This window comes from Camponotus vicinus, unplaced genomic scaffold, assembly GCF_025532165.1.
Source record: "Camponotus vicinus isolate PSW18456_S1 unplaced genomic scaffold, iyCamVici1.0 SCAF_7, whole genome shotgun sequence".
In the NCBI taxonomy this organism is placed as follows: domain Eukaryota; kingdom Metazoa; phylum Arthropoda; class Insecta; order Hymenoptera; family Formicidae; genus Camponotus; species Camponotus vicinus.
Genome location: NW_028141979.1, coordinates 16705837 through 16766784, shown reverse-complemented (window position 1 = coordinate 16766784; position 60948 = coordinate 16705837). Strand labels below are relative to the sequence as shown.

Sequence of the window (60948 nt, the reverse complement as noted above, 5' to 3'; positions counted from 1 at the left end):
CCAGACAGCACAGTAACGTTTTAAAAACGTATTAAAAACATATATACTGGACGTTTCGGACGTATTTAAAACATCCAGATTAGATCGTTGAACGTTTTTAAGACATTTTAAAAATATCCAATGTTACTTTCTTGGACATTCAAAAAATGTCCATTTTAAGTACAAAATAGACCAAAATTGGACCTGTTTCGAACATTAAAAAAACTTTTAAAAATAGGTAGATATGTAGATAAAATATTATTCAATTTTAATGTAAATTAGAGTTAACTTGTTAGTAAAACTTGGACAGTATTCATATTTCAATCTTATATTGAAGAGTGTCTTAAAATCCCATTCAACCAATGAAATGGCCGCAGCATTATTTCATTAGTTGAATGAGATTTTATAAGACAATCTTAGAAATAAGATTGAACTATGAATACCGTCCAATGAGTTTTGTTAACAAGTTAATTCTAATTTGCATTAAAATTGAATAATATTTTATCTATATACCTACCTATTTTAAAAAATTCTTTTAATGTTTGAAAGTATTGACTACCGTCCATATTAATGTGTAAAATATTTTAATATCCTACTAAAAAATTAAGTTCCTAATATAGCTTTAACATCAAATTTTAACAAACAAAAAATTCAATATAGTAATTTTTATTATAACATATTACATATTTATTGTGATTATATATTCTTGTAATATTTTTTTTATTATATATTAATAAAACTGTTTTCGAACTTTATATTCTTTATAAAAAATATATATTATATACTCTTATTTATAAGAGTATATAATATATATTTTTTATAAAATATTTTTTATAATATATCTTTATTTATAAAAGAAATAATAAAATTTTTAAACGAAACAAAAATATTCTTTGAATAAAATAAAATAACATTTTAAACGAAATCTCTTTTAAAATTAATTATTTCTTATTTAATTATATCTTAATTTTCCCCTCTCAGCAGCTCTTCTCAACCATCCTTGGATACATTTTTCCGAATGTTTAGTTGTTTCGCAATATCTTCCTTTCGTTGATGCACCTATTTAAAATAATATCATTAAAATAGAATATTAAAATTATTTTATTTATGCAATTTAACAAAATAATAAGCAAAATAAATTATGCTATGTGTATGATTATATGTTTATTATTTTGAATTATTTGGGAATTGCTAATTTTTGTAAGAAAGTATTATCAAGAGACATAGTAGTGTCTTATACAGGTAGAATAGGATTGCGTTTCACGCATAATACGCGCCTTTATCTAATTAAATCTAACCTAATAGTATACTATTAGATGCTAGACTATACTATTAGTATACTATTAGATGTAGTATTATGTACTATTTAAATTATATGTGCATATGCATAAAATAGAATGCAGTGAATCAAACGCATGCAAATTTCTAATTTTTGTAAAAATATGAGATAAATTTTTTTACATATTTTAGCTTTTTTCAATAAATTCATTTTTAATGTTTATAATTACAAATTTCAATAATTTGGATTAAAATTTTTTTATTTGAATATTTGTGAAATAATAATTATTTTTTAGAATAATACTCACTTATTAAAACTTTACAAATATTGAGGTCACAGAATGCTTTTTTCTGTTTTCTCCCAAAAAAGCTGTATTTGTCTGCAAGTTTATTTGTCATTATCATTGAAAGTGCTCTTCGAATAAATTCATATCCATTCTTTCCTCCTAGATTTTGCAATTCATTTATCTAAAAAATAAATAAACGTTGCTTACAAACTAAATATAATTAAAAAATGAAAATAATATATTTTACATGTGAAATGTAATGTGATAAATACGATTTAATTTTTACACACATACTATTTAATATATGTATATATGTATGTGGATGTATCCATGTGTGTAAATATATGTATGTATATGTATAACGTAATTATTTTTAATTTAAATTAATTATGACATATTAATAAAATAAGTAAAAATAGTAATATTATAGACTTCAAAGTTTAATTACCGCATTAGTAATTTCATTTTCATTTTCCAGAATAAGTTCCACTGTCTGAAGTTCTTCTTCGGTTTGAAGGGGAAAATTTAAATCTTTATTATTAAATATTGAAATTATTTGTTCTTTTTCTTTGTTAGCATTTGTTTGCTGAGAGACATTTTTTAGGTTCAATTTAATATCTTTGACTTCAGATAATATATCAGTGACCACACTTCGTATTAAATAATTTTGGGCCACTAAATTTTTAACAGTCTTTTCTGAAAAAAATTATTTTAATTTATATTTAATTTTATTATTATATTGAAATTTATTGTCAATATGTATGTGTATATTGTGTGTAATGTTTATATCATATTACCATCAAGTTTCTTACTACTGCAACAACTGCATGTTGAATTGCATGAAGCACCTATAAAAAAATACATCACATAACAATTTCTCATAAATTTATTTTTAAATAAAAATGTTTAATTTTCTATTATTAGTTTGCCCGTTGACAATGTCTCTCAAAATTATTTTTATGAATATGTATAAGACTATAAAATGATGAAACTTATAAAATACACTTACTATATAAAATACACTTACTTTGTAGTGTTGTATCATAACTTGTCGAAGCAACATCTTTATCAAAAATTGAATTATCTGTAAAAAGAAGAATTTTAGAAATATAAAATATAATATATATGTCTGAGTAAAAATAAGTAATAATAATGGTAAATGATCCCGCGAGTGCTTCCTTTTTATAGTAATTTTTGAGGGCGTGTAAAATTTCGGGGCGGGAATACCTCAAGTTTTCTGACGTATTTGTTTGGGCCTATGTTCAAAAATGTTTATGACATTATTGACAAACGGTTTTGTTTATCGGCCGGCCTTTTTCATCGCAAGCCGGAAAATTGTTGTATCGCGAGAACGGTTCTGTTTGTCGGTCGGTCTTTTTGTCGCCGATTGGAAGAGTATTATATATATATATATATATATGTTTAATCTTGAAAGGAAGAAACGTGAAGCCGACAGGACGTAACAATATATATATATATATATATATATATATATATATATATATATATTTGAAATATAATATGCACAAATATTAATCAAAATATGTAATTAAATGTTATTAATATGTAACAACTTACTATTTTCTATATTATATGATGTAATCTTTTTGGGAGAATTATACTTTGATTTAAAATTTTCTGCTCCAATATTTTCCTTCTCCTGCTCCAATATTTTAGTTTTTCTTTTTAATTTTGGTGGTTGTGGTAATGAAAGGAAACTTTCTTCTGTTGATGAGGAGGAAGATAATATTTTTTGAATTCTTATTCTTTTAGAACTATCTTCTGCTTCACTAGTATTTATATCACTTGTAAACTCAGCGATACGCGCTTTCGAGCGTGCCTTAGAATAGTCATCTAAAAATATTGTAAAATTGAATCTTTTTATTTTATTGCATTTGCTTTATATGTAATCATATCAAAACTAGTAAATTGTTTTAAAAACTTAAATATTTATTTTAAAAAAGTAAAATAAAACTCAAAGAAACAGTAAACAGTAAAACTCAGTACATATATTACTTTAAATGTAAAAACTTACTGAAAGTAGAATTTCTAAAGTTCTTAATTTTATACTTAGGCCAGCATGTATTTAAAGGCTCGTGCTTTCGTATTGCACACATTAACTTTTCCCGCGAATATGTAGGCCAATAACAAAATTGTCCTTGTATCCATATTGAAGGTATTGCTTCCACAGTAGAGTCCTCTTCGAATTGCACTACGGTCCACGTTTGTTCGCACATCTTTCTTTTCAGTATATAAAATTCCTCTCCCTTTATATATTCCTTTCCCTTTACATATAAACCATAGACAACCCATATTAGAAATTTCCAGCAAGCGACACAAGTATCATTCTTTTTTCAAATCCAGTGACCAAGAAAGATAAAATAATTTAATAACAAAGAAAAAGGGATAGATTAAAAATAATCGTCATTGACTCTCTTTCTCTTTAATCAACATATTGTATACAATGCAGCGCATATTTATTTCAATTTCATAAAGAGCATACGACATTTGTTAATAGAAAATTATAAAATGAAATCAGAATAATCTTTACAACTATATATAAATTGAAAATATTTAGATTTAAAATTAAAAAACAGTTTTATGAAAAAAGAACAAAATTATTAAAAACACGAAACTATTCTTTTATAATTTTTAGAATTTTTTTTCTTAGAAAAATATGCATAATAGTAATTATTAGTATACTAATATTAACAATTAAATATTTGCATGTATTAATGGAAATACTACATGCTTTTCGTCCCAATTTAATATTACACATTTAAATGAAATATCTGCTACATCAAATATTTCGAGAGGACCAACATTGTCAACAGCAAAGATTCCGATCTCTTTTGATTCACAAGGACGCGTATAAAAATTTTCTACGACCAAAAACTTTCTACCAATAAACAAATTCATTATTGTAATAGACAATATTTTTAATTAAGATTATGTCTCCATTGATAAGAGTGCAACAATTATTAGGATGAGTTATACACAACATACAATCTTGTAAAATAATTCTTTTAAATTGTTTACAAATGTTCAAGTTGATAGTCGGACCATTAGAATGCTCTTTTTCATAAATAGGATATTTTTTACTTGTTATATTTACTATTTTAGCTGAATGTAAATTTTGTTCGCTTTTCCTTTTAATTATTTGAGCTAACGGTTTTTCACCTTTACGGATAGATTTTAAAATAGTTTGTAAGTAGTTTTCGAATGGAAAGGCACTAAAATTGTCTAACGGACCATGAATTTTAACATCTTCAGAAAGATGCAATAAATTATGAACATTATGAGATATATTTTCTGCACCGTATAAAATTTTAAATGTGTTTACAAAATACAAAAGAAGATTAGAAGCATAATTAATAAAATGTGAATATTTTGGACACGTTAATATAATTATTGCAACATGTAAACTAAGAAAATTTATATATCTATCATTGTTTAATATTTTTCTAAGAACAACAGGGCCAGTATAAAACAAAAATTGTCTGAATTCAGTAGCTTTCCATCTTTTTGCTTCGAGTAATGATCGAGGTTTACGATTAAATTCTATTGGTATATTTTTGGCTTGACTAATTAAATTAGAAGTTATATTTGCAATATTTTGATGTGATAATTTTGTAGACGGTTTTCCAAAACACCATAAATTTACTATTAGTTTTTTTACAACTCCAAGACAAATTAGGTGCATGTAATCTAAAGGAAAAGATTTAATCATATCAAGACCAGGAATCTGCTCTAATATGCTAGTGCCGTTGTGATGTTCTTCTTGGATTTTTGTTCTATAGCAAGTATCTGTTCTTAAATGTAAATTATTTGTATTGGAAAAGCAAACACGATTATTAATATAAACTCCTTTTTCATAACATTTAGTACATGAATAAAAACCCGTATGACCGATTGTGTAGGTAATATAATTTTTTGCTACTGCATCACATACAAAATGAGAAATTTTCACAGAATAATGTTTAGTATCGATAATCATGCCAGTATTAATAACATTTGATACATCTTTAACAAAATCATTTAAATAAGAATTAGCGTTTTTAGGTTTTTGATAACCATGATAAATACCAATCATTTCTACAGTACCATGATGTTTGACAAGCCGACATAAAATAGGATAAACTTGACTTCCAGAACTTTTTGCTAGCGGCAAACCATCTATATTAATTGCAAGTTCTATCATTCCGTTATTTTTAAAAAAGTCATTTGAAGAATATATAAGATTTTTTATACAATTTTCTACACCAAAATGATAATATTGACCAGGTTCAATAACTTTGCTCACAATTGTACGACAAGTTCCTAAAAGAGTTCGAGCATCAGTGGGTAATTTGGGAATATGAGATTTTAATAATTTTAATAAATCATTTAATGCTGTATGTGAAATATTATGCTGTAATGACCACTGTATAAGATGTAATTGTATGTCTTCTTCTAAATTATTGTTTTCTTCAGTAGTGTCATGAAACTTATTTATATCAAAGTTGACTAATTGTAAATCTGAAGAAAATGAAAGATTTTTATCTGATTCATAATTCAATAATAGATCTGATTCTAAAGTGCTATGTTCAAAAAGTTCTGGCTGTGAGCTATTTTCAGAGACATTTGTATTCAGTTCAAAACAGAATCTTTTTGTGACAATTTCAGAACGATTACTTGAAAAAGATTCTTCTTGGGAAGTCTTTCTCTTTGCTCTCATATAATGTTTCTTAATTTCTGACATTATTCTCACTAGACTTACACAATATACTTATCTTCAGTACAGATGAGTGATGAGTGATGAATATGAAATGATAGAATAGTAAAGATGACATAAAGCTAAAAAAAAATAAAATTTACATTAAACAATTTAAACTTATAATTTTAATTTTGTAACTTATATTATTCAAATAAAACTAGCAATTTATTAAGTTTTATTTAAAGTTTTATTTGAAATTTTATCTAGCAATAAAATGAGATACTTGTTTAGAATTACTTATTTATCTCTTTCAATAAAATGTTTATTCGATGTTTCTTTGTTTGTAAAAAAAAGAAACAATAAATTATTGCCACTTGACAATAGGCAAATAGTCAAATATATAAGCTTAAGATTAAAAAATCTTCTTAACAATATAGAAATTATTTTGATTTTAAAATAATAATGTGCCATAGCACGTATATAAAATTATATATATAATTTTATATTATATCATATGCATATAATGTGAAATATATTAGTGCAATATTTTATGTAAAACAAAATCTGTTCTTCATTATATACTTACAATGCTTATCAAGAAATGGGATTTTAACTTCTACGCAAAAGAAAATTGATTATGCTTTCATCAAAGTAATAAATTTTCTTTTGCATAGAAGTTGAAATTCTATTAGAATATTATATAATCACAGTTTTTGATTACATTGTAAACATATATATGTGAAGTAGTCCTGTTTTACATGATAAGTTGCAAACTTATATAAATCTACAATATAAATTTCACTTATAACGTAAGCTGCTTACTGCTACAAGCAAAACGATATTTATAATTGTAAGATTTACATATATTTGCAACTTTGTACATATATATAATATATATGTGCATAAAATAACACCTTTATATTATTTTAATAAAGTATATTATACATAAATTTTATTTTTATATCAGTATCACCACCGACGAGATATAATAGTATCTCGTCGGTGGTATCACAGATTTTCTAACCTTAAAAGTATTACTATTTTTATAGTTTAAAATATCGTCTCTTCTTCAAGCAATGTTATATACTTTTTTACAGTATGTTGTATCTAAAAATATTATAATTAATAATATGTATTAATATTATTTATTCCTTACCGTTAAAAACGAAAAATACCAGATAATAACTGTTGCAGACACAATGACACAGCACTCCAGCGTTTTAAGGGCGTGTTCCAAAATTCACTGCCAGCGCTGAAAATCTATAGTTCACGTTATGTATATTATATATTTTCAGCGCTGGCAGTGAATTTTGGAACATAACCTAAGTGGTAAAGCAGTGATGCCAACGCAGTATATACTTGTGTAGTACGCATTCACGCTTCTGTGCATATATACATATACGACAAAGCAGAATATGGCATCACTGGACTAAAATTTCTTCTCGCGCAGACGCTCCACATATTATAGCAGCTAGTGAAATCCAAAAATACTGTACAACGAATAAACTTGAAATTATAATTATTAAAATATTTTTAGTGTGAAAAATATTTTCAATGTTGTTATAATTTAATAAACAAAACAATATATTTTTTTTAGCAAATTTATTAAGAAAATTTGATCTGCTAGTAGATATTTTATCGTCTCAAAGATGTCTTAGGAATGTCTTCTGGACATTATTTGGATGTGCGTGCTGTCTGATTTTTTTTATCCATTATTTTTATCGATTTAGACTACACTCTGATTAGAGTATCTCTATTAAATATCAAAGAAAATTGATAAATGTTTCACACAAACAATCATAAATTTTTTGAACAAAAATTTTTGTATATATATAATACATTAAATGGACATTTTTAAAACGTGTAATTATAAATATATTTTGGATGTCTATTAATGTATGTTTTTAAAACGTTCATATTATATCCATGGATCTTTGGACTAAATAAAAACCAAAATTGGATGTCCATTGGATATTTGGTGCTGTCTGGGTAGTGATTAGATACATGTCAACCTCTCATTATGCTTAGATATGCAATGTCATATATTTGAATTGTTTCTTATGTTATAATTTGCTAATGTTTCTTATGTTATAATTTTATCCGAATTTGTTACTTCAAACATTCTTAATAGATTTCCTATTTGAAATTTCAAACCTTTTCATTAATGTTCATAGATAATCAAAGGGATTTTCTTTCATTTTATTAGTATATACAGTCCATTAGTTTTATTGTAGTTTAGTATCGGATTTGTGTTACCTCAAGAATATAGTATTTTAAACATTATATATTATATACATATACATATATTTGTTATATGTTAAAAATTAGTAAAAAGAAGCAAATCAAATTTATTTATTTATGTATTATGCAAGTATTTATAATTATTTATGAATTTATAAAATTTATTTATTTACTATAATTTATTTATTATAAAATAAGTATATTTTTATTTTTATACCTGCGTTATATATTGTTCCAATGATTTCGATTTTATCTCCTTTTTTTATATCCAAATCGAAATAATCTTCATGATTAAAATTTATAATATGTACTTCTAATTTGTCCCATCGGTTAAGGATCCATAACCAATTATTTTATTTAATTTATTATTAAATAGTTCACTAAAATTTGACTTAATGTATGCTTTCAATACTGCAAGAATAAATATATTTAAAAAATTAATATTATAAATATTATAAGTAAATTATATATATATATATATATATATATATATATACTATATATATATATGTATATACATTTATATTTTAAAAGTATTTACAACAATATATTTAAAAAACAAATTAAATATATTTACATAAATTTAGAATTATTATAACACGAATAAACATATACACACAGATTACATATGACATATATATATATATATATACATATATATATATAGAACATATATAATTAACAGATGGATAGACATAGAAGAATAAAAAGTGAAATATGAAAAGAGAAAGGAAATGCACGAGTATCCGTATCCTATATAAGCACACATTATTCCTAGAATATTGCATAAATATTACTGTTAATAATAGGTATGCAATATTCTAGAAATATTATGTCTTATAGAGTATATTTTATTATTCGCGTATTGGATTTCACAAAAGAAAACTGAAGAAAATGTTTTTATTTTGTTATGTCATTGTTCAATAATGCTAAATGCGAAAGATTAATCAATATATTGTTTTATATTTTTATAGACATTCCCAGACACAGATACACTCTCTCTCTCTCTCTCTCTCTCTCTCTCTCCCCATTATCTTTGATAATCTTTGTCTATACATTTGTTATATACATGTGTGTAATAAATAGATATGTAATCTGTGCGTGTTGTACATAATCATAATTATGACAAAAAAGTACTGACCTTGTAAAACATCTTCCTTTTGTAGAAAGTCGGCGAGCATACAAAGGTAAACGTTTAGCATGGTATTTCACTACCATTGTATAAAAATAAATATACACTAGAAACACTAAATATATATGTAACTTTCGTTACTTTCGGTTAAAAACATCACTCGTAACGATCGACTCTTTTCCCGCGCTGCCTTGTTCTTACGCGTACGGCGCGACAACGAGTACTATCCGCGCAGTAAATGTATTGCAGCATGATTCCGCGGTATATACTATAGAAAATACAAATTTTATATTTTTTACTTTTTCGAATTGAAAATAATTGCAATAGATTAATGAGATTTTTTCAATTAAAATGGCACCATACACGACATAAATCGGATCATTTTTAATTAAATATTTAATAAAAATTTAATCATGGATTTAATTAAAAATGATCCGATTTATGTCGTGTTTGATGTCATTTTAATCGCAAAAATCTCATCAATCCATTGCAATTATTTTCAAATCGAAAAAGTGCGAAATAAAAATTTTAATTTGTACGATATTTAAATCCACAATAGTTGTTATAGATAAGGAAAGGTCTCCGATTTTAAGCGAGAGCGAGAACGAGTAAGGAGCAAGCGAGATGACGAGTCATGAAAGAGTGCCGAAGTCCGGCTCGCCAGGCTCGCTTTTTCTTATCTTCATACGTATATGTGTCATCTTATTATGGAAAATAAAATTTTTATATTTTGCATTTTATCAATTTGAAAATAATTGCAATGGGTTGATGAGATTTTTGCGATTAAAATGACACCAAACACGACATAAATCGGATCATTTTTAATTAAATATTTAATTAAAATTTAATAATGGATTTGATTAAAAATGATCCGATTTATGTCGTGTTTGATGTCATTTTTATCGCAAAAATGTCATTAATTTATTGCAATTATTTTCAAATCGAAAAAATGCGAAATATAAAAATTTTATTTTCCATAATAAGATGACATGTATATATATGAAGATAAGAAAAAGCGAGCCTGGCGAGCCAGACTTCGGCACTCTTTCATGACTCGTCATCTCGCTTGCTCCTTACTCGTTCTCGCTCTCGCTTCAAATCGAAGACCTTTCCTTATCTATAACAACTGTTATGGATTTAAATGTCGTACAAATTAAAATTTTTATTTCGCACTTTTTCGATTTGAAAAAAATTGCAATAGATTGATGAGATTTTTGCGATTAAAATGACATCAAACACGACATAAATCGGATTACTTTTAATCAAATCCGTTATTAAATTTTAATTAAATATTTAATTAAACTAGAACAACACAGGCGCGCGCTACGCGCGCGCCATTTAGCTTTCTATCAATAATTTAAATAAATATATATGCATCAATACACAATATTAATATAATTAACTAATTTCTTAAATGTTATTTTGAAAGATACACACACATACACACAACATAAAGGCCATTCCACAATAGGTCCAATCAGCTGACAAGTTGCTTTGCTTTTGGTCAATCCGCAACTGTCAACTGACAGCCGGGGCACTTGCAACCTATTGTGGAATGACCCTAACAGTAATATACAACATATACATATATACGTATACAAAGAATAATTATAGTAACTTGTAATTATGTCAAATTTATTAGATTATTAAAATTCTACATTTAAATTAAATAAAATATATATTTAATATTATTTCAAATTAAACAATAAACAACAAATCTAATAACATTAATTAACTTTTTTTAATAATATGCAACAATAAACAATTTGATTAAAATAATAATAACTTCTGTCTTTTTTTGTTCATTTAAGTTCCATTATTACATATTTTTTTTATTCTGCAAACACAAAGATATATATTTTTTTTTATATTTAAAATATGTATTCCGTAAATATCTATTATATAATATTATATAATATATGTATTATATATAATATTTTTATTTTATTTAAATTTTTATTATAGTTGAATTATAAAATAGAAAACAAATATAAATTTTTATTTACTTGTGAAATTTTATTTATTGATTCATCTTCATTAATTTTTCTTTTTTTTGGAGTATGTACTCCTTTCAATAATTGTAGCATCGACATATGCCCATCAAGCTTACGTATATCTTTTATTGAATTGACTATTAAATATGGAGGTTCTATAATGAAGTAAAAAAATATATAAAATTATGAGTTTGTTTCCATTACATTACAAACATTTGTGTTAATATATATATATAAAGACTTATTTTATATTTATTAGTATATGTATACAATGCACGCACACACACGCACACGCACACACACACACACACACACACGCGCACGCACGCACGCACGCACGCACACGCGCACACGCGCACACGCTCACGCACGAACGCACCCACGCACGCACGCACGCACGCACGCACGCACGCACGCACGCACTCACGCATGCATGCACACGCACGTATATACACAGATGTTTATAATATTTGTACTTGTGCATGTATATTTAACTTTTCAATACTTATCGTAATAGTAACTATACATCTAACGTTGTTTAATTTTAACCATAGAACATAATTTTATACAGGGTGTCCTAGAATTCGTGAATACGGAATGCACAGAGTAATTGACCGTGCCAAAAGAAACAATATTTTCCTCTAACAAAATTGCGTCTGAGCATTATTTTCTAAATGAGAACAATTTAAAGGAAACGAATGAGCGCTCCAGATTATGCATGAATTAAAAAATAGTGTTCAGACGCAATTTTGTCAGAAGAAAAAGTTTTCTTTTAGCACGGAAAATCACGCTGTGCATTCTGTATCCGCGAATTCTGGGACACCCTTTATTAAAGCGATAATTAAACATTTATATGTACCTGCATTGTTCATTATTCCTATAACTTCAATTTTGTCTCCTTTCCGTATATCATTTTCAAAATAATTGTCATCTACAAAATTTATAATGTGAATCTCCAATTTTAATGTATCATCTGTGATTGATCCACAACCAATTTTTTTGTTTAATTTATTATTATAAACGCTACTAAAATTCGTTTTTATATATCCTTGTAATACTGCAAATTTATTATCATTTATTATATATATTATTATTTATTTATTATATTTAAAAATGTATAAATAAGATTATAATACTAAACATAAAATTTTTTAATAAAATTAAAAATATAAAAAATTAAAAATATAAGAAATATATAATATAGTATATAATATAAAATATAATATAGAAAAATATAAGAAAAATGCATAAAACTTACTAATGCGATTCGATGTAGTAAACACTTCGCTCAATTTTACTTCATCGGGTTTTGTATCTAAACATGATACAGATTCATATTTTCCCAAAGTGGAAACAACTGTACTGCTTTGAACTTGTAATTCAAAAGGTACACTACCGTTATTGTAATGTGAAAATTTTGGTGGTCTTGCTTGTAAACCATCTAAGTATATAATCTATCGACATACAATTTACAATTATTTTATTCCATACGCATTTATTAATTGCTGTAAACTACTTCGAAGTAATATATAGTAATAAAAATATTTCAGAATCAGTATTTATAATTGAATACATAATTATAATAGAATTAAAGATTTTTTTTAGTTTATTAAAAGAATAAACACATACATTATTACAACTATATATTACTATACTATATTATAATATAATCTCTTGTAAAAATAAAATCCACAGAGTTAGCTTGTCTATTGAAATAAGGAATAATGGAGGTAAATATATAAAAATAAATATTAAACATTATTTTTTAATTTTGTATTACGCGGTATAATATTACAATATTTTTATACTAAAAAATAAAAAAAAATGAAATAAAAAAGATTATAAAAATAAAAAAATAAATAAAAATAAAATAAATTTTGTACTAAAATAATCTATTCTGTATGAATTATAATATTATAATATAAATTAAAATAAAAACATAAATTAAAATATAAAATATAAAATTATAAAAGATATAAGCTAACTTACATAATTTGATTGTATGTACTTTTCCACAATATCTACATTTTCATTCCATGCTACTATTTGTATTCGTTTTCCATTACCATTGTTAAGATAAAATTTAAAAAAATTATACTGTTTATTATTTCCTATTAATCGTGGAGCTTCAATGCCATCCACGAAGCCAATAATTTCTCTATGTGAAGTATAACATGCTTATTAAAATATATTTAAAACATATCATATATTTGAAACAAATATTTTTTATAAAATAATTATAACTGTAATATTTTTATTTTATTTTTACTACTCACACTGTCGAATCATATAATCGAATTGCGTCAATTTCTTCATTTTTGGTAAACAATTCATTCGGATTTACATCTTTAATTTCGTGTATTTGTTCATCGGTAAACATTTTTATTTAATTTTTTCAAAATTTCTCTTCTTACAAAAATAAATTTCTTTTCAATACAAAGTTATTTTCTTTTAACAATGATTTTTATAAATATTAATTATAATAATATCATTATTACTATTTATTCCTATTTTTAATATTTATTATCTATAAGTATTTACTATAAAAATCATATTTAATAAGATTAGGAAAATTAAAATTATTTTCGGAAATAGTGTTATATTAAATAATAAATATATACTTACATAAAAGATATTTACTTAACTTTTTAATACATGTTTTAAATACAAGAAGAAATTTTTTATGTTTGCAGAATAAAAAACATTTAAACAAATAGAAAATAAAATAAGAGGAATTTAAATAAAAAAAGTATTATGGGAGTAGAAAATATAGAATAGAATTATATTATCAAATAAATTATTCAATTGTTTAAAAATTTTGTGTTCAAATTTAGATAATGACAACGATAAAATTTAATAATATAATAAAATATCAAATATTAATAGTGCTTTAATTAATTAATTAAATTAATTTTCTTTAAACGTGTTAATTTTAATTATATCAAAACAAATATTATTACATGAAATCGGGTTTCAAATTAATATTCTTTTAAAATATATACATGGTTTGTCACAAAAGTAATGAGACTAAATATGTAGCGCATAATGTAGCAATATTGAAACATTTTAATTACGCGGAATGTATATATAAAATTAATGACATAAATATATCACAAAGGAACATAGTAATTATTATTTTAATTAAGTCAACTAATAATTTAATAAAATTAAACTTTATAAAATTTGATCTTGGAAAGAAGATAAGAATATCGGATATATTTTGGACTTTTGTTGTTAACATACTTTTTCTAACTGAAGAGAAGGATAATTTGTAAAAAATTGTATCAAAAATTTAATTGTATCAAAATAAATATATTTTGAAGAATATGCGCATATGTCAAATAAGAAAAATAATTTTTATAGATTAATACAATAATAAAAAAATATATTTTTAAAATTATATACCTGAATAAGCAAACAGAATTTGTGTTCATTTAAATTTTCTCTTTCTTATTCTTCCTTCCTTTCCTCTATTCCTTCTTTCTATCTTTCTTCTCTCTATAAACTCTTTCTTAGTTTTCCTTCTTTCTTCTTTTTTTTCTTTATATTTCAATATTAAAGTTAATGGCAAAGATGACATTATATATATATATATATATATATATATATATATATATATATATATATATATATATATATATACACACACACACACACACACACACACATTTTATCTTTTTTAGAAATGGAAATTGTTAACTAATAAATCTAACAAAATAAACTTTTAAAATTTAATCGCAGAAAAAAGATAAGTGTAATATTGGATAAGTTTCATTTTTTGAATCTTTGATGTTAACATATTTTTTTAATTAAAAAGAAGAATATTTATAAAAAATTATATCAAATAATATCATTTAAACCATGTTAATTATATCAAACAACTCATTTAAGTAAAATCATTTTTATAGAATATAATAAAAGAAATGTATTTATACATATAAAATCAAAGAATCTTTAATTAATAATGCAGTTAAATAATTCTTCATATCCGAGTAAAGTAATAGTTATAAAAACCTCGATAAATAATTATAAATTTTTGCATTAAATATACAATGTCCATAAATATTAAGCTTAATGACAAAATGAATACATCATAAATATATATAAAGGAACATATGTTATTATTGTTATAATTAAGTTATTAACTAATTAGCTAATAAAATAAATTTTCACAAAATTTAATCATAGAAAGAAGGTAAAAGTAACATTGCATATTTTTTGAACCTTTAATATTAATGTTTTTTGATATTAATGTTTTTTTTCTAATTGAAGAGAAGAAATATTTGTAAGAAATATATGATATCAAATATCATTTTATATTAATGATATCAAAACAAATGTAATTTGAAGAATATTCACATATTTCAAATAAGAAAAATCATTTTTGTAAAATAATATAATAATAAATATATTTATATATTTTTTATATTATATAATTTACCTGAAATTAATAACTGCGAACAAATCTTTGTGTTTGTGTAAATTCTTTCTTTCTTATTCTTCCTTCCTTTCCTGTATTCCTTTTTTCTATCTTTCTTCTTTTCTTTTCTTTCTTCTTTCTACAAATTCTTTCTTTCTAGTTTTCCTTCTTTCTTTCCTTCCTTCCTTTCTTCCTTAATTTCTTTATTTCTTTAATTTGTCTTAATTTTCTTTACTTCTAGTAACTGCACGTATGTACGCAATGAATTTGAATTCAATTCATATATAAAGATAAAATGACTGTGTAAAAATAAAAGAAATGTGAAAAAGTGAAAAGTTATATATACAAGGTGTCTCAAAACTCATAATCTTTCAGAGACAGATTCTTGGGATCATCTGAAGACGATTTTTCCTCAACGAAAATGTCGAGGCACTAATAATTTTCGAATTATAAGTGATTGGAAATAAGGGGTTTTTCGTAAACTAAGCTTTGTAGAAATAAAATATTAACAAAACCACATTTTTCGATTAATTTTAAATAGAGTTTACTTTAGTTGAGTTTTAATTTAAGGCTTAATTGCAAAGATATATGATGATAAAAATCAGGAACATGCAAAAATGATGGCCTTCATCGACATTTTCGCTGAGGAAAAATCGTCTCCAAATGATCCCAGGAATCTGTCTTTGAAAGATTGTTATGAGTTTTGGTATATCCTGTATACAGTGAGCAAAATACTTTTCATTATATTTATGTATGTATGTACATACATACGTGTGCCGTTAATGTAGAAGTTAGAATACTTGGAATTTGGTCACATCCATTGGCGGATCCTGGGGGGGAGGGGGGTTAAACTCCGCCCCTTTGCAAATTAAAAGAAACAGAAAAAAATTAAAAAATAAACAATAAAAATTTTTTTAAATAAAAATGGGATCAGAAGTTTCATCACGTCTTCGTCGTTGATCTTGGAATAAAAAAAAGCTAAGCATGAAACCAAAAATATTAAATCAAATAATTTTGCAAACCCCCCCCCCCCCCATTATCGACGTCAGGATCCGCTAGTGATCACATCACAGGACTGAAAATGAAATGGTAGCAATTGCCCACCAAATAGCTAATTTGTTTGTATCACACATTCATTATACCCCTTTATAAAACAACTCTACAACTTCTATTGTCTTAATTACCCATATTATTATACAAAAATATATATCTCTTTGTTCTGTTATATAGATAATTTTTATATTATAAGATAAGTGATCTATGCTTAGAATAAAGTTTAGTTAAAATTATTATTTATAAGTTCATAAATTAGAAATAATCACTGGCAGTCTCTTTATCGCATTTCCTCTATAATATAAATTTCGTTTCTATTAAATAATAATAATCAAATAATATTAAATTAATATAAGGGTCAGTAAATAGTAAAGTTACTATATAGTAAGTTATTAAAATTTTCAAACATTAAAAAGACATTAAAATAATATATTACTGTGTAAAATATAAATAAACGTAAAACGTATGGCCGATACACGTAAACATCGTCTGTGAAAACTTGACTTCCACTGGCAGTTTCTTTCTTTAACAATTAATTTTATTAATTTTAATATAATCTTTTAATTTGACTTTTTTCTGTTTTTGTTATTTAAACCTTTTTTATTAAAACTGAAAATGAAATATAACATAAAGTATCGGTTTTTATAATAATAAAATATTAAAGATAGAGAAGTTATAATAAAAACATGTAAAACTTATATATTATTTATATATATATAAATAAATAAATATATATATTTATTTATATTATTTGTATATTATTTTTTATATATTCTTTTATATATTTTATAGTTACTATCCCCGAAAAAGGTTTTAAGAAACAAATTATTTTAAATGATACATTTGTACAAAATGATTTTAAAAAATTACACTTTAGAGATTATATTAAAATAATATATTATTTCTTTTAGCACTCCTATTGAATTATACAATAATACGGAAATTATTATGAAGAACTGTTGGAAATTTATGTGTTCCGTTATAATCTAAGTTTTCTGTGTTTTTAAAATAGATGGCATTACCAACAGTCTACGGTTTCCCGCGCTCTCACGCTGTGATAGTCTGTCGTCGTTACCCGCCTTTTTTACTATTGTTTGTCGTGTATATTAAGCCTTTCTTTGTATCCATATATAAAGCTATAATATATCCATATTATTTTACGTATCTCTTCGTTAAGAGTAACCTCACTCCAACAAGAACCTTGTTGCATCTTAATATTTTTATGTCGATAATGATATTTGTCGAATCTTATTTGAAAATTAGCGACATTGCTTTTGATTTGATTATATATGATAGAAGCCACAAAAAATAAATAATAATTAATAAAAATATAAATAAATAATTATTCTATTTAAAATATTTTTTTTTTTTATTAATTATATAATTTGGTAATAATAATTAAAGAAAAAGGCCAACTTTACAAGCGTAAACAAAGATATAATGTTGAATTTGTTAATAATATAATTCTTAAAAAATTTCATAATAATTCTAAACAAAATTCCTATAAAACCTTTTAGTTTTGACTTGTTTATTCATATATAAAGCCATAAGAGAAATATAACAAAATATAAAATGTGTAAATACATATAAAAATAATTATAATTAATTAAAATAATAAACCATAATCACTTTTAATATTACATAACAAGCATTAATATGATATTTTATATATTAATAAGATATATTTATTTTTTAAATTAAATTAAATTAAATTAAATTATTTTTACTTAATAATAAATTACGTTATTTTAACATAAATTATTCTTTAATAGATTTATCAAATTTATTTAAAAAATACAAAATTACATATATATTTCCTTATATACATAATTTTTTACATATTTATTATTTCGATGATTACCAAGATAAACTCTTAATGATTGCCAATTACGAACTCGTGAAAAAGCAACATAAAGTTGCCCATGATTAAAAATATCTTTACGAAGATCTATACCGATTCTATCAAACGTTTGTCCTTGTGATTTATTAATTGTCATAGCAAAAGCTAATTTTATTGGAAATTGTCTTCTTGAAAAAGTAAAAGGATATATATTTTCACAATATAATGTTACACGATTCAAAAATACAATGTCTTCTGCTTTATCACCTGTTAAAATCTTACATTTCAATAAATGATCTCCAAGCTCTATAACCATTAATCTTGTTCCATTGCAAAGCCCTTCATTGATACTAAGATTTCTAATTAACATAATGATACAATTTGGTCTTAAACGCAATTCATGAGGAGGAAGAGATGATGGAGATAAACTATTTAAATATTCTGGTAACAAAGCTTCACCAATGTCACCATTGTCATCATTTACAGCACTGTCTACACTTGTATAAATTCGTTCATCAGCTATATCTAATAATTCAACAACTTTTTTATTAATTTCATCTACATCAACATTTCTTGCAGAAAGTATCGCACATTTAGCTACTTTGTTAAACTCCTTTTTACGTATTAAATCACCATATATATCTTCAACAATATCAGCATTAATAGGCGCTATACAACATTCAGGAATTTGTATATTATCATTTAAATCATTTAATATACCATCTCCCATATCCAATAAAAACTTTGCAAATTCAATTTCCTCTGGGAAAACTCGCATATTTTGTATTAAAGAAAATTTTAGGAAATGTTTCTAAGTAGAACTAAATTTAATAGAAAGATTCACAATTTCACTTCGAGTAGCATGTAATTTAATAGGCAAGAGTTGTCTGAAATCACCACCTAATAAAACAATTTTTCCGCCAAAGGGAAAATCATTATTCATAATATCACGCAATGTTCTATCCATAATTTCTAAAGCATATCGTGGAGCCATTGGTGCTTCATCCCAAATATAAATATCAGTTTCTTTCAAATATTGACCTTCTTTTGACTGTATTTTAATAGAAGATGATGAATCAGCAAATAATGGAACTGGTAATCCAAATGTCTTATGAACTGTTTTTCCAGTAGGTAATAATGTCGCTGCAATACCCGTAAAAGCCATTGTACACACGCGTTTATTTCTAATTCTAGCTAAATGATAGATAGTTGTATATATAAATGTTTTACCTGATCCACCTGGACCATCAATATAAAAACAATTATTATGATTATTATCATTGTCTAATCTATCTAATAAAATATCGACTATCTCTTTTTGCTTCTCATTTAATTGTCTATATTGTTTAGTGCCTATTTCCATAGCTTCTTCAAGTGTCATATAATTCTCTTCTCCGCTATTTTCTATTAATTGTTCCATTTGTGGAAAATCAGCAAGACTTTTACCTTCAGCACGCAGCATACTATTAATTTGCACATAAGCTTTATTTTGTCCTTGTAATATACTAAAATGTCGAACGTAATCCTCAGACATTGCTACTTTAAAATTTTCCCATAATTCGTCCGGATGTTGTGGCTGACAATGTAATAATATACGTACAAATAATCTACGAAGCTGTCTTGGCATCATCCATCCAACAGCTTCGTTCATAGCTCGTTTCCATTCATCATCATCTTCAATCAAACCTAAAGCTAAACATGCTGCTGAAAATGATTGACAAACTTCTCCATTTACAGTTTTTAATTTATTAAAACTTGTAGCTCCCTTTACTGTGAGTAATAATAGTCGTAAATGATATAGTTCAGTTTGTGTTGGACTAACAGAATACATTCGTCCTATGCAATTATAATGACTCTTGCGTTTACTCCAATGCGATATATTTCTACCATTAATTTTTTCTTTTTTAAACGTATAATAACGTGGAATTTCTATATATAAATATTGTTTTGCTTCTTCGTCGCGAAAATTCAATGCAAAATAATCTATTAACATTGTAACTTGATCTAAAGCAGAAGTCACAGCTTCTTCAATTGCTTCGTTCTCAATTATAATATTTTGTTCATTAGGAAGAGGGACAGGTAAACGTACAATAGTATGGCTTTTATCTTGTAATTTTTTCTCAAGAATACGCCAGCTCGCTTCTACAGGTCCAACATAACGAGCTTCTATAAAATTGTGTATTTCATCATGATTTATAATTATATTTTCTGTTATTGGTTCAATTGTAATAGCAGCAGCATCATGTCCTTTGTAAATATATTTATACAGATATTTAACCGATTTAATACTTGAAACAACTTCGACATTAATATGACAATTAAATATAATCGATAAAATAGGACAATACGGAACTACATAACGATTATCAACTATATATCCACCAGGACGTTCAAAACTTTTCCCATTATTTCGTCGACGATAATAAGGATAAGCATTTTCATCCATTCTGGTCTCTTCATGATATGGTTTAGGATAATGTTTCGAACATTTTCTATCTACCAAACACCAATCACCACAAGGTCCATGAATCATATGTCTCATAATTATGTCGTATAAAGCATGATTTTCACAAGGATCAGGAATTTCAGCAGATATATATTTATCAACGATTTGTGTTGTTATTTTGAAATTATAATTTAAAGTAACTAACATGTGGACATGTGGTAAACCGCGTTTTTGAAATTCAATTACATATACAAAGGCTACTACTTCTCCAAAAAATTTTTGCTTAACAATCAAATCAATTAAATAATCTTTTTTAAGATTAAAAACACGTGCACAAATATCAGGTCTATCAGAAGCTTGTTGTCCAGGCAAAAGATTTTCTTCAATTTCGCGCCATTTTGGATTACAAGTCATTGTAATGAAAAGATCTGGTTTACCAAATTTACTAACAATTGCCATTGCATCTTGATAATTTTGTAACATATTACGCGGCGATCCAATAAATGTGGAAGGAAGTACAACCATTTTTCCAATACGTCCATTTAAGTTATTCGCCGTAGTTTGTAAATAATCTCTTAAACCTTGGTATGTTTCGGAACGTAATTCTTTTTGATGATTTTTACAATAATTTATTCTGTCCTTTTCAATTTTTACATAACTGTCTACAAGCCACTGTTGAAATAAACGACGGCCTAATAAAAAGGCGTTAAATTCATCACGAATAGCCATGCGATATTTAATATACTGGCATCTGGTCACTCGTTTATTACTATTTAATTTTCTTAAATTACAATGCCATCCTTGAGTTCCATGTGGATAAAATAATGGATATACCCATGGTTCAACATTTGGATCCATAGTACTAATACTTTGTAAAGTTTTAGTATTTCTATTACGTATTGTTACATATGATTCTGGAATTTCTCCATCAGCAGTTGTACGAAAAACAGCAGCAACTTCATTAGTTCTTTGAGCATTATATCGACGTCGATCCATACCTGGTTTTAATGTAAATAATAATTGTAATTCTGGTAATACTTCTCCAGATTCTATTTCTAATCGTCGTTGATCTTCTAATTCTTCACCCATCATATGATAAGATTGAGCAAATATATTCAATTCCCGCATTATATGTTCAAGATTTTGCGTGATTTCAAAATCTAAATCTGAATTTTCAATAAGACGATAATTTATTGCTTCATTAGAATCTATAATAAAAAGCTGACCATTAGTCGGATTTTCACTTTGAGCAGCATATAATGCTGTATTTATTTGATAATAAATTTGTCCTTGAATTTTGAAACAATACGGACCTGATCGTCTATTTTGAAAATTAACTAAATTAGCGTTAAATGACGCAAACGAAAATGAACTATTATAACTACGAATATGTTTAAAAAATTCATTAGATTTTACGTGACTATCATCGAATAAACTGCACAGGAATTGTGGAAGTTGAGGTAAAGATTCCAAATGTACCGCACCATGATTACAACAATCATGAAATGAATCTCCCTTATTTGATATTTTTTCAGCTGCAAAATGTTTTGCATTACAATGGATACAAAGCACATCCATGGAACCAATATAATATTCTACTATATCGTTTATAAACATTGTATTATTAATATTTAAATGTGGTTGTTTTCTTATACGTGATCGATAATAAGATTGATAATCGGCATGTTGATGGCATTCTGTTGTAACATTCATGGAATTTCCTTCACTTACTTCACCGCTTAGATTTATTTCACGATTATCTCGTATTATACCATGACCACATGAAACAGTATAAGGTCTTGATTTATCTAAAGATTTTATAATTTCATTACGTTGACGTTGATTATCTGCTTTTCTTTTACGACGTTGTCGTTGAAATTTTTCTTGTTCCTCAAGAGAACGTTCTATTTTACGACGTGGCATTATTAAAATAAATTCATACAAATGTATTAAAGCTGTTATATATATATAGTAATATATATGTATATATATATATATATATACACATATATATATATATACTTTAATTATAAGATATATAATTTAACTATTAGATAATTCAATTCATATTTTGTCAATAGAGATATCTTATTTAAAAATAAATAGTATTAATAGCTTATTTAAAAATATAAATATATCTTACATTAATAAAAATTTAATATAGATTAAATATTATTTAAATTTTAATATTTATCTATTATATATGTATTATATTAATTATATTAATATAACAGCAATAAATAAACAAAATGTTATCAAATATTGATTAACTAATTATTTAATAAATTATTAAAGTAACTAATTATTTTATTAATAAATGTTTTTATTAATTTCTTTTTTATATTAAATAAATTAATATAACAAGCAATAATAATAAATAATTTTACTAATTTATTTTAATAATAAAAATTTGTAATAATTAATAATAATTATAATCACACTATTATTACTATCATTATTATTGCAATAATTATTATTATCATCATCATTATCATCGTCAATATCATCATCATCATCATCATCATCATTATCATTATCATCATTATCATTATCATCATCATTATCATCATCATCATTATCATCATTATCATCATTATCATCATTATCATTATCGTCAATTCTTATTACATCAGAGATATATTTGATTTAACTTTTATAACTTTTATTTAATAATATTTTTTTATACACACTAATACAATATTTTAAAGTTAACAAATAATATAACGTAACACTTACTAACATATAATAATTCTATATTCTAATTTAATAACTATTTATTATATAAACTATACTAATTTTAAATTTTTAGTAATTTAACATTTACTAACATAATATATATAATTCTATATAACATATAATAATTATTTAATAATAAAAACTGTATTAATTTTAAATATTAATATTTATATAATTAATAATAAGTAATTTAATATTAATTAAATTTAATAAGTAATTAATAATAAGTAATTTAAATTTAATAAGTAATTAATGTCTTCTTGAACGCTTGCCTAAAGACCACCTTAAACGCGTATCTGAAACAAACAATTATAATAAATGTTAATATTATATATATAAAATCTTTTAATTTTACCTATACTATACATACATAATGTGCATTTTATAAACAAAACGTTTCAGACCAAAATTTTAATATAAAAAAACTTATTTAGAGATTTGAACGGTTTAGAACATTACTAAAGTTATATTAAGGTCATCTTGAATCTTTTAAATGAAATCACCATATTTTTTTATATAAATAGATTTTTCAAAGTATTCGACATAAAAAATTATAAAGATAGGTAGGATGGTCGAAAAGTGAATTAATTTAAGAGATATTTTATACTTTAATTTGACATAATCTTACACAAGCTATAAAATATCTCGTAAAATATTCATAGTTTATATAAGATTATGTCAAATTTCCTATAATTTTATCTCAATACTTTTATGCACAAAATGAGAGAAATCAATTAGTGTAGCTGCTAGTTGCAAATTACATATTTTTCCTTAAAAACAACTAAGAGTTTTATTTACACTAATTGTTTCCTCTCATTATTTTGTACATAAAAATATTGAGGTAAAATCATCGAAAAATGAATATTTTACGAGATATTTTATAGTTTTGATCATCTTATTCTTATAACTCTTTGTGCTAAATATTGCAAATATTGCAACCGATTTATATAAAAAAATTACAGTGGTTACATTAAAAAAAATAAAATTTATCTCAATTACACGATTTTAATAAAAATTAATAACTGACTCTAATTCTATAACAAACATTTTTAAAATTATATATAAATAATTTTTACTTTTAGCTCTAATGACTTTTTTAGAAATATTGTATAATTTAATTTTTATTCTTTTCAATACAATTAATATTTTTTTGTCTATATTGCTGCAGGCGGATTATTTAGTGTTCCAAACTATTACAAATGTATATCTATTAAACGTTAGCGACATCGCTGTTTTGACTTTGACTGCCTCCATGCACACACGCACGTACGCACGCATACACACATACGCATACACACACGCGCATACACAGTAGGCTCCTTTAAATATATTTTTACTTCTTAGAACTAAAAATATATGTTATTTAAGAATTTTTAATCATCTTTAGTAAAGCTTTAAACAAAATAAAGAACATTAAACAACATTTATTTCAATTTATGTTGTCTTAAGAAAGCAATTTTATTACATTATAACTTCCAAACCGTTCGAAATCGGACATATGTTTATTAACATTTTCGACTTGTTTTCATATCCTAAAGTTGCTGTATCAATTTTGGCAATGAGTTCAGAGACACCCTGTATTTCTATTAACTCTCTATAACATATATAATTGTTAAATAAAAAATACACTTAAAAAAATTAAATTTGTTTTCCACATTTTATTCTTCTCTCTCTGTCTGTCTGTCTCTCTCTCTCTCTCTCTCTCTCTCTCTCTCTCTCTCTCTCTCTCTCTCTCTCTCTCTCTCTCTCTCTCTCTCTCTCTCTCTCTCTCTCACTCTCTCTGTCTGTCTGCCTCTTTCTCTCTCAATGTGATTCTAATTCATACTCAATTCTAATACATACATACATTTATATACAATTATATACACACATACATATATACAAATATAAACATAGAGATGTATAGTACACGTTAATGATTCGTTCCGTTTTCCTAGCGAAGGTTTGTAATATCTATCCTTTACTAATGTATAAAAATTCTATGGATTAGCAAAAGATAGATATTCTAAACCTTTGCTCGAGAAACGGGACGAATTATTAACGCGTACTGTACATATACGTATCTAAACATATAAATACGTACATTTCTCTTTGTTTCTCTTTCTTCTTTTTCTCTTCTGTGTCTTTTTTCTCTTTCTCTTTCTTAACCTGCTTTTATCAATCTTTCTTTTTCAATCTTCTTCTTTCAGGAATTTTTTTTTCCTTCTTTTTCTCTTTCTCTTCTTTTTCCTTTCTCTTTTTTTTAGGCTTCTTTAACTATAAATAAAAAGTAAAAACATTTACAATATTTATTAACAATATTTAGTATTTAACTTCTTTAACTATAAATAATCTATCCTTTATTAATGTATAAGAATTTTATGGATTAGCAAAAGATAGATATTATCAACCTACGCTAGAGAAACGGAATGAATTATTGACGTGTACTGTACATATGGGTATCTAAACATATAAATACTCTACCCTTTTCTCATTATTTCTCTCTCTCTCTCTCTCTTTCTTTCTCTGTCTTTCAATGCTTCTTATACATATATTTATAAACAATTATATACACACATACATATATATATATATACACTCACCCGCAAAAAAAGCGGTACACCTAAAATTTGAGAAAATTTCATCAAATTTTAAATGATCATAACTTGGTAAATAATGATGATAAAAATATGTTTAAAAAAACAAAATGAAGGCTGTAATGTCCACTTTAAGAATATTTAAGTGGCAATTATGCTCAGCCATTGTTTTCAAAATGGCGGATAAGGAAGTGAAAGGATGTAAAATTGATTATTAAAGGATCGAGTTTGGGACGGTGCACGGCGTAAATCAGGTAACGCAGCCCAATGAGACCAAATGCTCGTGAAAGTGTGGAGTGTTATCTTTAAAATGTTTTTTTACCGAGCTCGATACGATGATTTTTCGCTGAGTTATTCCGAATTTAATTAAAAACGCTCTTTTTTCTTCTTCAATTTGCAGCTCAGCGAATAATTATCGTATCGAGCTCGGTAAAAAAGCATTGTAAAGGTGATACTCCACACTTTCACATGCATTTCGTCCCATTGGGCTGCGATACCTGATTCACGCCACGCACTGGAGCAAAGCGGGAACCTTTATTTATCGGTTTTGTATGCTTTCATTTATCCGCTATTTTGAAAAAAAAATGGTTGCACATAATTTCAATTTAATTTAGGTGTGTGTGTGTGTGTGTGCTCGTTTGTATACCACAAGGATAAGGACCCCGTGGTTCGTCAGCTCCACAGTATTTAAAGACTCCAAACCCTCCTTGTGGCGTGTGTGTGAGTGTGTGTGTGTGTGTGTGTGTGTGTGTGTGTGTGTGTGCTCGTTTGTATACCACAAGGATAAGGACCCCGTGGTTCGTCAGCTCCACAGTATTTAAAGACTCCAAACCCTCCTTGTGGCGTGTGTGTGTGTGTGTGTGTGTGTGTGTGTGTGTGTGTACGGGCGCACGCATGTGTGTATTAATAGTGGGTATGACCTCCTCGTGCGCGTATTACCTCATTCATACGATCAGGCATACTCTGTATTAGTCTTTTTATTTCATCCTGCGTAATTGCATCCCATGCATTTTGAAGAACTCTTTGAAGTTCTTGCAGTGACTGAGGTGCAGGTACGTGATTTCGTACTTTCTTGCCGAGATTGTCCCACAAATGCTCAATGGGATTTAAATCCGGACTACTTGCTGGCCAAACAAGTCGATTTATGCCAACTTCATCGAGGAAATCAAACACTCTTCTCGCAGTGTGTGGTCGAGCATTGTCTTGCATAAACAAGAAGTTCTCTCCGATAAAGGGTGCATACGGAACAACATACGGAAGGAGTATGTCTTCCACGTATACATCTGCGTTCATGTTCCTGTCAAAAAAGTGCAAATCTGTATGAGCGTCCGCTGAAATACCTGCCCAAACCATCACAGAGCCTCCATTGTAGCTGTACCTTTCACTTACAGTACAATCTGCAAATCGTTCTCCACGACGACGATAAACTCGTTCTCGTCCATCTGGAGAATAGAGACAAAAACGAGATTCATCGCTAAAGAGTACTTTGCCCCAGTCTGCGTAATTCCAGTCTCTATGCGCAACTGCAAAATTGAGTCGAGCTACGCGATGACGACCTGTAAGAAAAGGTACAGCCGCTGGCCTGCGCGAAAACAGATTTTGTTCCGCTAATCTTCTCCGAACGGTGTCAACGGATACATTGCAATTGTGGACATCCCTTAAATTGTTTCGAATTTGAACAGCTGTTCGATGTCTGTCTCTTAATGAATTTAAAACAATAAATCGGTCATCGTTTTCATTGGTACGTCGAGGGCGCCCAGAACCAGGCCTCCTCTTGAAAGAATTGGTGTCTAAGTACCTGGCATAAGCACGTTGCACAGTTGACACTGACAGATCAAGTGCCTCAGCAACGTATCTTCGACTTCTGCCATCTTCAATTAAAGCAACAACTTGAGCAGCTTTTTCTGGAGTTATCGTTGCCATAATCGAGAAGTAATTTCGAGAAGAAGTAATTAATTATGGTTTCAATAGATGAAGTCGCAAGGAGCAACGCGTCTAGAGAGCTAGCAAATCAATCGCATAACTTGTACTATAGTCTTTCAATGTTTTTTCCGTTTGAGACGTGCTTATGCCAGGTACATTGAAAGACTATAGTAGACCAGCGGCTGTACCTTTTCTTACAGGTCGTCATCGCGTAGCTCGACTCAATTTTGCAGTTGCGCATAGAGACTGGAATTACGCAGACTGGGGCAAAGTACTCTTTAGCGATGAATCTCGTTTTTGTCTCTATTCTCCAGATGGACGAGAACGAGTTTATCGTCGTCGTGGAGAACGATTTGCAGATTGTACTGTAAGTGAAAGGTACAGCTACAATGGAGGCTCTGTGATGGTTTGGGCAGGTATTTCAGCGGACGCTCATACAGATTTGCACTTTTTTGACAGGAACATGAACGCAGATGTATACGTGGAAAACATACTCCTTCCGTATGTTGTTCCGTATGCACCCTTTATCGGAGAGAACTTCTTGTTTATGCAAGACAATGCTCGACCACACACTGCGAGAAGAGTGTTTGATTTCCTCGATGAAGTTGGCATAAATCGACTTGTTTGGCCAGCAAGTAGTCCGGATTTAAATCCCATTGAGCATTTGTGGGACAATCTCGGCAAGAAAGTACGAAATCACGTGCCTGCACCTCAGTCACTGCAAGAACTTCAAAGAGTTCTTCAAAATGCATGGGATGCAATTACGCAGGATGAAATAAAAAGACTAATACAGAATATGCCTGATCGTATGAATGAGGTAATACGCGCACGAGGAGGTCATACCCACTATTAATACACACATGCGTGCGCCCGTACACACACACACACACACACGCCACAAGGAGGGTTTGGAGTCTTTAAATACTGTGGAGCTGACGAACCACGGGGTCCTTATCCTTGTGGTATACAAACGAGCACACACACACACACACACACACACACACACACGCCACAAGGAGGGTTTAGAGTCTTTAAATACTGTGGAACTGACGAACCACGGGGTCCTTATCCTTGTGGTATACAAACGAGCACACACACACACACACACACACACACGCCACAAGGAGGGTTTGGAGTCTTTAAATACTGTGGAGCTGACGAACCACGGAGTCCTTATCCTTGTGGTATACAAACGAGCACACACACACACACACACACACACACACACGCCACAAGGAGGGTTTGGAGTCTTTAAATACTGTGGAGCTGACGAACCACGGGGTCCTTATCCTTGTGGTATACAAACGAGCACACACACACACCTAAATTAAATTGAAATTATGTGCAACCATTTTTTTTCAAAATAGCGGATAAATGAAAGCATACAAAACCGATAAATAAAGGTTCCCGCTTTGCTCCAGTGCGTGGCGTGAATCAGGTATCGCAGCCCAATGGGACGAAATGCATGTGAAAGTGTGGAGTATCACCTTTACAATGCTTTTTTACCGAGCTCGATACGATAATTATTCGCTGAGCTGCAAATTGAAGAAGAAAAAAGAGCGTTTTTAATTAAATTCGGAATAACTCAGCGAAAAATCATCGTATCGAGCTCGGTAAAGTATGTCTTCCACGTATACATCTGCGTTCATGTTCCTGTCAAAAAAGTGCAAATCTGTATGAGCGTCCGCTGAAATACCTGCCCAAACCATCACAGAGCCTCCATTGTAGCTGTACCTTTCACTTACAGTACAATCTGCAAATCGTTCTCCACGACGACGATAAACTCGTTCTCGTCCATCTGGAGAATAGAGACAAAAACGAGATTCATCGCTAAAGAGTACTTTGCCCCAGTCTGCGTAATTCCAGTCTCTATGCGCAACTGCAAAATTGAGTCGAGCTACGCGATGACGACCTGTAAGAAAAGGTACAGCCGCTGGCCTGCGCGAAAACAGATTTTGTTCCGCTAATCTTCTCCGAACGGTGTCAACGGATACATTGCAATTGTGGACATCCCTTAAATTGTTTCGAATTTGAACAGCTGTTCGATGTCTGTCTCTTAATGAATTTAAAACAATAAATCGGTCATCGTTTTCATTGGTACGTCGAGGGCGCCCAGAACCAGGCCTCCTCTTGAAAGAATTGGTGTCTAAGTACCTGGCATAAGCACGTTGCATAGTTGACACTGACAGATCAAGTGCCTCAGCAACGTATCTTCGACTTCTGCCATCTTCAATTAAAGCAACAACTTGAGCAGCTTTTTCTGGAGTTATCGTTGCCATAATCGAGAAGTAATTTCGAGAAGAAGTAATTAATTATGGTTTCAATAGATGAAGTCGCAAGGAGCAACGCGTCTAGAGAGCTAGCAAATCAATCGCATAACTTGTACTATAGTCTTTCAATGTTTTTTCCGTTTGAGACGTGCTTATGCCAGGTACATTGAAAGACTATAGTAGACCAGCGGCTGTACCTTTTCTTACAGGTCGTCATCGCGTAGCTCGACTCAATTTTGCAGTTGCGCATAGAGACTGGAATTACGCAGACTGGGGCAAAGTACTCTTTAGCGATCAATCTCGTTTTTGTCTCTATTCTTCAGATGGATGAGAACGAGTTTATCGTCGTCGTGGAGAACGATTTGCAGATTGTACTGTAAGTGAAAGGTACAGCTACAATGGAGGCTCTGTGATGGTTTGGGCAGGTATTTCAGCGGACGCTCATACAGATTTGCACTTTTTTGACAGGAACATGAACGCAGATGTATACGTGGAAGACATACTCCTTCCGTATGTTGTTCCGTATGCACCCTTTATCGGAGAGAACTTCTTGTTTATGCAAGACAATGCTCGACCACACACTGCGAGAAGAGTGTTTGATTTCCTCGATGAAGTTGGCATAAATCGACTTGTTTGGCCAGCAAGTAGTCCGGATTTAAATCCCATTGAGCATTTGTGGGACAATCTCGGCAAGAAAGTACGAAATCACGTGCCTGCACCTCAGTCACTGCAAGAACTTCAAAGAGTTCTTCAAAATGCATGGGATGCAATTACGCAGGATGAAATAAAAAGACTAATACAGAATATGCCTGATCGTATGAATGAGGTAATACGCGCATGAGGAGGTCATACCCACTATTAATACACACATGCGTGCGCCCGTACACACACACACACACACACGCCACAAGGAGGGTTTGGAGTCTTTAAATACTGTGGAGCTGACGAACCACGGGGTCCTTATCCTTGTGGTATACAAACGAGCACACACACACACACACACACACACACACACACACACACACACACACGCCACAAGGAGGGTTTAGAGTCTTTAAATACTGTGGAACTGACGAACCACGGGGTCCTTATCCTTGTGGTATACAAACGAGCACACACACACACACACACACACACACACGCCACAAGGAGGGTTTGGAGTCTTTAAATACTGTGGAGCTGACGAACCACGGGGTCCTTATCCTTGTGGTATACAAACGAGCACACACACACACACACACACACACACACACACACACACTCACACACACGCCACAAGGAGGGTTTGGAGTCTTTAAATACTGTGGAGCTGACGAACCACGGGGTCCTTATCCTTGTGGTATACAAACGAGCACACACACACACACACCTAAATTAAATTGAAATTATGTGCAACCATTTTTTTTCAAAATAGCGGATAAATGAAAGCATACAAAACCGATAAATAAAGGTTCCCGCTTTGCTCCAGTGCGTGGCGTGAATCAGGTATCGCAGCCCAATGGGACGAAATGCATGTGAAAGTGTGGAGTATCACCTTTACAATGCTTTTTTACCGAGCTCGATACGATAATTATTCGCTGAGCTGCAAATTGAAGAAGAAAAAAGAGCGTTTTTAATTAAATTCGGAATAACTCAGCGAAAAATCATCGTATCGAGCTCGGTAAAAAAACATTTTAAAGATAACACTCCACACTTTCACGAGCATTTGGTCTCATTGGGCTGCGTTACCTGATTTACGCCGTGCACCGTCCCAAACTCGATCCTTTAATAATCAATTTTACATCCTTTCACTTCCTTATCCGCCATTTTGAAAACAATGGCTGAGCATATATATAATTGCCACTTAAATATTCTTAAAGTGGACATTACAGCCTTCATTTTGTTTTTTTAAACATATTTTTATCATCATTATTTACCAAGTTATGATCATTTAAAATTTGATGAAATTTTCTCAAATTTTAGGTGTACCGCTTTTTTTGCGGGTGAGTGTATATATATATATATATATAAATATAAACATAGACATATATAGTACGCGTCAATGATTCGTTCCGTTTCCCTAACGAGGATTGGTAATATCTATTCTTTACTAATGTATAAGAATCCTTTGGATTAACAAAGAATAGATATTACCAACCTTTGCTAGAGAAACGGAACAAATTATTAACGCGTATTATACATATACATATCTAAACATATAAATACGCACATTTTTCTATTTGTTTCTCTTTCTTCTTTTTCTCTTCTGTGTCTTTTCTCTCTCTTAACCTACTTCTTTCAATCTTCTTCTTTCATGAATCTTTTTTTCTTCTTTCTCTTTCTTTTTCTCTCTATTTTAGGCTTCTTTAACTCTAAAGAAAAAGTAAAAACATTAATAATATTTATTAACAATATTTAATATTTTCAATATTTTTCTTTTTTCTTTTTCTAATCTCTCAATCTCTCTCTACCTGTCTCTCTTTTATTATTTTATTTTCTATTATCTCTCTCCTCTTTCTTAAAATTCTCTCTCTTTCTTTTTTATCTCTTACTTCTATTCTCTTTCTATTTCTATTTCATTCTCTCTCTCCCTATCTCTCTCTCTCTTTACATACATACGTACGTATATACTTATATATTTTATATATATATATATGTATATATGTATGTATATCGAGTTGCAATCTCACATTTAAACTAATACATTTATAAAGCACATGTACCCAGGTAGCAGAGTGACGTCAAATGACATCTTAATAATGTTTTAATGACGTCATTGTACGTCATTAAGACGTCTGGAGACGTCATCTTGCTACCTGGGTATATACAAATAATGACGGATAATGACGTATTCTTCTACCTCTCTCAATCTTCTTCTTTCTCCTTTCTGTATATTCTCTTCCTTTTAGACATTCCTTTCTCTCCCTTCTCTTCTCTTTTCCCCCCCTCTCTCTCTCTCTTTCTATCTTTATCTCTATCTCTCTGTTTCGTTTACTTTGTTAACAATTTTAACTCTCTAAATGAAAAACAAAATTGTTAATAATTAATTTTCAATCTTTTCTTATTATTTTATTCTTTCTCTCTCTCTCTTTCATCCTTATCATACATACAAAAGATATTTCCTCAAACATACATACATACATATCTATACATATAAATATATTCCTCTCCTCTCCTCTCTCTCTCTCTCTATAATATAATATAATAATTAAATTTATGCAATATACATACCTGTGTTTATTTCTCTTCTTCTTTCTCCCTTCTTGGTGCTCTTTAATAACCTTTTAACTTTCTTTGACAAACCGTCACACGAGCTGTCAAAATTTGTAATAACCACAACACAAATGACAGCTACTCACAACGAATTGAGCGTAATGAAAGAACCAATCAGCATCGCGGAAAAGAGGCAACAATACATTCGAGACTTTCGAGAATCGACTTAACATGCCTTTTTTAGAAAGGGAAATGATCCGATTTATGTCGTGTTTGGTGTCATTGTAATCGGAAAATTGTCATTAATTCATTACAATTATTTTAAATATATAAAATTAAAACTGTAGAAAAATAAAAATTTTAATTTTTTACGACCAAGCGCCGCGACTATCAGATAAGATAAGCTCTTTCAGTTTTTCTTCGAGCTCGCTGCAGAAAAAAGTTGATCAAGTTACGTTTGTGTGACACTAATACAAGTGTTATTGAGCGTCGCACGAATCTTACAATAAACAAATAAAAACGGTCAACAACTGTTCACGTGCGCTCAACGCTTTCGGCCCGAGCGCGCGTGCTGTGTACTGTCTGGCAGTCGTTATTAGTCTTCGAACCGTAATCGTGAGAGCTTCCGTTATTCTGTTGAGCAAGAAGCAAGAGCAAGAAGCGAAGCACAATGGGTAGATGTAAGTACTTCTATTCTCAAATAATAATATGAAGAGTTGATGAATATGTTAAAATTTATGAACCGTGTCTATAATATGCGGTGTATAAATTACAACCGATTCATCTATTCTGATTTATATAATAATTTCTTTCTTTCTTTTTTTCTCCATTGCTGTCTCTCTTTCTCTCTCTCTCTCTCTTTCTCTCTCCCCCTCTCTTTGCTTTTTCACAAATTTCCTGTGTAAAATTAATAGATATACATATATATTTATTTTCAGTGAAAAGCGAGGGAAGTGTACCCGCTGCAGGGTACGGGAGACCGGGGCGACCGAAAGCTTCCACGACGCCGGCGGCGGTGGCGAGGACGCCGACGCCGGTGACGAGGACATCGACGGCGGTGGCGACGACGCCGACGACGGCGGTGGCAACGACGCCGACGACGGCGGTGGCGACGACGCCGACGACGGCGGTGGCGACGACGCCGACGACGGCGGTGACGACGACGCCGATGGCAACGGCGATGATGTCACCGCCATTGCCATTGGCGATGGATGGTAAAAAAACGAAGCCGTGGCCAGGACCACGACAGAATATGAGAAAGGTTAGTAATTAAAAGTTTTACATATATACACACACACGCGCGCGCGCGCGCGCGTGTAAATTATAAATAAAAATATTCTCTCTCTCTCTCTTTCTTTCTTTCTTTGAGATAAGGTAAAAACAGATAAACATAGAAGTACTTCTATGTTTACCTCTGTTTCTTCTTTACTTCAACGAAACGAATCACGATCGGCAGTGTACCTTTATTTCTATCCTATGTGTGTGTGCGTGTGTATCCTGTTCGACACTGGTAATGGCGTGTACAATTTATTTGATGTGGTATATACTTTATTTCTTTCTTATTTTACCTATATATATATATATATATATATATATATATATATATATAGGAGATCGGCCGCGAACGTGTATTGAGGTGACAGGTGTGGAGGTGTGGGCCGATAGAAGGAAAAAAGGATGGTTGGAGGAAGAGTTGAGAGCTGGGAGCGGGGGAAGAGGAGGAGGTAGACCGGGGGAGCGGATGGAGGTGGAGGCGGAGTTGGAGAAAGAAGGGTTAAAGAGTTTTTTGAGTGAGAAAATATGTGGAAAAGTGCTGAGTTGGGAAACGGAAGATGGAGGGAGAGGCGTGAAGAGTGATGGAGAAGGAAGTGAAGATGGCGCGGGAGGCAGAAGGAAGGAGAGAGAGATACAGTAAGGTGGAGAGTGGAGATGGCGCCAGAGGCTGGAGTAAGGAGGCAAGTGACAGATGGATGGCGCCAGGGGTGCGTGGAAGGAAGCGAGGGATAGAGAGACGGGGAATCGATGCGCAGATCGATTGTGGTGACGAAGAATTTTGGGAGTGCCGGCAGGGAAGGAAAAGTAAAGAACGGACAGCAGAATGGAGTGCTGGTGGAAGAGGTCAAGGAGCTGAAGAAGGTGATGGTGGAGTTGGTTCTGGTGATGAGGAGATTGGTAAGGGGATTAGAGAAGAGAGGGGAGGTCGATAGGGAAAGTGAAGGAGCGGAGGTTAGGAAGGAGAAGGAAGGCGCAGGAGAGGAGGGCAAAGAAGAGGATGAAAGGAGAGAAAAGGAAGATGGGGGTAGAAGAGAAGAAGGTTGGAAGGTGAAGGGGTTAAAGTTAAAGAAGGGGAATGCAATAGTGGGTAGGAAGGAGACGAGAGAGAAGAAGGAGGAAGGGGAAAAGGTGGAGGGTGGAGAGAGGAAGAGCAAGTGGAGTAAGGGCGAGGAAGGCAGAGGAGGAGTAGATGAGGAGGAAGAAAAGGAGAAGGCAGGGGATGGAGAAGGGAGAGAAAGGAAGCAGGGGGTGAAGAAGCGGATGGAGGAGATAGGCGGGAAAGTGGAAGGACGGGGGGAGGATAGGAAGGTGGAGGAGAAGGAAAGGGAAATAAAACAGAAGGGAGGAAGGGGACAAGAGAGAAGAAGGAGGAAGGAAGAGGGGAGATAGATGGGGAGAGGAGGGGCAGGTGGAGTGGTAGAGTGGACGACAGTGGAGTAGAGGTGGTGGAGGAAAAGAAGAAGATGAAGAAGGAAGAGGGGAAAGAAGGGAAGCGGGGGGAAGAGGTAGGTAGGGAAAAGAAGGGACGGGGAGTAGAGAGGGAAAGGGAGAGTGGAGGAGAAGAGAGTATAGAAGATGAGGAAAGGGAAGAGGAGTGGTGGAGGATGGTGGAAGAGGAACGGGAGGAAAGAAGGAAGAAGAGGAAGGATGAGGGGGGAGAAGGACAGAGGAAAGGAGAGGATTTAGGAGAGGAGGGCAGGAGGGCAACAGGAGGGGAAGTGTGGAGAAAGTTTGAGGAGAGGAGGGAGAGAGTGAGAAAGGAGAATGAGAGAAGGAGAGAAGGAGAAGAGGAGAGAAAGAAGGAGGAATGTGGTGTGGAGAGAGGTAGAGGGAGGCAGCGCGGAGGAAAGGAAGAGGGTGATAGAAGGGATCATGATGGAGGAGTTGGGGAGAAGGGTGGAAATTGGGGAGGTTAGTGAGAGGAGGGGGAACGTAAGTATAGTATTAATTGTGAGGATGAGGAGAACGGAAGAGAAGAAGGAATTGCTAGAAAGGGGATGGGAGATAAGGAGGAATTGGGGGGTGGGGGTAGACGAGGACTTGACGTTGGAGGAGAGGAGGGTAAGGTGGAAGCTGGTGGAGAGGGCAAGGACAGAGAGGGCGAGGGGGAGGGTGGTGGTAGTCACAAATAGAAGGATATGGATAGATGGGAAGGCTTGGGGATGGGATGTGGAGAAAGATAGGTGGCATGAGGAGATGGAGGAAACAGAGGATGAAAGCGATGAGTAGAAAGAAGGGGGGGAAGGGAAAGAGGGTGAGGAAGGTAGGAAATGGAGAAAGGGAAGGGTAGGAGGAGGAAGGGGGGATGAGTAGGGATAGGGAGAAGAGTATAGGGGCGGAAGAAGAAGGGTAGGGAGGGATAGGAGGGAAGGCTGAAGGGAAAGGGTGGAAAGGGAGGGTGTAGAGGGGAGGAGTTGATAGCCTCTGTTTTTTGTTTTTTGTATGTTGGATTAATTTTGGTTCGGTCTAGTCTGTACAGCCATTTCTGATGCCGGAAGGAAAAGGAAGGAGAGGATAAGAGCGAAAGGAAATGTACGAGGGAGGAAGAGAGGCTGGACGGAGGAAACAAGGGACAGGAGAAAAAAGAGAAGAGGGAGAGGTGCAGAGGAAGCAGTCAACCACAAGAAGGAAACAAAGGCGGGAGAAGGAGGGTCTGGAGCCAGGCGGGTGATAGGGGGGACGAGGGTGGGAGGTCAAGGAGGGGGAGGATGCGTAGGGTGGGTGAGGGTATTGTAGTCTGTAATGGTCGCAAAATGGCCAGGTCGGGGGGGAGAAGTGGTATAGTTTTGTTAAAGGTTCGGGAACGCTCCTTGTAAAAGCGCCTTGTAATCCCCAAGGGGCGACAATAAACTATCAATCAATCAATATATATATATATATATATATATATATATATATATATATATATATAGATAGATAGATAGATAGTTATATAGTAGATAGTTATATAGATAGTTATATAGTTACATAGTATAATAGATAGTTTTATATATATATATAAAATTTTATTTTAATCGCCCCAGGAAAATATCTCGAAAAATATGGAAATTATGAAAAAATGTTTCCGACAGAAGTTGTATGGTTTCGAGGTGGCCATAAGATAGTAACATTGGTTTGACCTTGAAGAGTCATTTGAAGGTCACATAAAGGTCACCTTAAATTTCTTAAATGGAACCTACTATTTGTCATTGCATATTCTTGTAGCTTATCTCCAGAGCTTTCCAAAACACTATAATTAAGTACCTTTTCGTTAAGTACTTTTTGAGTTATGAGGCTTGAAATAATTTCTTAATTTTACATAAACCGTAAAATATCTTGTAAAATATTCATTTTTCGATTATCTTACCTTAATACTTTTACGTACAAAATAATGAGAGGAATCAATTGGTGTAAAGAAAACACATAGTTATTTTGAAGAAGAAATATGTAATTTGCAATTAACAATTCCATATTTTTTCTTAAAAACAACTATGTGTTTTCTTTACACCAATTGATTCCTCTCATTATTTTGTACATAAAAGTATTAAGGTAAGATAATCGAAAAATGAATATTTTACAAGATATTTTACGGTTTATGTAAAATTAAGAAATTATTTCAAGCCTCATAACTCAAAAAGTACTCAACGACTTAATTATAGTATTTTGGAAAGCTCTCGAGATAAGCTACAAGAATGTGCAAAAATATATAGGGTGTTCCATTTAAAAAAATTGAAGTGACCTTCACGTGACCTTCAAATGACTCTTCAAGGTCAAACCAATGGTACCATCTTATGGCCCCCTCGAAACCATACAACTTTTGTCGGAAACATTTTTTCACAATTTCCATATTTTTCGAGATATTTGCCTGGGGCGATTAAAATGAAACACCCTGTATATACACCCACACAGGATTTTTTTTAAGTATATGTAAATATTATTATAAAGTATATATTATTGAATTTAAGCAAATTATTAAAATTTACTCAAAGACATATACATTAGATAATAAATATATTATATTAATTAAGACAAAATTATGCAATAATTTGTAACGGGCGGTTTTTCGTGTACCGCGGAAACGCAATTATAAGGATAGCCGTCGGATCCAGGTGGCGGAATCAATAATTCGGTAACGCGGAAATGTGTGTGCAATAAGTCTTTATTGTTTCCTGTGTGAATGTACAAATGTGTTGTGTATGCGCGTGTATATGTGCGTGTATAAATGTATATGTACAGATGCGTTGTGTGTGTGTGTGAATGTGTATGCGCGTGTATAAATGTATATGTACAGATGTGTCGAGTGTGTGTGTGTATAAATGTATCAATTATTTCCGGGCGCGATGCACTCGCCCGTTTCCCGGTATCGGCGCGTTCTCGCTTTCTTGCGACTCGTCGGGCGTGTTTTTGTCGCGGTTTTTATGCACGGTTCGTAGCGCTCAGCTGTTCGGCTTTAATTCGGTCGGCTTTAATCTTATTTGATATTCGGATCGTCTCTTAATAATTCCCAGATGGATTGCGGGTTTTTGGAAGGCGTCGCGACGCTAGCGAGCGTCGGAGGCGGCTCTCGTTCCACCTCGTGAAGGCGCGATGCCTGATAAGGATCTTGGTTCGGAGGCGATTTCACAGGCGCCGATATCGATCGGCGGAGGCAGCGTTCTCACTACCTTCTGGCCTTGTTATTCTCGCAAGGATTTCTCTGAGCTGCTTTGCTTGCCTTCTGACTAGCTTGGCGCTGAGAGGATCGCAAGGATCTGTCCAGTTGTACCGTCGAGAGCCAGTTTTATACTCGGCTAATTACCCGCGCCGGCGTATTCGGTAATTACCCCCACCGAGCGGCGGTAAAAATCGGAGCGGTTCGGGTCCGCCCGGGGGAGTTCGGGGTGCCGAACGCGGGTTCTCAACCGCCGGTAACGGCTCCCGACGGTAGTCTCTCAATAGTTGAGAGTCCCTGCCCGGTTGTTCTCTAAACGTTAAAAAATGGGCGCACTGCGCCTCTGCCATTGCCCGACCGATGTTCGTCGGGCGGCAGCTTCCGGCCGGTGTTCGCCGGGAAACGATGCATTCGGGGTGCATCGTTACAAATTAAAATTATGTATTAATTAAAATTCTTTAAATATTAAGAAAAATAAATATGTTATTAAGTATTTAAAAAATTATATTATTTAAGTATGAAGAAAAATAAATGTTATTTTCAACACAATTAAAATAATATATTATCTATTATAAGTTTTTGTCATCATCAATGTTATCATCATCATCATCATCATCATCATCATCGTCATCATCGTCATCATCGTCATCGTCGTCATCGTCGTCATCGTCGTCATCGTCGTCATCCTCGTCATCGTCGTCATCCTCGTCATCGTCGTCATCCTCGTCATCGTCGTCATCGTCGTCATCGTCGTCATCGTCGTCATCGTCGTCATCGTCGTCATCGTCGTCATCGTCGTCATCGTCGTCATCGTCGTCATCGTCGTCATCGTCGTCATCGTCGTCATCGTCGTCATCGTCGTCATCGTCGTCATCGTCGTCATCGTCGTCATCGTCGTCATCGTCGTCATCGTCGTCATCGTCGTCATCGTCGTCATCGTCGTCATCGTCGTCATCGTCGTCATCGTCGTCATCGTCGTCATCGTCGTCATCGTCGTCATCGTCGTCATCGTCGTCATCGTCGTCATCGTCGTCATCGTCGTCATCGTCGTCATCGTCGTCATCGTCGTCATCGTCGTCATCGTCGTCATCGTCGTCATCGTCGTCATCGTCGTCATCGTCGTCATCGTCGTCATCGTCGTCATCGTCGTCATCGTCGTCATCGTCGTCATCGTCGTCATCGTCGTCATCGTCGTCATCGTCGTCATCGTCGTCATCATCGTCATCATCGTCATCATCATCAACTTTTTATCAAATATATCTCTTTATTATATTATGTACAAAAGTAATATATATCTCAATAATTCAAATATAATATTGTAAATTAAATTTATGTAATATTATAAATGTAAATTAAATATAATATTATAAGTTAAATTTACAGTTTTATCATTTAAATAATAAATATATAAATTATATACGTGTTTGCATAACCAATTATAACTATAAATAATAAATTTTCACTAATACATATTATTGTTATTACTATATTTAAATATCAGCAAACATCCGTATTTTTACAGCGTACCTGAAAATAAAATAAAAATTATTAATATCAAATAGAAAAAATCATATTTTATAAATTTTAAAGAGGTTCTCTCATGGACCTATAATATATGGACTGCGCATTCCTCTCATTATACATAGGTTAGCATGAGACTAACGTGTATCCCGTACAATTAAGAGAGATGCAAAATGAGTGGAATTTCTCCTCTGCGCACAATGTATGCGTAGTGAGAAAACGAGAAAACCTTGTTGAGGTTATAAGATAGGTGAATAAAGTTTAAAAAAACGACAAAAAAGTTTGTTATTTATTTAATTAAATAATAATAATATAAATTATTCTTATTTAAGATATATTATTCTTATTTATAATTAAGAATAATTATAAATATTATAAGATTTAGAATTATAAATAAGAATTATAAATAAGAATAATTTATATTATTCTATTAATTATTAATTATTATTACTTAATTTTTTTTTAAATTAATTTTATTTTTTTAATTAAGGTTACAGGGAAACAGTTTCAAATCCCTCTTGTGCGCATATGTGGAGGAGAATTTCACTCATTTTGCATCTCTCAGTCGTACGGGATACATTTCTCCCACTCCGATGCGCAGTCCATATACATATTATAAGTCCATGGACTCTCTACACACTACACACAAGCACACGCGCGCGCGCGCGCACACACACACACACACATACACACCTACACACGAAGTTAATTCCAAAGTAAATTTCTCTATTCTTTTTCTTTCAAAAAATGACAAATAACAGATATCTCGAGTGTCAGAAACTTTTGTTTAGGAATTTTGAAACATTTATACAGTTTGATACAGAAGCGACTTCGGCAGCTTTAAATGCACTTCTTGCAACTATGGAACGATTTTTTTAGTGTATCCAACATGAGGAAAACTGTATGAGTATTCATGTAATTTGTCGTTGAAATTCAAAAATTTTAGAAAGGACAGATATACACGACAAGCAGCAGAGTGGGAAAGTCTGTTATTGCTACCGATGATAATACGAACCATATTTAAATGCTCATGCATTTTTTCGAATAGACTTCTATTAACTCCTAATAAATATCCGTTTCTCATTTCTTGTAGTCAAAAATCGAATAACCGGTCGTATCTCGCAGTTGAATATGCTAAAAAAACCGCTCCATATTTGCAAGAAACGTACTTAAAACTGCGAAGTCGCTTCAGCATCAAACTGCGTATCAATGTTTTCAGAATACCTAAACAAAAGTTTCTAATACTTGGGAGATCTGCAAATTGTCGTTTCTTGTGAGAAAATAAATAGGGAAAGTTACTTTTTTTTTAACATCGTATACACACATGTACTTATATACAAAAAATATCCTATTTTAAATAATGCGTTGTTAAACGTACTTTTATTGTTCGTTTCTTCTTCTCTTTCCTTCTTTTTCCTATTCTCCTTTCTTTCTATCTCCTTTTCTCTTTTACTATCTTTCTCTTTTTCTCCTTCTTTTTTTCTTTTTGTCTTTTCTCTTGACGACTTGACAACTGACAAATTAAGATAATACAGCAGAGATATTAATTATATATATAAATTATAATATAGTAGTACACATATAATTACACACACACACACACACGTACACACTAAAAAAAATTGTTAATCTAAGCATTTAAACTAAATTAATATTTTGTTAATTAAACATAATAATAGTATTTAAATCATACACGTTTTGTAAAATTTAATATGATATTTAATTTAAATATTTTTATATGTTGTATTAACAAAATATTATTATTAATAGTTTAAAGGTTTAGTCAAGTTAATAATTTTTTTAGTGCACGCAAACAAACGCACACATACACACACACACACACACGCACATGCACATACACGATATCCTATTTTAAATAATATTATAAAACATAGTTTTTTGTCCGTTTCTGCTTCCTTTTTTCTTCTTCTCTCTCTCTCTCTCTCTCTCTCTTCCTCTCTTTCTTTCTTTTCTCTTAACAGTTTGACAACTAACCAATTAAAATGTAATATAACAAATTATTAATTATACATATAATTTTCAAAATAATATAATTACACATACACGACACACACACACACACATGCACGCACACGATATCCTATTTTAACAATAATATAATTACACATACACGTATATGTACATATATATACTTTTTTTTGTTCGCCTCTTCTTCCTCTTGTTTTCTTTCTCTTCTTTTCTCTTTTTTCCTAACCCTATGTCTTTTTCTCTTTTTCTTCTTCTTCCTCTTTTTTCTGTCTTATCTCTCGATGCGACTGCTCGACAGCTGACTAATAATTAATACAATATAAGAGACCTTTTTATTTTCATTTAGATTTTATCCTTAAATCCTAGGAGTTACAGAATAAAAAATAAAAATACTATTTATTATACGTACATTGTTATTATTATGTACATTTGTTAAGGAAACTCCCTGTGTTACCGACATGAGTCCCAGTTAGAGGGACCTCAAGGCCGCAAGAGGCGCCCGTGTGGGACGTGCGCTCTGCTCGCGATAAAGCAGCGCTTTTTCTCTCTCTTTTCTTATGAGGTCGAAAGGGGCGCGTCGCGCGTGCCCCTTTGTTCGAGACGGATGGTGCGGAATGTGCGTGTTTTCTTTTGTTCGATACGCATCGGTTGTTACTGTTCTCTAACGTTGCATAATTCTTGTGCTACACCGAGTCAGGAAGGTCGACCTTCGTCCAATTGGGGACAAAAAAAAGCTCGGAGATTACCGTCTTTTAGTCAGACATCTCTGAAGGGCAGGCCGAAAGGTGATAGAGAATCGTCAAGATTCTCTTAAGGTTTTCTCTCGCCCACCCTCCTTTGCCGTAAGGTGACAGAGTCCTCGTTCGACTCTCTCTCTCACTGAGCCAGCCGACGACCCCCGTTGTGGGGCGAGGTGTACGAGTCCTAGTTCGACTCATCCGCATTTCAGCAACGAGGTAACAGAATCCCAGTTCGATTCTCTCATTATTGTCTGCGTGAGTAACGTCCGAGTTCGACTCTCACATCCGACGCCATATTGGGTGACGAATCCTCCCCCCGCCTCTTCAGTGGGATGGGAAGAACGAGTCAGAAGACTCACTCTAGCATAATTCTAATTATAATAACTTTTATCATTTTCAGTTACCAAAGATTAAGATTTTAGTGCAATAAGCAGATACTATAGATTATTATATGACTGACAATTTACAAGTACAAAGGATGATAGTTCCTACTTTAATCACGTTCTTTAGTATATAACGAAACTCGTTTTTTACTTATTTACTCTGTGCATTTTGATTACTTTATATTTGTGACTTTATTTTATTAATGTCAATATTTTAAGAATAGTGAATCTCAATTCTGATATTCTTTTTAGTTGTTAGAGAATATAGCATCACACGTTATTAATTTTATGGTTTTAAACAGAGTATTGATTCCTGTACTAAATTACTATTCTTTTATATATTTTACCTTAAAATAAGAGAGTGTTATTTTTTACGTTCCTTTATGTATTTTTATCTATAAGCGAAAAGTATTGTACTCAAGAATTAATTATATTTCTTTATATTATCTCTTAAGCATTGAAGTCAATCATGTCTTGTTTATGATATCACATATGGTGAGATAATTGTTGATAAGTGTATATTAAAAATTACATGTTTTTTACATCCACGTTGTAGCAATTATTTTAGATATAATCGTCAGCTCTCATACCAAAGCAACCGAATCAAGAGACAACTGTGAGGTGCGCGGAACCAGACAAGAGATTCTTATACAACATTATTAAATTATTATATTTACCTTATTCATCTTAAAAATTCCTGCACACTTTTAACACCTTAACCAATTTTATAAACTGTCAAAATAATCTTGACGATCAAACATTACGAAGCATGCGGCATGATCAGCGAAAGAACCAATCAGTACCGCGGAATAAAGACAACAATACACTTCGAGACTTTCAAGATGACTTCGATACATTCGAGAATCAATAACATGCCTTTTTTAGAAATGGATATATAATTACATATATATATATATATATATATATATAATGGCCATAGTTTTTTTGACATTAATTGTTATAATAATGATTTTATCTAATCATCAAATGGTTTTAATAGCCAATTATTGTTTGTTGTAAAGTTATAAACATGAATTTTCAACATTATTTTGCAACTTTTGTATAAAAAGTGAGATATACATTCATTATATTTAACAACTTTCAACATATTATAAAGCAAAGTCTTTCCTTCACTGACTAATATTTTCTACATGAAACTTATTCTGTAATCATTCAGTTCCATATGGATTGCAACTTTCCATGCAACATAATAGTATAATCTGTTTCTGTGTAACGCTCTAGTCTCTTATTATATCCTAATTTAACTCTAACTTATCCTAATTTAATACTAATATATGAAACAAATTTAATTAACTTTTCAATAAACAATAATTGACAATTAAAATTGAAAATTACTCAAGATCATGATGTTGATAATTTATATCAAAACTAAAATCATCAATATCATTAAAGTATCCGTTAAAATAAATAAATTCTATTGAATAATTATGTGTATGTACATGTACACATTTTTTAAATCTATTTCTTATGAAATTAAAAATTTCACATTGATTTTTAAGATTTAAGTATGCTGATGACAAACACAGTAACAGAAATAAAGAATTTGAAAATAATCACAAATATTATGAGTGCTGATATAAAAGAAATTAAAGCAGATATTACCAATATGAAGATGGACATCCAACATATGTGTGGTATAATTTCGAAATTAAAAGAAAGTCAGGATCTAACTATTCCGCTATAAAAAAATACCGTTGCTTTACATTCGACTTTCCCATTAAAAACAAAAGAGCAATTAGATCAATTGGAGAAAGATTTTATAATGTTTTTATTTTATTTTTAATAATAAATGAATAAATATTACACGTGAACATTATTTTGTGTCTATTGTATTGTCTACTGTATTGTTTCATTGATTATAGAGAGCATTCCAAATGAAATAGTGAAAAGATCACTTGTAAAGATATTTAGTAATAAACTAGCCATAGAATTTTCGTGGCAAGATCGTAAAGGAAAGCATCAATTGTATAATTTAAAAATAATGGATATATTGGCTGCGTTCAGTAGAAAAAGCTGCCTTGCAACTGTTGCAAAATTCGACAGCCTGATTGATGTATGCTCTTAATTTTGACTGAATCTAAGAGCATACATCAATGGGATTCACGAATTTTACAACAGTTACGAAGCAGCTTTTCCTGCTGAATGCAGCCAATGTATCGTAAGTAACAGTAATATATTAGCTCACAACTATACAGGGTGTCCCATTTTAATTTTCACACTCGAATATCCCGAAACCATGGCGGTTTGGGTGAAAATGTTTTAAACAAAAGTTGTATGGTTTTAAGGAGGCCATTTAGTAGCGGTAGAAGATTGGTCACTTGGGGTCATTTTCAAGGTCATTTGAAGGTCGTCCAATTTTTTAAATAGAAATCCATACTTTTTATTGCCATGGTTTCGAGATATTCGAGTGTGAAAATTAAAATGGGACACCCTGTATATATAATATATTTTAAATAATGATAAATTTTTATAATGATATAAAAATATAGTTAACAATATTATTACACATTTTTTTCTCAATATTATGAATACGTGTTATTTCAGTTTTGTTTATTAAAAATATACATATATATACATATATATATATATATATATATATATATATATATATATATATATACAGGGTGATTCAAAATAACCCCTGTGTCCCTGAAATGACATATTCTTGAATCAATTCTAAGACGATTTTTCCTTCGGCAAAATTTCGTCCGAAGCTTAGTTTTTGAATTATTAAAGGAAGTAGTTAACGTATGACGGGTCGAATACAAGAGGCAGGCAAGGGTGGCGCGATTCACCGTCAGACGCGGGTGCTTACGCGGGGCGCCTGCTGCGATCAGCTGGTCGCTATACACATACAGACACACATGCGAACACATACATTCTCTCTCTGTCTGTCTGTCTGTCTGTCTGTCTGTCTCTCTCTCTCTCTCTCTCTCTCTCTCTCTCTCTCTCTCTCTCTCTCTCTCTCTCTCATTCGCTCACTCACCTGTAATTTTTTTTTTTTTTTTTTTACGAGAGAGGGGAAAATGCATTTTATGCATACCCACCGGTCGATCCAGTGAGTTATGTGGGACTCGAGTACCAAGTCGAATTACCAACTCGGTACTCCCTACCCACTAAAAACCCCTCTCTTTTCACGAATTTCCTTTGACACACTGTCCCTCTGACTTCCCGAGATCTGTTTTCACATAACGTCAAAAAATAGTTATTATTACCTTGCTCGATGACTTTTGATGTATTGCTGTAATTGCTTGAAGGAGAAATGAACTTTCTGATAGATCGTACGTTCTCAAATTTAACGTAGATATCACGTTGCAAAAGACAAGAAATCCACACTAAATTATTAACTGAAAGTTTTTCTTCTTTCATGAACTGTATTCTTTTATAAACTTTAACGTAATCACATTTATTTACTTACTCGATGAGATGAGAAATTTACTAATGACTCTATCACTGATCACTATTAATCACTGTCGAATAATAACTGTTGGCGATTAAAAATCACTCGATGAAAGAAACACGCGCGGACACGTTACTACACGACGCGACGACGCGACAATGCGACGATAATTATTCGGTGACTGCAAGCAGTTTTTTGTCATGGTAGGTTGCGGTAGGTTAAGGTACTACTGGCGCTATCGAACGCGATCATGTGTTCGATTGAAGAATGCGGTAAACATAATAAACATTTAACGTATTAATATTATTATTATCATGAATGTGTGTGATATCCATACATCGTATGATATCTATTTAAAAATTAATTAGATTAAATAAGTGTTTTTAAAATATTTATTACTTTTACTATTATCTTAAATAAATATTTAATATTAATATTTTATATGATAATAGTAAAAGTAATAAATATTTTAAAAACACTTATTTAATCTAATTAATTTTTAAATAGATATCATACGATGTATGGATATCACACACATTCATGATAATAATAATATTAATATGTTAAATGTTTATTATGTTTACCGCATTCTTCAATCGAACACATGATCGCGTTCGATAGCGCCAGTAGTACCTTAACCTACCGCAACCTACCATGACAAAAAACTGCTTGCAGTCGCCGAGTAATTATCGTCGCATTGTCGCGTCGTCGTGTCGTGTAGTAACGTGTCCGCGCGTGTTTCTTTCATCGAGTGATTTTTAATCGCCAACAGTTATTATTCGACAGTGATTAATAGTGATTAGTGATAGAGTCATTAGTAAAGGAAGAGGGCCCCTAAGGCCTATATTCCGCCCCCTTGAAATTTTGATCCAAATGATTGAAATCTATTTCCTGACAAAGAAAAAGTATATTTTTAATGATTTTAGGTGAAACGAGGGTGTTTTGGGCAAATTAACCCTTAGATTAGTAGGGGTTTGTTTAAAAAAAGGTCAAAAATATGTTCTGGAAAATATTTTCAAATTGTCAAGTAATTCGCTTGAAACTCGTTACTCGGAGGTTTTCGGAGTCGCTGATTACGAATCTGTTGTCAGATTTCAAAAATTCAATTTTAAAAAGGAGTAAAATCTTTTTTTGGTTAAAAAAAGATAATATAGAGTGGAACGGGAGTGTTTCCAGCAATGTTTTCTATAGAATGTGAGTTAGACTCGAATGCGGTGGGGAAGTGGTTTTTCTTGTAAAAAATAATTCTGACAACTCAAATATTTATCGAATTAATTAAGTTTTAGTTTCGAATACTCTGGAGGATTTGTACTAGAAGATATACGTTAATGGAAAAATACATTTCCCCTCAATGAGTATTTTGGTGTAGTGCTTGTTTTGGTTCATGTGTTTAAGAATCGTTGGTGAAGAAGTGGTCATCTACTCTTAGCGTTACCCAGGAACAACGACGTGGACGTAGTAGATATTGTTCCCATCGGGGTGCTTGTTTAACGTGAGTCCCCTTGCCTCTCACGGAAAAAAGAAGACTTCTTTCAATATTTGGTCTTTTTCAAAAGCAAGAAGCCACAGTTCGAACAGCGATCGATTCATACATTTTCTTCGCCTCCCGATTCATCCGTTTCCGACCATGTGCATCCTGCGTCCTCTTCATATTCAGGAAAGGTGTCACTGGTGTAATTAGGTGTGTTTTCCAGATGTCGATAGTATCCTAGGTACCAAAGGACTGACGCTATATGTGCACAGCAACCCACAGTGCGCGCTCCTGTCTTACATTGGCAATACCTTTAATGGGATCGAAGCTGTCTTTTTCATATCGAATCCAGATCTGGTATTGTTTGGAAGACGTGTGCCGTGATTGCAACCTCACAGTCAAAATATCGGATTCTTCTTTGTGAATATATAAAATATACTCTCCGCTGTCCGACATGTGCTCTCGCGTATAAGATGCCGCTTGTTTCAATTGATAGACCCCTATTGTTATTCTTCGAAGATCTTCCAAAGTCAAGCGTGGAAAGTCTGAAATAGACGACGCCTCTATTTTGTCCCAAACTATTTTCTTTCTTGACCATTGTTTATCTTCAATGATTTTCTGGAGATTATTGGGCTTTTTAGTTAAGGCTAGCATTCGCTGCGCAATTATATCGTCATCTAGTGACGTAGCATTAACCCGTGGTGGCCGATAAGCATTACAAATCGCACATACAATCCTGACATAGTCTCCAATAAATGGTATATTACTGTTGGGAATAACATTATTCCCAACAGTAATATACCATTTATTGGAGACTATGTCAGGTGTCACATCTCAGTGACCAACTTTTCCCCTAGATACCTCAGTTCCAGAGAAAAGTGCGCTCTCTTTGTTTTCAAGGCAATCTGCTTACACCGGCTATACCTTGGGGATGCCGAGAGCGAGGATCTGACTTATCGATTACGGAAAAATGTAAGGGAGCCGCGAAACTCTATAATTGGATGACTATTGAAATATATATATTTGTATATGCAAAGGGTATCTATTAAAATGGGATTTCGATATTTTCTATCAAATCCATTAGCTGATCGATATCGATATTACCTGCGATATATTGATCTATGAATTCCAAGAGTATATCGAGAATTCTCGAGTTTGCTCCTCATCTGTTAAGGCGAAAAAATCTTTATCGTTGCAAGAAGGCTTCATTGGAGAGTCTGTAAGTAACTCTCTATTTCACACTGATTCTCCGGAAGTTGGGATTTTAATTGAGTTATCAGATCTATTGAATTTAATGAAGGGTTTTCAATCGTATCTTTATTTTTTATAATTTCCAAATAGTAATTATAGAAAGAGTCAAATTCTACGTTTGAGGTAACTATTCGAAGAAATTTCTGTGAAGTAAAATTTTCCGGTAAGTAAAAGAGGAATTTAGCCTTAGCCTTTAAAGCGGAGACAAAACTTTCTGGAAGGAAGACCCTTGTTTCTGATTTGACAAGGATATGCTTTGAGTTTAATTCTAATCTCTTGATCCGACGGAATCGAGAAGCGTCACGATATTCACGGGTTATTTTTCCTGCTCTATGCCTTTTTCTTTTGAATTCTGACGATGGGGTTACCATTTAAAGAGATAATATTAATGTTAATATATATTTTTGCTGGTAGGTAGAATATAGTATTGGTTGAGGAAAGTGGTATTTTATTTGCTCTTATTATTATTATTAACTGAATCAGCGTCAACGCACATTAGCACATAGTACGTTTATTCTTGTAATTTTGTTTTAGCTAAAACGTCAATGAAGGAGTAATTCATAAGGATATGTGGATGTCTCCGGCATGACCGTGGATGCCCGGGGACGATGGAACTTGAGGGCAGAATAAAGTTATGATAGCGGAAATTGCGTATAAGGGTAGGGAACTTAGGATGCTTCCGGCATGACAGTGGATGCCCGGCAGCGACGGAAGAATGGGTGAATGGATAATAAAATCTGTGCACAGCACCGCGAAGATGCTATACCTATGTGTGGAAAGACGTTTTATCCTAGTAGCGACGTTAGAAATTTATGCAAATCCAAATATCGTTGGTATTTTTAATGAAGCGTCGATTAAGCGAATTGGTTTAGGATGTCGGATGCCTCCGGCATGACAGTGGATGCCCGGAGACGATGGAAATCTGGTTTTGGGGTAAAAAGTGGTAATGAATCTTTAAGAATAAAAATTGGAGAGTGAGGAGTTCTCCGGCATGGCAGAGGATGCCTGGAGATGAAGGAATCTTCAGAGAAGGGATGCTGCGACGCTCAATTGATGAGGGCGATTTTGGAGTTCTAATTAATTTTTGCTTTGACGCTTATCAGAATAGAATAACAAGTTAAAACAAGTTGTGCTGGAATAAGAGGGAGGAATACTGCCAACGACGTGCTAGTGCTTGACAGTATGCTTGTTTATTTAATCCTCGATGTTTTGTTTCAGGAAATGTTGTGAATGCAAGGAAGGTGAATATTATCACACGAAGACAAGCATAAAATGGGACAAAAATCTGGTACTTATCACTCAGATGTCGATTTCGGTTGGTCTCGATCGCCTTCGTCTAAGCAAGGTCTGGGAATCTCCAAGGATTGACACAGTGAATTTGCACAAGTATAACTTCTTTATTTGAATTTTAATGAACGATATAGCAGATTGATACAAAGTATTAAATTTTAGTTATAATGAGTTAAAGAATAATAAAGAATAACGGCAAAGTGATCATGATTAACAGCGAGTCTGCTATACTGACTAATTATTAATGATAGAATGAACCGCTCGCGCCTAGAATCCGGGGTTTATATACTAGCGATTTCGTTGTTCCTTGCATGATCTTTAGCTGTAGGAATCCTCGAGTAAGGTGATCTCTACATCGGATCACGTCGTTTTCGGAAGCACTACTGAATTACTTATCAATTGTTTTGACATAGATATCCTTTTCATAGAAGCGCGGCGGTGATCAAAGAGTAGTACGCGACTATTATCGGAAGTGTCGGTTGACATCTCCAAGAAATCAATGTCCGATATGTTTATGACTTCCTCTTAGACCACCTCACGTGTCAAAACTATGCGCTCTTAATTTAATATCTATCATTAGCGGTGTTAGGATTACGGAATCATTTTATATGTATAACTTCCTTTATATTTTAGAAAAGGTTCAGAAATTTACGGCTCAAGTTAGAATAGATTAATTTTAAGTTGTAGCATATAGAGAAAGTTATTTCCACTGGTTATGATCCCATAATGAATTTTAAATAAAGCATTTCAAAGTGTTTAAATATATTTGTATTTATTCATATTTAAGATCAATTCAACAGTTCCTTTGAAATACCTTACTTGTTATTGCTTAAATTATATATTTTCGGTCGCGTTTGTTAAAATCTAAATTCGAATTTTAGCGCGTATATAAAGTCCTCATTATACATTAATTGAGGGAGTACTTATTTAAGTAGCGGGCTAAATAACCGTGTAGAATAAAACGGTAAGCAAATATTATAATTGATATTTTAAGCGTTAGAATTCGTATGCGCATATATTAGAATTAAAATTAATAGTAATATAATTGATAATAGTGAGTAAAATTGAATTACGAATAATAGAATTGAATATTCATTCTTATTCCATGGATATAGCAAAGAAATAAGATGGGTAAGCGAATTGTAACTAAATCTAGTAATTTTAAGATGGCGGGACGTCACACAGGATTGTATGTGCGATTTGTAATGCTTATCGGCCACCACGGGTTAATGCTACGTCACTAGATGACGATATAATTGCGCAGCGAATGCTAGCCTTAACTAAAAAGCCCAATAATCTCCAGAAAATCATTGAAGATAAACAATGGTCAAGAAAGAAAATAGTTTGGGACAAAATGGAGGCGTCGTCTATTTCAGACTTTCCACGCTTGACTTTGGAAGATCTTCGAAGAATAACAATAGGGGTCTATCAATTGAAACAAGCGGCATCTTATACGCGAGAGCACATGTCGGACAGCGGAGAGTATATTTTATATACAGGGCGATCCTGAAAAACGTTATGTCTTTAAAATGACGTATTCCTGACACCATTCTAAGACAATTTTTCCTTTACCAAAATTTGATTTGAAGCGTAGTTTTTGAATTATGAGCAAAAATAGTTAGTAAATCACGCGTCGGGTACAGAAGGCAGGCAGGAGCGGCGCGGCGTGCCGCGAGCGCGGGCGCAGCTGACCGCCCGACGGGTGATTATCACCGCATGAGTCGCTAACTATTTTATCTTATAACATAAAATTATGCTTTAAATAAAATTTTGGTAAAGAAGAAAATGTCTTAGAATTACGTCAGAAATACGTGTTCCTTAAAATAACGTTATTTTAATAATGAAAAGTTGTTCCGGATCGCCGGCCGTCCGACGTTGCAATCAGCTGATTGCTACACGCGATGTGTGTATGGCGGAGTGTGTGCGTAAGAGAGAGAGAGAGAAAGAGTGAGAGAGAGGGAGGGTAGGAGGGACAGACATTCATACACACGCACGCACTTTTTTCTCGCTCTCTTTCTCTCTTTTACGCAACACTCATACACTCTCTCATTCAGTCTCTCACTCACACTCTCTCGGTCACTCACTCACTCACTCACCTGCTTACTCACTTGCTCACTCACCTTGTAGCAGCGTAGCGAATCTTCATGCTATGTATTGTTGTTATCTGCTGCACGGTTATGATTGCTAGAGATGCGCGACACATCGAAATTTTTTCGATTATTAATCTCACACTCGATTGACACAATACAGATTACACGATAACGAGTTTACTGTTTATTCACTCACTATTGATTTATCGATACCAAAAATTACTTTCAAAGAAACGCGAATGCAAACAACACATGACTCGACGCGAAGCGACGGACCGCGGAGACTGCGCGACCACAAGAGTTATGTTGCCAGAAACGCGACACGCGACATCTAACAAACGACTTGCGCGTGGCGCGTGATTGACGCGAGATAAGACGAACGATCGGCTAAAACCTTCGCATTGCGAATGCGGTAGAAAACATGAAACGTATAATGACATACTTAAAAAATTAATTATTTATTATAAATAATAACTATTTCTAATTATAATAAATAATAATTATTTATTATAATTAGAAATAGTTATTATTTATAATAAATAATTAATTTTTTGAGTATGTCATTATACGTTTCATGTTTTCTACCGCATTCGCAATGCGAAGGTTTTAGCCGATCGTTCGTCTTATCTCGCGTCAATCACGCGCCACGCGCAAGTCGTTTGTTAGATGTCGCGTGTCGCGTTTCTGGCAACATAACTCTTGTGGTCGCGCAGTCTCCGCGGTCCGTCGCTTCGCGTCGAGTCATGTGTTGTTTGCATTCGCGTTTCTTTGAAAGTAATTTTTGGTATCGATAAATCAATAGTGAGTGAATAAACAGTAAACTCGTTATCGTGTAATCTGTATTGTGTCAATCGAGTGTGAGATTAATAATCGAAAAAATTTCGATGTGTCGCGCATCTCTAGCAATCATAACCGTGCAGCAGATAACAACAATACATAGCATGAAGATTCGCTACGCTGCTACAAGGTGAGTGAGCAAGTGAGTAAGCAGGTGAGTGAGTGAGTGAGTGACCGAGAGAGTGTGAGTGAGAGACTGAATGAGAGAGTGTATGAGTGTTGCGTAAAAGAGAGAAAGAGAGCGAGAAAAAAGTGCGTGCGTGTGTATGAATGTCTGTCCCTCCTACCCTCCCTCTCTCTCACTCTTTCTCTCTCTCTCTTACGCACACACTCCGCCATACACACATCGCGTGTAGCAATCAGCTGATTGCAACGTCGGACGGCCGGTGATCCGGAACAACTTTTCATTATTAAAATAACGTTATTTTAAGGAACACGTATTTCTGACGTAATTCTAAGACATTTTCTTCTTTACCAAAATTTTATTTAAAGCATAATTTTATGTTATAAGATAAAATAGTTAGCGACTCATGCGGTGATAATCACCCGTCGGGCGGTCAGCTGCGCCCGCGCTCGCGGCACGCCGCGCCGCTCCTGCCTGCCTTCTGTACCCGACGCGTGATTTACTAACTATTTTTGCTCATAATTCAAAAACTACGCTTCAAATCAAATTTTGGTAAAGGAAAAATTGTCTTAGAATGTCAGGAATACGTCATTTTAAAGACATAACGTTTTTCAGGATCGCCCTGTATTCACAAAGAAGAATCCGATATTTTGACTGTGAGGTTGCAATCACGGCACACGTCTTCCAAACAATACCAAATCTGGATTCGATATGAAAAAGACAGCTTCGATCCCATTAAAGACTGGTATTGCCAATGTAAGACAGGAGCGCGCACTGTGGGTTGCTGTGCACATATAGCGTCAATCCTTTGGTACCTAGGATACTATCGACATCTGGAAAACACATCTAATTACACCAGTGACACCTTTCCTGAATATGAAGAGGACGCAGGATGCACATGGTCGGAAACGGATGAATCGGGAGGCGAAGAAAATGTATGAATTGATCGCTGTTCGAACTGTGGCTTCTTGCTTTTGAAAAAGATCAAATATTGAAAGAAGTCTTCTTTTTTCCGTGAGAGGCAAGGGGACTCACGTTAAACAAGCACCCCGAAGGGAACAATATCTACCACGTCCACGTCGTTGTTCCTGGGTAACGCTAAGAGTAGATGACCACTTCTTCACCAACGATTCTTAAACACATGAACCAAAACAAGCACTACACCAAAATACTCATTGAGGGGAAATGTATTTTTCCATTAACGTATATCTTCTAGTACAAATCCTCCAGAGTATTCGAAACTAAAACTTAATTAATTCCATAAATATTTGAGTTGTCAGAATTATTTTTTACAAGAATAACCACTTCCCCACCGCATTCGAGTCTAACTCACATTCTATAGAAAACATTGCTGGAAACACTCCCGTTCCACTCTATATTATCCTTTCTTAACCAAAAAAAGATTTTACTCGTTTTTAAAATTGAATTTTTGAAATCTGACAACAGATTCGTAATCAGCGACCCCGAAAACCTCCGAGTAACGAGTTTCAAGCGAATTACTTGACAATTTGAAAATATTTTCCAGAACATATTTTTGACCTTTTTTTAAACAAACCCCTACTAATCTAAGGGTTAATTTGCCCAAAACACCCTCGTTTCACCTAAAATCATTAAAAATATACTTTTTCTTTGTCAGGAAATAGATTTCAATCATTTGGATCAAAATTTCAAGGGGGCGGAATATAGGCCTTAGGGGCCCTCTTCCTTTCTCGTCTCATCGAGTGAGTAAATAAATGTGATTACGTTAAAGTTTATAAAAGAATACAGTTCATGAAAGAAGAAAAACTTTCAGTTAATAATTTAGTGTGGATTTCTTGTCTTTTGCAACGTGATATCTACGTTAAATTTGAGAACGTACGATCTATCGGAAAATTCATTTCTCCTTCAAGCAATTACAGCAATACATCAAAAGTCATCGAGCAAGGTAATAATGACTATTTTTTGACGTTATGTGAAAACAGATCTCGGGAAGTCAGAGGGACAGTGTGTCAAAGGAAATTCGTGAAAAGAGAGGGGTTTTTAGTGGGTAGGGAGTACCGAGTTGGTAATTCGACTTGGTACTCGAGTCCCACATAACTCACTGGATCGACCGGTGGGTATGCATAAAATGCATTTTCCCCTCTCTCGTAAAAAAAAAAAAAAAAAAATTACAGGTGAGTGAGCGAATGAGAGAGAGAGAGAGAGAGAGAGAGAGAGAGAGAGAGAGAGAGAGAGAGACAGACAGACAGACAGACAGACAGACAGACAGACTGACAGACAGACAGACAGAGAGAGAATGTATGTGTTCGCATGTGTGTCTGTATATGTATAGCGATCAGCTGATCGCAGCAGGCGCCCCGCGTAAGCTCCCGCGTCTGACGGTGAATCGCGCCACCCTTGCCTGCCTCTTGTATTCGACCCGTCATACGTTAACTACTTCCTTTAATAATTCAAAAACTAAGCTTCGGACGAAATTTTGCCGAAGGAAAAATCGTCTTAGAATTGATTCAAAAATATGTCATTTCAGGGACACAGGGGTTATTTTGAATCACCCTGTATATACAGGGTGGGCCATTTTAATCTATGCACCCAAATTTCTTTGTACCTAAGACAGATACGGAAAAATGATTCAGACAAAAGTTTTATGGTTTCGAGGGGGCCATAAGATGGTATCATTGGTTTGACCTTGAAGAGTTATTTGAAGGTCACATGAAGGTCACCTTTAATTTCTTAAATGGAACCTACTATTTGTCATTGCACATTCTTGTAGCTTATCTCGAGAGCTTTCCAAAACACTATAATTAAGTACTTTTTTGTTAAGTACTTTTTGAGTTATGAGGCTTGAAATAATTTCTTAATTTTACATAAACCGTAAAATATCTTGTAAAATATTCATTTTTCGATTATCTTACCTTAATACTTTTATGTACAAAATAATGAGAGGAATCAATTGGTGTAAAGATAACACATAATTGTTTCGAAAGAAAAAATGTAATTTGCAATTAACAATTACATTTTTTTTTTCGAAACAACTATGTGTTTTCTTTACACCAATTGATTCCTTTCATTATTTTGTACATAAAAGTATTAAGGTAAGATAATCGAAAAATGAATATTTTACAAGATATTTTACAGTTTATGTAAAATTAAGAAATTATTTCAAGCCTCATAACTCGAAAAGTACTTAACAAAAAAGTACTTAATTATAGTGTTTTGGAAAGCTCTCGAGATAAGCTACAAGAATATGCAATGACAAATAGTAGGTTCCATTTAAGAAATTAAAGGTGACCTTCATGTGACCTTCAAATAACTCTTTAAGGTCAAACCAATGATACCATCTTATGGCCCCCTCGAAACCATAAAACTTTTGTCTGAATTATTTTTCCGTATCTGTCTTAGGTACAAAGAAATTTGGGTGCATAGATTAAAATGGCCCACCCTGTATATACAGGGTGAGTCAAAAGTGTGTTTTAAAAATTTGTGAGCGTGTTCCTGGATAAAAAGGAAGAACAAATGTTCATATGGTCGCAAATGCTTTGTTGTCGAGATAATGGACATAAATCAGCAGTATCAAATAATGCTTTATTTGAACGTTTACAATTTTGTTATTGTTGTTTGTTTTTTTTGTTCTTTTGTTTTTTTTTTTGGTTGGTAGTGTGGTTTGGTTTGGTTGGTAGTGTGGTTTGGTTTGACATGTAGAACATCTCTTATAAACAACAATAACAAAATTGTAAACGTTCAAATAAAGCATTATTTGATACTGCTGATTTATGTCCATTATCTCGACAACAAAGCATTTGCGACCATATGTTCATATGAACATTTGTTCTTCCTTTTTATCCAGGAACACGCTCACAAATTTTTAAAACATATTTTTGACTCACCCTGTATATATATATATATATATATATATATATATATATATATATATATATATATATATATATTGCGACGTTATATTTTACAGGGTGTCCCATGGGAGTGTGTTGAAACTGTAGAGTTGGTACGTTCCTCCGTGACTTCAGATAGGGTCTTACAGTTAACGATCGACTATTTGAAGGTTCGTAATTTTATTTTGGCTGTGGTAGAAGCAAGTTCGAGCACGTCAAAATGAATAATTTAACTACGGAAGAAAAGGTTTACCTCATCGAGTGCTTCTTTTCTAGAGGAAAAATATATAGCAGTGCTTTTAAGGGGTTTTGTTCTAAGTACGGAACGCATAAAGTTACGAGCGAAACGACACTTAAGAGGTTTTAGAATTGATCATTTATTTAAATTTATGCGTTACATTACTTCATTTTTCGGCAATAAATCTCCATTAAAATCAATTTTTGTGTTGTTTTTGACAGAATTATCGATAATTTCATGCAATATGGAACAATTCAAGACCGTAGACATGATCTGTCAGGCTCGTCTGCATCTATTGCCGTAGAAAAAAATATTGACAAGGTTAAGAATTATTTCGAACAAAATCCAAATGCATCAATTCGGAAAGGTGCTCAAGCGCTTAAAGTATCGAAAACAACGTTGCACAGGATTTTAAAACATTTCCTGAATATGCATCCGTATAAAATAACCTCGCATCAATTGCTAACCGAACACGCTATGGCAAAACGAGTCGAATTTTACAAAACAATAAATGGAATGTTTGAGGATGGAGAACTTGATGAAAAATTAATAATTTATACGGACGAGGCACATTTCTGGCTCAATGGTTATGTGAATAAGCAGAACTATCGATTTTGGGGGTCGGAAAATCCCAACGTTTCTCTCGCTAAACCATTGCATCCATTAAAAATAACGGTATGGGCTGCGATCTCGATCAAAGGAATTTATCTGCAATTCTTCGAATCAACGGTCACTGGTGAAAGTTACAAGCAGCTTCTCGAAAAAAAATTCTTCCCTCATGCAAAGAAAAGAGGCCTAATCAGAGGATATAATTTCATGCAGGATGGAGCGACACCATACAGAACCAAGGAGGTCTTCGAAACCATCTATAAAGTTTATGGCAATCGAGTCATCGGCCTGGGATATCCGAAATTTGCCCAGGGGGGTCTAGAATGGCCACCATACTCACCGGATTTGAATCCATGTGATTACTTTCTTTGGGGGTACATTAAAGACAATTGTTATTCTGGAAACCCGGAAACAGTTCCAGATTTAGTTGCAGCGATTAAAAAAGTTGTCAACAACATAAAAGACGATATGTTAGAGAAAGTTTTTACGAGTTTTCGTAAAAGAATTTAATTCTGTACCGATTCAAATGGTGCGCACTTCGAAAATATTTATCACTAGTTTACTCAACTTTACTTAAATATTGGCATATTTTTCATGAATAAATACACTGATATGCAAACATTCTGTTCAATTCAATTTATACCCATTCAAAATTGCATACTTTCCTCTTTTCAACGCAGCTTTAGCCACATCAATAACTACATGCATTCGCAAATGACAGCTGATTAGTTTCAACACAATCCCATGGGACACCCTGTATTAATATCATCATATCGCGACTTTGTGAGGAGACAATCGTCTCGATACGAAACTTCAGAATAGGGACGTATCATTATCGCTTTACCAAAAACGCGTCGTAAGACAAAAGTATGCATGTTCCCATGCAACTTAGCATGATATAATATTAATATAACGCTATAATATAATGTGTCAACCCTGATCGAACGGCTATCGAACGACAATTGAACGACTGTCGAACGGCCATCGAACGACATCGAACGATTGTCGAACGGTAATTCATCGACCGTCGAACAGAAATGAACGACCATCGAACGAGTGGGATCCGTTTGACCACATTAATATTGTTCGCGAGGGAATCCGACAGTGGACAATAGAAGCGGGAGGTTTTTCAGTGAAAAAAGTGCGC

General features: G+C 32.3%; 2 protein-coding genes across 6 annotated transcripts; both read right to left on the bottom strand.

Moving 5' to 3' along the window:
* Positions 1-843: 843 nt before the first annotated feature.
* Positions 844-7528, bottom strand: LOC145974682 (uncharacterized). Of its 3 annotated transcripts, XM_083104675.1 has the most exons (9): positions 7397-7528; positions 6304-6380; positions 3580-3829; positions 3123-3398; positions 2572-2628; positions 2342-2392; positions 1993-2240; positions 1566-1725; positions 845-1038 (listed from the first exon to the last, which is right to left on the bottom strand). In XM_083104675.1, exons 3-9 carry the CDS (start codon positions 3779-3781, stop codon positions 932-934), a joined length of 1101 nt encoding a protein of 366 aa, XP_082960801.1. In that variant the 5' UTR covers positions 3782-3829; positions 6304-6380; positions 7397-7528; the 3' UTR covers positions 845-931. The 3 variants fall into 3 exon arrangements, with proteins under 3 accessions (XP_082960803.1, XP_082960801.1, XP_082960802.1); XM_083104677.1 differs by lacking the exon at positions 6304-6380 and having other exon boundaries at positions 844-1038; positions 7397-7517; XM_083104676.1 differs by lacking the exons at positions 6304-6380; positions 7397-7528 and having other exon boundaries at positions 3580-4002.
* A 3872-nt stretch (positions 7529-11400) lies between these two features.
* Positions 11401-16225, bottom strand: LOC145974428 (uncharacterized). Of its 3 annotated transcripts, none has more exons than XM_083104267.1 (8): positions 16049-16225; positions 15013-15147; positions 13884-14033; positions 13597-13765; positions 12866-13061; positions 12467-12664; positions 11620-11762; positions 11401-11450 (listed from the first exon to the last, which is right to left on the bottom strand). In XM_083104267.1, exons 3-8 carry the CDS (start codon positions 13985-13987, stop codon positions 11433-11435), a joined length of 828 nt encoding a protein of 275 aa, XP_082960393.1. In that variant the 5' UTR covers positions 13988-14033; positions 15013-15147; positions 16049-16225; the 3' UTR covers positions 11401-11432. The 3 variants fall into 3 exon arrangements, with proteins under 3 accessions (XP_082960393.1, XP_082960394.1, XP_082960395.1); XM_083104268.1 differs by having other exon boundaries at positions 13884-14016; XM_083104269.1 differs by having other exon boundaries at positions 13884-14013.
* Between the last annotated feature and the right edge of the window lie 44723 nt (positions 16226-60948).

What these genes read in the sequence shown, in the direction of transcription:
- LOC145974428 (XM_083104267.1), bottom strand. Translation starts at nt 13,987, where the DNA reads ATGTTTACCGATGAACAAATACACGAAATTAAAGATGTAAATCCGAAT. An exon ending in TACTACATCGAATCGCATTA is followed by an intron (nt 12,665 to 12,865) that starts GTAAGTTTTATG and finishes ATAAATTTGCAG; the next exon opens with TATTACAAGGATATATAAAA. An exon ending in AGGAATAATGAACAATGCAG is followed by an intron (nt 11,763 to 12,466) that starts GTACATATAAAT and finishes ACTTCATTATAG; the next exon opens with AACCTCCATATTTAATAGTC.
- LOC145974682 (XM_083104675.1), bottom strand. Translation starts at nt 3,781, where the DNA reads ATGTGCGAACAAACGTGGACCGTAGTGCAATTCGAAGAGGACTCTACT. An exon ending in TTATGATACAACACTACAAA is followed by an intron (nt 2,393 to 2,571) that starts GTAAGTGTATTT and finishes ATTTTTTTATAG; the next exon opens with GTGCTTCATGCAATTCAACA. An exon ending in AAAATGAAATTACTAATGCG is followed by an intron (nt 1,726 to 1,992) that starts GTAATTAAACTT and finishes TTTATTTTTTAG; the next exon opens with ATAAATGAATTGCAAAATCT.